Genomic DNA, 72,089 nt, shown 5'->3' on the forward strand with positions numbered 1-72,089 from the left:
ACGAAGCCCTTCTTGCCGGACTTCGGTTAGCGCAAAGTCTATTTATCAAATCTCTCAAAATCCATTGTGATTCACAAGTCATAGTGAATCACATGTTGGGTACAAGTGAAGCCCGAGATGAAAGGATGAAAAAATACTTGGACAAAGCGCAAAGCATTAGCCGAAGTTTCTCTTATTTTCGGATAATCCGCATTCCCAGAGCGGAAAATGGCCGAGCAGATACTTTAAGCAAGTTGGCCTCATATCCGAGCTCAAAAGTGGAGGAATTACCGCACAGAAGCATTGATGATGCTGAGGTACTTTCAGTAACCAGCTCGCCGAACTGGATGACGCCAATATCAAAGTATCTAGATCAAGGACAACTGCCCGAGGATAAGAGAGAAGCTCGGAAAATCACATGCCGAGCACTTCGGTATGAACTTCATGAAGGAGTCCTATATAGAAAATCCTACCTTCAACCGTTATTGCGATGTGTAGGACCAGAAGAGACGGACTACATCCTTAGAGAAGTTCATGAAGGATCGTGCGGCAGCCACATCGGAGCTAGAGCTTTAGCTAAAAAAGTTCTGAGATGGGGATATTATTGGCCAACTTTGGTACAAGAAGCAGCACAGCTCGTTAAGAAATGTACGAAGTGCCAAATCCATGCAAATATCCCAAGGATGCCGCAGACCGATCTATGTGCTATGCAAAGCCCTTGGCCTTTTATGCAATGGGGCATAGACATAGTAGGACCACTACCACAAGCTCCTCGGCAAATGAAATTCTTGATCGTTGCCGTGGACTACTTCACAAAGTGGGTGGAGGCTGAACCATTAGCTACGATAACGAGCTCGAAGGCATTGGATTTTGTTTGGAAGAACATAGTTTGCCGATTTGGCATACCCCATATCCTCATTTCGGATAATGGGACTCAGTTCACCGACAAGACATTCAAGAATTGGTGCCAAGAGTTGAATATTCAACAGCGGTTCACTTCGGTCTCTCACCCACAAGCAAACGGACAAACGGAAGTAACAAACCGTATTTTGGTGAAAGGATTAAAAGCTCGGTTAGAACAAGCCAAAGGACAATGGGTAGAAAATCTTCCTCAAGTCCTATGGTCTTACCGAACTACACCAAAAACCTCCAACGGTGAAACTCCGTACAGTCTAGTGTACGGCACTGAAGCCGTAATTCCGGTTGAGATCGGCATACCCAGCCCCCGAACACTCAATTTCTCAACAGAACTGAATGATGACGGACTGAGAGCCGAACTAGATCTTGCCGAAGAAAGAAGAGAACTGGCCTGCATAAAAGCAGCCAAGTACAAGGAGCAAGTAACCCGGTATTATAACCAAAGGGTGAAAAAGCTGCAGTTTCAAGTGGGAGATCTCGTATTGAGAAACAATGAAGTAAGCCGAGCAGAAAAGCTGGGCAAACTTGAACCCACATGGGAAGGTCCGTATCGGGTGTCAGAAGTCCTGGGAAAAGGGTCTTATAAATTGACTCACATGTCAGGAGAACAAGTACCTCGAACATGGCATATTTCCAACCTCAAGAAGTTCCATTTGTAAGAGACAAGGTCCGGTCAGTCTTGTATCTAGTTCGGTCCTAGGGATATGTGCTTTCATGTTTCTATTTGTCCTTTATGCTGGTCGTTTTATAAAAGTTTAAAATCTTTTTCGTCTTTTTTATTTGTCTTTATGTGCGTTTAGTCTCTATGTGCGTTTTGTCTCTTATAAATATTACTGAGGTATATTGATCTTCAAAGGCTGATCCCCTTTTTAGATCATGTATTAAAGACAATTGTGAGTCCAAGCTTCTAAGGAAGATACAAGACCACAATTCAGCTTAAGAAACAAGCAGTTCGTCTGAAACGGACTGCAATAAGCCGAAAACCACTTCGGTCAACCAGGGAAAGTCCAATCCAAGCGATAAAACTCGCCAAATTAGGACACAAAGGGAAAGTCCAATCCAAGCGATAAAACTCGCCAAATTAGGACACAAAGGGAAAGTCCAATCCAAGCGATAAAACTCGCCAAATTAGGACACAAAGGGAAAGTCCAATCCAAGCGATAAAACTCGCCAAATTAGGACACAAAAGGAAAGTCCAATCCAAGCGATAAAACTCGCCAAATTAGGACACAAAGGGAAAGTCCAATCCAAGCGATAAAACTCGCCAAATAAGGACACAAACTAAGTCCGGTCAAAGAAGAGTTTTCTTCATCAGACCGAGGACGAGTCCGGTCAAAGAAGAGTTTTCTTCATAAGACTGAGGACGAGTCCGGTCAAAGAAGAGTTTTCTTCATAAGACCGAGGACGAGTCCGGTCAAAGAAGAGTTTACTTCATAAGACCAAGGACGAGTCCGGTCAAAGAAGAGTTTACTTCATAAGACCAAGGACGAGTCCGGTCAAAGAAGAATTTACTTCATAAGACCGAAGACGAGTCCGGTCAAAGAAGAGTTTTCTTCATAAGACCGCGGACGAGTACAATAAATGAAATAAAAAATCGCTGAACTGTAAATACGCAGTGATAAAAGCGAAATGAAAAAATTTCATTTATTAAGTCTTGTTCGGCATACCATTTCGCTGCCCTACGAGAAGGCGTTACACCATTACAAAGGACTATCCTACTGTCCACAGTTGCTAAAGTTGAGCCACCTATCCAAAAAATCCTCATGATGCTGAGTTCGGGTGTTCCGAACAGTTGAAGAATAAGTAGGTCGACGAGATGCTCTGATCGACCTACCGCCCCTTCCCTGAGTCCGGGAAGTTCTAGCACCTCGGCGGCGAAGAGTCTCTTCACGAAGCATCCGCTGATCTTGCTCACTCATAATCACAACTCCTCTACGAACTTCAGGGCGTTCTCGTCTTGACATTTCCGGTTGCTCCGGAGTCCGTTGCTGACTTGGAGTACGTTCTCGTCTTGACGTTTCCAGTTCATCCTGAGTCCGTTGTTGGTTTGGAGTAGAATCTTGAGCAAGTGGATTAGAGGTTTGAGTTGGAGTGTGAGCATCTGTTGGCGGGAAACGCCCAAGGAATCTCTCGATTGAGGGACGCCGGGAAAGAATGATGTCGTACCGAGAAGCCAAGCGCCGCAATGACTTCACAACTTGTTGGCAAGCCGAGCTCTCCAGCGCATTGTTCTTCCGGAGTACATGAAGCTCCTCCCACAGTTCATCAACTTGATTCTGAACTTCAGATATGGTCATTCCCCCGCGCCTGCAGATGAAATCCTCATATGCAGTCCTCTCAGTGATGACAGTGTTCAGCTCGGCATCCAGATCTTTCTTTATGGACTTTAAGTCCTTATTGTTGGACTCCAGCTCCACTAACCGAGCCAAGAGTTCGTCATACTTCACCTGGTCATCTTTGGCTTTTTTCTCAGCTTCATTTAAAGCCGAAGAGTATAGCCGCTTCCAGTGAAGTACCTCCAGCTCCTTAGAGTTAAGAATACAAAGCAGCTATGTCAGTTCGGCATTTCAGTTTACCGAGCAGGCAGTAAACCACAACAGGAGTAAAAGAGATTACGAAAAGCTATAAAGAAGACACGAGTGTAGAAAGAAGAATTTTTTCATTCACAAGAAAATTTTTTTACACAAGGAGGGCTTCAAGGCCATTTTACAAGGAGAGAAAGAAACTAAACTAAGAGAAGGGAGACGAAATCATACTCCGCCAGTTTCGTCTCCGGCTCCTCTGTGGGTTTCAGCCTCCTTCTCCTTGTCTACTTCGGCTTCAGCCTCGGCCTCCCTACTCCCTCCAGCCTGCTCGGTGCCCCCATCGCCGATCTGCTGCACCTCCTGCTCGGCATGCCCGTCGCCGGCCTGCTGATCCGTCTGCTCGGTCTCCTTGCCGGCCTCGTTTTCCTGCCCACCCTCTTCGTTAAAGATTGAAGCGGGTGAAACAGGTCCCAAGGAGGCAAAGATGGCCTCCATGTTCTCGTCCCGGTCAGCGCGGCAGTTACGGACTCTTTCAGCAGAGAGCAGGACCGAGGAAGAAGCAAGCTCCTCAAGGAGCGGCAGACTCTGGAGACGAGCTGCAATCTCTCGGCCATACAGCGGCAGGACGACTTCGGGTCCCTGCTCAGCGTTATCGGTCATCAATTTCAGCAGATCACCGATAAAGGCCGAAAATTGATTGCTCAAAAAGAGTTTCTCCGCGAAAACACGGAGAGCCTCCCCCTGAGCAACCACGGCGGCAGCCTCCCTCTGTTTAGATTGCTCTCTCTGGATGATGAGCTGGTTTTTGGCACGCTGAGCTTCATCCTGAGCCGAGATCCTAGCGGCCCTTGCCTTCTCAAAGTCTGCCCGAGCCTGTTCGGCCTGGTGACGAGCAGCATTCAACTTCCTCTGCATCTCAGTATAATCGTTGGACGCTTTGGAGAGTTCAACGGCGACGAGCTTGGAGAGCATATTGTTCCTCTGAAAATGGAAAAAGGAAAAAGTCAACAGAGGGGCCACAAAAAATATAGGAAAAAAGCAAGGCCAGAAAATCAAGAAGAGAATTCACCTCTACAAAGTCCGTTGGCCATGCAAAAGGCTCACAGACATGTTCCGAAGGGGCCGCCAAGACAATGTCTTTCTCCGGCGCTCTTGGGGGTTTCTGAATCTTCCCCTTCCCCTTTGCCGAAGTCGACTCCGGCTTTTTTGGATCCGAAGAAGAGGTCTTCTGCCTTTTCGGATTCTTCTCGGCATCAGACGCCGAGCCGGTGGCTTTCTGTCTCTCCGGCTCATTAGATTCGGAGGATTTGCGACCGAGCTTGTTTAGCATGTTCACTGCCAAAAAGCAAGAAAACAAGGTTAGTCTTCGTCGTTAAAGCAGTAAAGCATAAAAAAGAAATCCTCACCCTCAGTCTCTTCGTCCGAAGACGAGATATCGAACACGAGGTCACCCTTGACGAGCTCAGATTCCGAGTACTGTTTCCTAATCATAGGAATCTTATTGAGCTCGCCCTCGAGCTCGTCCAACGGTTCTACCCGAGGATGAGGAATTACGGACTTCGGCCCTCTCCAGGAAAAGTCCGGAGCCGCTGTCCTATTGTAAAAAAAGAAACGATTTTGCCACTTCGGCCATTTGGTTTTACAAAAGGCTCTAAAGGGCTGTAAAGGGATCAAGTAAAACCAGGATCCCTTCCTCTTAAACTGAAAGAAATTAAGGATTGCCCTCAGAGACAGATCCTTTCCTAATCTACGCAGTTCGGCAGCAAAGGCCGATAAGTGCCTCCAAGAATTCGGAGTCACTTGACCTAAAGGGAGTTGAAAAAAATCAAGAAGCTCTACAAAGGCAGGGGGAAGAGGGAAACGAAGCCCGCATTCCAAGCAGGCTTCGTAAACGGTGGCGTAACCCTCCGGCGGCGAATCAGCCCTATGAAGGTCGTCGGGAATTACCACTAAACCCCCAGGTAGAAAATATTTTTCGTGTAAGGATATCACAGTATCCTTACTCAAAATGCTCGGAAAATATTCTACCGTCTTCTCCCCGGACTTCTTCCGGCCAGAAGACCCCTTACCCCCCTTCCTACCGCTACCTGATTCAGAAACAGATTCAGAAGAAGAAGACATGATTCTTACTCTCTGATGGTCGAAAGTCTGAAGAAAGTCTTGAAGAAGCGGAAGAAAATTTTTCGAAAAAGGGAGAGAATACAGAAGAAATAATCGCAAAAGTGTTTCCAATGATGAAGAAAGGAAATATTTATCGGATTCGCAAAGGCATTTCAAATCCGTCGCGCCGTTCCAAATCCCACTTTTTCTGGATTCAACGGCCGGATTTACTGTCACATTTAATGCAGACACGCGCATGGCACGTCCCCTGACGTCAGCCTCCCCCTTACATTTATCCAAAATGCCGAAGTGATTCACTTCGCTTTTCGGGGGGGGTGGTGATGGGGTACGAACTAAACAACTAAACCCTAGTTGCGAGCCCAATAACAGTGACGGCCCATCAGCCCAAAACCTAAGAAAGAGTATCAGTTCGGCATGACCATAGAGTTCGGTTCGGCACAACCAAAGAGTTCGGTCGCAGCCTACAGCTCGGTAAAAGCCAACCAATCAAGCTCTACTCTCAAAACCCGAGAAAGAGTATCAGTTCGGCATGACCAAAGAGTTCGGTTCGGCACAACCAAAGAGTTCGGTCGCAGCCTACAGCTCGGTAAAAGCCAACCAATCAAGCTCTACTCTCAGATCGGCAAAAGCTAATCGGCAAAGTTCAGCAGTTCGGTCTCAGTGTTCGACCGAACAAGGAGATAGTGGACCCATGCAGGATCTCCACGACCTCCATTACACCCACGATCTATTTAGTGGTGTTAAGCAGTTATCAACCATCCACGATCTAGTGAGTGGTGCTGCAAACCACGATCTTAGTTCAATGTATAAATAGAACCTAGATCAGATAGACAGGGGTTAAGCTCTCTAGATTCTGAATCTTATAGCAAATCAGTATTGTAATCTGTAAGCGAGACCAAGCAATACAAATTTGCCCTCTTTTCTTCCCGTGGACGTAGATTTACCTCAGTAAATCGAACCACGTAATTTTCAGTGTTGTGATCATTTATTACTTGCATTTACTCCCATCAAAAATTCGCCACATCATCAAAATTTATATCAGTGTTATATACGTAAAGGCAATCATATAGTATGGAGTACATTTATTTTACCAACCCCCAAGACCCCAACTACTTAAATAAAAACAAAATGCTAGTGCTAAATCAAAATTTGCTAACGGAATATTGGTAAGCGCTTGACCAATTGTTTGCATTTCTAATTAATTAAAATAACATAAATATTAACATTAATTGTTTGTATTTCTAATTAAAATAACATAATTATTTACATTAATTGTTTGAATTTCTAATTAAAATAACATAATTAATTCCATTAAATGTTTAATTAATTGAGTAATGAGAGCCCCCATAATATTTTGAGTCTCGATACATCTAAAATTAAATGTGTCTGCAGAATGTGGCGGCAAAACTGTTGGAAGGTGTTAGTTACTTAGTTATTGCAATATTAACTTATATTAACGTGAATCCTTGACTCTCTGCTTCAATATAGTATACAGTAGTATTATTTTTTCAAAATTCATACTCCCTCCGTCCCAAGTTACTTGAGTCGTATTTCATTTTGGGTTGTCTCAACTTATTTAAGTCATTTCTCTTTTTGGCTAAAAACAAAACCTCTAATCACACTTACTTTATTATTTCTTTTACTTTATCCTCTCTCCTCTTTCGTAATTTATTCTCTTTTCTACTTTATTTAACTCATTAAATATAACTTTCTTAAATCTCGTGACGAAAAGAAACGCCGAACGTGGAACGAAGGGAGTAGTATATTAACACGTTGCTTTGTGTCTGTACATTGTTACATAAGTCAACTCAGGTCACTTGCACACAAATTTTTTATGCATACAATAAATTCAATCAATTCATATTATGCACGCCAAATAATTGCATAAATGAGTGCATTCATGTTTCTAGATGAGAGTTTTCAAGCTACACAAAGAAACATCAAATTTATTTGGAAGAGTCAACCAAAAAAATAAATCATTGCTGTGTTTTCAGATATACAGTAACAAGAAGAAATAAATACAGGATTGAAATAACAAAACTAATCCAATCTGCTACAACCAGTAATGGAAAATTATCTCCATATAAACGCAAGCATTCTTATCTCCATAAACGCAAGCATTCTTATCGCCACAAAATTACAACGACGAATGTGTTATGATCTTCCTCCACGATCGACCTATCTTAGCTCAACTCCACCGAAGCTCCGCGATAAAACGCAACTCAACACGTGAATGATCAATAGAATGGATTGCATTAACAATGATAATGTTCTACAATCGAAATAGAAGCAAAGAGGAGCTCACGATCCACGATCGGAGCTTAACAACATACAACTCACAATATCAACGACAATTCAAAAGAAGAACAACTACGGCTATTTATACTCTCTGCATCTTAGCTCATCTTAGCCCGCCTTCTTCCACATGAGTTATTCTCCACTTGTTACCTTCTCATTGGCTAGCAACACGTCACTACTCTCTTCTTATTGGCTGATGCATCTCCTAACTAACGCCACGTCATCAACTAACACAATATTGCATGCGCGTGTCCCTTGCTTACGTTGCATGTATGTTTATATTAATGGAGTTGTATGTTTACATTCATGCATGCAACAATACCCCCCTCTTAGGGTTCCTTGTCCTCAAGGAACCATGGAAAGCGAGCCTGAATCACATCGGCAAATTCCCAAGAAGCATCGACCGGGGACTTCCCTTCCCAATGGATGAGCCATTTCGTCACCGCGCGATTCTGCCTTTTCACCATTTCCCTATCCAAAATAGCTTGAGGAACGGCATCATTTATGTGAGATACATCAGGTAATTCATTGATAGGGCCGGATGGTGGGGAAGCTGGCTTTAATAGAGAAACATGGAACACATTATGGATTGTGGCCGAGGATGGTAGATTGAGCTTGTAAGCCACTGCACCCATTTTGTCCAATGTCTGGTAAGGTCCAAAGTATTTAGGCTCGAATTTGTGATGCTTCCCTCGGATAGACTTCTGTCTGTACTCTCTCAGTTTCAGCCAAACCCATTCTCTTATCTCAAATTCTCTATCCGTTCGATGTGGATCAGCTTGTCTCTTCATTCTATCAGCTGCTTTCTGTACGTTTCGCTTGAGTATAGCAAGCATTTCCTCTCTGTCTCGTAGAGCAAGATTCACTGCCTCAACATTTGAGTCACCAGGCAGATAGGGTACATGTAGAGGGGGTTCAAATCCATACAAAGCTTCAAAAGGAGTCATTTGGACACTGGAGTGATAGGTAGTGTTGTACCAATATTCGGCTAAGCCCAGCCATTGCACCCAAGTATGTGGCCTCTCCCCCATAGCACACCGTAGGTAACATTGCAAACTTCTATTTACTATTTCGGTTTGACCATCAGTCTCTGGATGGTAGGCCGTGGAATATAGCAACTCAACACCCAATAAACTCATAAATTCCTTCCAAAAATTTCCCACAAAAATAGCCCCCCTATCACTCACAATCTTCATTGGCATTCCATGGAGCTTGAAAACTGAATCCAAGAAGACCTCAGCCACTTTCTTTGCTGTGAAGGGATGAGATAAAGCCATGAAATGTGCATATTTACTCAGCCTATCAACCACCACAAATATAGTATCATAAGCTTGAGAGCTTGGTAAGGCTTCAATAAAATCCATTGAGATATCTGTAAAGATTGCAGCAGGTATAGGAAGTGGCTGTAGTAATCCAGCTGGAGAGGTGTTGCTTGGCTTGTATCTCTGACAAGTGACACACAGTCTAACAAACTCTCTGACATCTTTTCTTAACTTTGGCCAATACACTAGAGCAGCTATCCTCTTAAAAGTTCCCAACACCCCAGAATGCCCAGCCAAAGCAGATCCATGAAAAATAGATAAAATCCGAGCTTTCAAATTCAAGTCATTTCCCACCACTAGCTTTCCCTTCCTCCTTAGCTCTCCATTGATCCAGATGAATTTTGGATGCAGATCTACATTATGTTGTTTTTCTGCTATCAGCTTCTGTATCAGAGGATCCTTTTTCCAAGAATCCTTAATTTTTGCAATTAACTCTAGAGGAATTACAAAGGAAGTCAGATCATAGGTCATCACCTCTGGTACTCTGGATAAAGCATCGGCTACTGAATTTTCAGTACCCTTCCTATATCTGATCTCATAATCAAATTGCATGAGCTTAGTCATCCAAGCTTGTTGAGTAGGAGTAGTCAATTTTTGCTCTATCAAGTACTTAAGACTCTGATGATCAGTCAATATGATGAACTTCTTACTCTGTAAATAGTGATACCACTTCTTGATGGCCATCAAAATAGCTAACAATTCCTTTTCATATACTGATAAAGTCTGATATTTAGGGGATAGAGACTTACTAATGAAGGCTATGGGATGCTTATCTTGCATCAACACAGCTCCAATTCCAATTCCAGATGCATCAGTCTCCACCACAAACTCTTTAGAAAAATCAGGCAAGGCTAACACAGGAGCTGTAATCATGGCTGTTTTAAGTTTCTCAAAAGCTGTTTGAGCTTCCTCTGTCCATCTGAATACATTTCCTTTAATTACCTCAATCAATGGCCTAGATATCACCCCATAATTGTGCACAAATCTTCTGTAATAGCCAGTTAAACCCAAGAAGCTTCGCACATGTTTAACATTCTTAGGTTGAGGCCAATTTTTTACAGCTTCTATCTTTCCCTCATCAGTTTGAACTCCTTTATCAGATATAACATGGCCTAGGTACTCCACTTTTTTACATCCAAAAGTGCACTTACTTCTTTTGGCCAATAATCTGTTTTTCATCATCAACTCCATAACCACTCTCAAGTGATGCTCATGAGCTTCTTGACTGTCACTGTAAATAAGAATATCATCAAAGAAAACCAATATGAACTTTCTCAGATAGCTTCTGAAAATGGTATTCATCAAATTCTGGAAGGTAGCTGGAGCATTTGTCAAGCCAAATGGCATGACTAAAAACTCATAATGCCCCGAGTGAGTCTTAAAGGCAGTTTTGTGAATATCCTCAGGTCTCATCCTCACTTGCCAGTAGCCTGATCTCAGATCAATTTTAGAAAACCAGACTGCCTTTCCCAGCTCATCCAATAACTCTTCAATCACAGGAATATGATACTTGTCCTTGACAGTGATGGCATTTAAGGCTCTATAATCTACACACATTCTCCAAGTAGCATCTTTCTTTTTAACTAACACAATAGAGCTTGCAAAAGAACTCTCACTCTGCCTTATAACTCCAGCTTTAAGCATTTCCTCAATCATCTCTTCAATTACATCTTTCTGGTGAGCATCATACTTATAAGGTCTCATGTTGACTGCCTCTGCTCCTTCTTTCAAGACTATTTTATGATCTTGTTCTCTTTGAGGAGGTAATGGCTCCTCAAACACCGCAACAAATTCTTTAAGAATACCATTAAGATTTGGCCAAACCTCTTCCACACTAATTTCATAGCAACAGCCTGCTTCCATTTCAGCTGTAGGTATCCACTGCTTCCATTTTCTTTCCCTCACATCTACCTCTTCTGGGTTCAATATATGTAGAAAGTTTAATTGTTCAGCCTTTGGTGTCCACCTCTCCCCTTGTAACTTCACTTCCCTACCATTGAGACAAAACACCATGCTGAGATTATTAAAATTCCATTTGATTTCACCCAAAGTAGACAGCCACTCACCTCCTAATATGAGATCATAAGTCTCTAGAGTAATAAGATAGACTACTCCTTGAAACTTGAACCCTTGCATTTCCCACTCCAGCCTACTGCATTTCTGATTGCACTGCAGAATCTGACCATTAGCTACCTCCACAGCTTTTGAATTAACAAGAGATAGCTCACAATTAATTTTCTTGGCCACTTTAGCACTTAAGAAATTATGAGTGCTACCCGTATCTATCAATATTCTTAAGACCTTCTTTTGACATTTTCCTCGAATTCTCATAACTTGAGGTCCATCTTTTCCCCACACAGCATGTAAGGAGAGTTGCAGCTCAGACTTCTCCTCTGTCTCTTCTTCATCACTTTCCTCTTCTGCCTTCTCCTCTGCCTCTCCTACTTCAAGCAGCTGCACCACATACGATTTCCTTTTGCTGCACTGATGATTTGGAGTAAACTTCTCAGTGCACCAAAAGCATTCTTTTCTTTCTCTCTTCTCATCCATTTCCTTAGGAGTTAAGTTTGCACTAGCTCTAACTCCTCCATACTTATTACCATCCTTATTACATCCACTCCAATTACTCAAGGTTCCAACCTTATTAGTAGCAGTCACAGACATAGGTTTACTATTGGAGTAGTAGCTACTGCTCGACTGAACATGGCTCTGATTCATCTTAGTCTTAACACCTAAAGCTCTTACAGTCAGCTCTTGTAGTTTAGCTAGAGAGTAAGCTTCAGATAATGCCTTAGGTCTAAACATACGCACAGGCATTTGTAGCTCATCAATTAATCCAGATAAAAAGAAGCTTAAGGCTTGATCCTCTCTAATTCCAGCTCTAGGATATAATTCATCAAAAGTATCCATGTAATCTTGTAGCGTACCTTTTTGTTTGAGGTTCCTGAGATCAGCCAATGGATCTTCATATGCATGAGCACCAAAGCGAGCAGCCAAGGAGGAGCTATAGCACGACCAATCCGCATACGCCATATCTCCATGTAAGCTCTCAAAACCTCGATGCCACTGTAATGCCTTTCCTTCTAGGTGGATTGCAGCCACCCTCACCTTCTCTTCCTCTGGTACTTTAGCTACTTGGAAGAAATACTCAGCTCGCATCATCCATCCTTCATAGCCGTCACCGTCAAACTTTAGAAATTCATAGCGCGTAGATCTTCCCCAATCGGTTCCATTTTCATACCGATTAGCTCTATTACTACCTTCACCAGTCTCCATTTCCTTATTCCTTTGATTCTGCAAATTAAGTGCAGCAATAGATTGAGAGAGCTGCATCATTTCAATCTTATGTTCTTCTCGCATCTCCTGCATTTTCTGCTCCATTGCCTCCATCATTTTCTTCTCCATTTTTGCGCCTCGAGTCACCGTTCCAACGTCCGGAGATCGATTGCTCTGAATACCAATTGTTATGATCTTCCTCCGCGATCGACCTATCTTAGCTCAACTCCACCGAAGCTCCGCGATAAAATGCAACTCAACACGTGAATGATCAATAGAATGGATTGCATTAACAATGATAATGTTCTACAATCGAAATAGAAGCAAAGAGGAGCTCACGATCCACGATCGGAGCTTAACAACATACAACTCACAATATCAACGATAATTCAAAAGAAGAACAACTACGGCTATTTATACTCTCTGCATCTTAGCTCATCTTAGCTCGCCTTCTTCCACATGAGTTATTCTCCACTTGTTACCTTCTCATTGGCTAGCAACACGTCACTGCTCTCTTCTTATTGGCTGATGCATCTCCTAACTAACGCCACGTCATCAACTAACACAATATTGCATGCGCGTGTCCCTTGCTTACGTTGCATGTATGTTTATATTAATGGAGTTGTATGTTTACATTCATGCATGCAACACGAATGTCTCTAAAATCTTTTCATGATGTGAATCTACTTCAATTGATCCATAAATTAGATTGTCCAAGACTTATTCTCCTATGCTGCGAAGCCCTACAATCAATCAATAGAAAAAAACTAGCTAGATTAAAGAGAATAGATGGGAAGATAATTTTCAGTCTTTCACCAAGCAACCTACTCCATCCAATAACTGCACTAAAACTAATAACCATATCTTTGCCTAAGCAATTGTAAAGATTACTTAGAACACTATCAAAAAGAATCTCATAGGAGTAGATTTCTTCTTTGAATGAGAGAAAATATACACAAGGGTTTGACAGATAATCTAAATTTTCTTATAAAATAAATGATCCATGATATATACTCGTAGCATTAGATTCAATAAATGATCCATGATATATACTCGTAGCATTAGATTCGATATGGTGTACGGTGTGACCCTTTTAATATTGTATGTCATACTAGTATCTTCTAGACCTGCCCAAGGTTTATCGAACCGGCGGTTAAAACCGAAACCGTAACCGTAGGTTACGGTTCCAAACCGAAACCGTGAGAATTTACCCGAACCGAAACCGTCGATTTTTGAACCCTGGTTCGGTTAAGGTTCAAAAATTTTCGAACGGAAACCATGACGGAACCGCCGGTTCCGGGCGGTTACAAACCGGAACCGCGAAAAACCGTGAAACCAAGCCGGAACCGCAAAAAACCGACAGTTCGGAACCGTGAAAAACCATAAAAAATCGTCAGAAAACCGTCGGTTCGGAACCGAAACTGAAACCGGCGATTTTGGAACCGGAACCGTAAACGCGAAATACCCTCGCGGTTCGGTTCCGGTTCGGCAATTTCCAAAACTGGAACCGTAACCACCGGTTCCGAAACCATGGGCACCTCTAGTATCTTCCTCATTTTAATAGATGCATAGTAATTAGTAATACTTCATTTGTCCCACTATGAGTGAAACGCTTCTTTTAAGCACTTGTCTTTGGAAAATGATACTCTTTCTTTCCTCCAAAGATAAGCGAGACGTTTCTTTTTCGCTCTCGTTTTAGAAAACTTATACTTCATTCATTTACTAAAAATAAAAATTCTTTTCTTTTTGATTCGTTTTCTAAAAATAGAAACTTTCCATTTAATGAAATGAACTCCACGATCTAGTGACACACTAACTCTTATCTCAAATATTGCAAGTTGATTCTTTTTGCAAATACAATTTTCATAAACTAAAAAACATAGTACTATAAATATAGTACAAAGATATTTGAAGAGGTAAGAATAAGATATTTCCCAATCGTGTGCAATAGTTTAGTCAAACTTGGAATTGAAGAGATTGATATGAAAAGTACAGATTTGATAAATATCGATTGAACGGCGACGCCTATTCAATTGACCAAGAATTGCGAGATGAAGAATGAAGAAATTTCAATGTGCACTGTACCCCATCAAACAAGCTTTGAATATTCTACTCCGAATTTCATTAATTAAAAAAAATACTGAATAATGTCCCACCAATTTTTCCGGGATCCTTCCGCATTCGGCCGGCTTATCTAAGCCCCCATTTGATTCTTCTTTGACATTAGCACTACCATCATCACTCGATAGTATATTCAAATTGGACATAGAGTGATGCATGTTTGTTGGGAGAATATATATCTTTCATCGTATCTCTGCTATCAGCCGCCTTTATTCAGGTCTGATCCTTTGACTTCAATAAATGCTTGTCACGCTATTTACTATTGACAAAGTTTTAAGTGAGATATGGATTTATTTTATGATAAAGTTGCAGTCTTTCTTGGGTCCTTAAATCGAGAGAGCATAGTTTCTGTTTAATTGTGTTTCTGTGATTTCAAAGGTTTATGCTCTGGTGTTGTTTGTGGGTTTGACTAATCTTGATTTTTGATGAAGCCTTCATTTACTTCTTTTTAAAGAGGATCAATACCAACTCTTCACCGTCTTTTGATAGAGCCTTGCTTGGTGGTTTGGTAAAATTAATCTATTTAATGGTTTATTTTGGCCATTAAAAACTGTGAACCTGTGCTTATTTATCTGGTTTATTGGTTTCTGCAGCACTTTCCGATGATTTTTCACTTTGGTGTATGTTTGAGAAAAGGAATTTCTGAACCTAAAATGGAAATTCAGTTTTGTTATGGCTTCATCTAGCTAGGTTGTAGCCAGCCAAGCTTGTGAAGATTCATCTGCTCTGCCCTTCCAAACGAAATGGGACTAGTTTTGCTAACATTGTGGTTGCTTGTGGAATCTGCTGCCTCTGGCTTGTTGGAGCATGAAACGGATTGTGGCAAGTACCATGTTAGTAACTCAAATGATCCTAGTCGCCAACTCTTCTATATTGACGGCAATTTGGTAGAGCGGTATTTATTCTGCAAGGCTATGCGCGATTACCAGGAGAGACAATGCTTTGTTCAGGACAATGTCAGAAACAAGTATTGCCAGTCATTAGGTACTATATCAACTTATAAATACTCATATTTGTGGCTTTCCATGAAAAAACTGAAATTTCAGTATTATTCACCTAGATTTTGTTCTTATACTTGATACTTTTCCAATCATTTATCTTGCAGAGAAACTGCCTTTGCTGTCTGGCAGAAAATCACTCCACGCTGTTGCTAGAGATGGATATAGTGAGATTGATTCTGATACAACAACTTTGGGTGGAAAGGATAAACATGACAATCCTATATTAAAACCGAAAATGCTAGCCATGGCAGCGCCGGCTTTCTTTCTTTTGTGTTGTACTATAGTCTGTCCGTGCTTTCAGGCAAGGAAAAAGGATTCTGGTCATACTCTCTCCAGGGAACCAAATTCAAGTGAGTTACATACATCACCAACTCTGTTAAGATGCTTTCCCTCATTTTTTATTGTTTTGTTTCTTTTGGATGTGGGGCTGTTGCTACATGTTTTCTTCTGATAAGCATATGTTGGAACTAAGTTTGATTAAACTGGACAATCAGCTATTCTTTCTTGTGTAGTTGAGTTTGGTGGATTGGCTTAATCCTCACTTTTATAAGTGATTACTAAGGAAAATGAGTGTATGTTTTGACATTTCGGCTTCGGTGAACTTTTTTTTGAGTCTAGCTTCTGTCTTTGCTACCCTTGCTTAGGGTTGAATCTAGAAAAATTTATCGCATACCTTTCTCTTGATTGTTAACTGTGGTTCTTTTCTTTTCTTTGAAGTTTAATTTGTACATTAAGCTCTGAAATTTGATGGTCCAATAATTTGTGTTTCTAGACTAGTTCGTCTGTATTTGGATGATTACTTTCATCATCTATTTTATACAGCACGTATGCACAAGCTGCGATATGACAGTGGCAGAACACTTTTTGCGTTTATTCATATTTAAGTTGCAAGCAAGGATCCTGCGTTTCTTTATTTGTTTTTGCTGACATTGCACTGTTCTTGCAGCTGATGCATTTACATCTTTAGAAATGAATCCTATACTTGAAAAGATTGTTGGCAGCCCACAAAGAGTGCCGCCGAGTCCCTTGAGAGTGCCCCCAAGTCCTTCAAGATTTTCAATGTCTCCGAAACTCAATAGGCTCGGCTCTGTTCGTTTAAATATGCACCAAGTTCTGAGGGCGACCCAAAACTTTTCTTCTTTATTAGTAATAGGTGAAGGAGGGTATGGAACTGTTTACAAGGGCGAACTACCAGATGGCCAGGTTGTAGCTATCAAGCGAGCAAGAAAGGTATTGGATTCATTTATTTTCATTAAAGACGCAGTTCCAGATACACTACACGTAACTCTAAATGTTAGTGTGGATTTCTAAAATTGATCGTTGCGTTCACATTGAAGTAACGATAAATTTCCTTATTTTGACCCTATGTCATGCTTCTTCTGGTAAATAGTATATTTAATTTTATTGTGGGATTGAGTGCAGGAGCATTTTGAAGCCCTGCGGACTGAGTTCCGAAGTGAAGTCGAACTTCTAGCTAAAATCGAGCATCGCAATCTAGTGAAGCTTCTAGGTTATCTTGAAAAAGGAAACGAACGCCTGATCATCACGGAATATGTTCCCAATGGTACCCTTAGGGAGTATTTAGACGGTAAAACCTCTAAACTTGGGAAAATGCCAATTCTTTACTTGTTATGTGATGTTAAATACACAATGTTTGGCTGGGGTTTCTGGTAGGTAACAAGGGAAACATATTGGATTTCAATCAGCGACTCGAGATTGCCATTGATGTTGCTCATGGCTTAACGTATCTTCATCTATATGCCGGTAACAGCTCAAATTCTACATACTAGATTTAACAGCTTTGAATCTGTAAATTCATTTGGATTTACTTTCTGGTGCTGCAATGTCGTATGTGTTAGTTTTGTATGCTTGGGTATCTGGTTGATTTGATTTTATGGAGGTTTCGATGGCTGATGATGTTAATGATTTTGCAGAGAAGCAGATAATCCACAGGGATGTTAAGTCCTCGAACATTCTGCTGACGGAGAGCTTGAGAGCCAAAGTCGCGGATTTTGGATTTGCTAGGCTGGGAGAAGACACGGAGAAAACTCATGTATCGACCAAAGTAAAAGGGACAGTGGGTTACCTCGATCCCGAGTATATGAAGACGTATCAACTTACGACAAAGAGCGATGTGTACTCGTTCGGGATACTGCTTATAGAGATATTAACTGGGCGTCGGCCCGTGGACCCCAAAGGAGCGCCAGATGAGAGGGTGACAGTGAAATGGGTAAGTTTGTGTCCGGAGTCAGCTTATTTTGGATTGGTGAACCGTAATTGGGACCATACGTCCGGTTGGTGAGCATGATGTCGTTGGTTATGCAGGTTTTTCGCAAGTACAACGAAGGGAGATTCTGGGAGATGGTGGATCCTCTGGTACATGAGAAGATAGACAAGGAGATATTGGGGAAGATGTTTGGTTTGGCTATCCAGTGCGCTGCACCAACACGAGCGGATCGGCCGGATATGAAAGCCGTGGGAGAGCAGTTGTGGGGGATTAGGATGGACTACAAGAGTGAGAGGAGATGGTGAACGTAAGTTGTGCTGTGTTGATGCTTTGTTTGCTGCTCAATCACTATTCTTATAGAGTTTCTTCATGCATCGATGACATTCATATTTACCCTTATAAAGTTCTCTCTCTCCCTCCATATTGGTTAGTGTGTTTTTTTAGATGAATGGCGTATGTTTATGGTTAAGTTTAGTTAGTGTAGTTGCACAAATACAGTGCTAAATAGTAAGCCTAGTCGATTCCAGTTTGATTTATCGAGTCAAGCCTCGAGCTTTTTTTAAAAATTCATAACTTTATCAACCCTAAGTGAGATTTTTAAATTTATTATTTAAAATATTAATTATTGTGCTCATCCAACATGCATCACCATTACGTAACAATTGCCTATTTTTATGTTCTTAAAGACTATATCATTATTCTTATATAAGTACTACTACTACTTTGTTTCTACCTAGTGGAATACTTGGTAATACACTTATCCATAAAAATATATACGTATACCAATTATTTTCTAAAAATATATGTTAATCGAAATTATATACTTGGACGGATGGATTATTAGTACTTAATTTGGCTAAGTAGCAATAAATTACCATCATGTATATCATACGTAAAGGAAGAAAAGATGATGAACAACAATGGGTAGTATCACTGAACCGTTCCATCACGGCGGAACGGGATGGGGGAACGTGTTGCATGCGTCCCCTCTCGGCTCGAGTTGCGCTGATGGGTTAGGGGAGGCGGGTTGTCACGCCACCCCACTCCCCCCCATGTGGCAAACCTTCTATTGGACTCCAAGTAAGTTTCAATTTTAACGTTTTAAATATTTTTTAATCAAAATTTATTCAAATTAAATTCGTTACCCAACTTATTATCATTTTTTTCATTTTTAATCCTCTAAGACTTCAAAAACTCATGTATTCCACAAATTTTTTACTAAAAAACTCTTTCATTCACTCTTCCGAAGCACTTTTTTTCTCAACTCAAGCATGACCTCAGATGGTAACAATTCATCCGATGATGAATTGGATTATTTGATTACCTACGTCAAGAGTCGGGAGTTGTCTCACAATTCATCGCCCATGATCAACTCAAGGAAGATCTAATCCAACACATTTGGGTGAAATTTGACGATCATTATTAATGTTTCGATTTTAGATTATACTAGTATATGTTATTGCTTAAAATAAATTGTAATTTTAGAATGTGGATTGTGCTATTATTTGAGCAATGAACGAGATAAAAGTGATGTGATACCATGAATAATGTAGTAGAAGAATGGATTTAAGGGATTATGTTATTAATGAATTTAGTAGTTAGCTAAAGAAAGTTCCAGTTAGTTAATTAGTTGCAAATAACAATTATTGGTATTTCCTTCTTTACAATTAAAAAAATAGTAAACCAAGAAAGTTTACTAATTTAAGAGAATTGCAAAGTTCGGTCGATTGATTGCTAAACACTATTTTCCACAATCATAAATAATTTAATTTAAAAATGTTCGGCCGATTGATTGCTCAATAGTTGTGGATTTAATATATAAATGAGAAAATAAGACCAGAAATTTGAAACTTCAGGTTGAAACTTCGCATGTGGAAATAAATGATTTGCCCCTTGTTTTAACTTCTTGCCTTAGCATGATTGCAACGGCAGAATTAGAAGCGGAAAGCCTACTGAAAATCCGCCATTAAATCACAAAACGTTGAAGACAGTCAGAATCAAGTCCCCATCCACACCACTCACTCTCTCACTACCACCTTCGAATTCATAAATCAGAAGCTGCTGAGCTAGCTCATTTTCTTCCACATGTCCTTCGTAGCTGGTTTGGTGATCGGATTGGTTGTCGGCTTAGCCCTTATTGTTGCTTTTGTCCGCTCTGAAAATGCCCGATCCAAGCACCGTTCCGATCTCGTAACCTCTTTTTTCCTATTCCACCTTTCAAATTAGAGTTGAATTTCTGTTTTCTGCGTAGTTGAATCTTACACTTTCATTGATTCATTTATGATTTTTTTAACTTTTGAAAGGCTGCTACGGTTACGTCATTTGCGAGAATGACGGTGGAGGACTCGAGGAAGTTGTTGTCGCCGGATTACTATCCTTCCTGGGTCGTGTTTTCGCAGCGCCAGAAGGTTTGCTTCCTGTTCAATTCAATTCGTATCTATGCGGGTTCGTTGAGACTGATGGATTCTTTTTCCGAATGAAAATGGAAATTCAGTTGACTTGGCTTAATGTTCAGCTCGAAAAGATCTGGCCATATGTGAATGAGGTGCAATTTTAAGTATTTTTACTTTTATCTAGTTCTTGTTTTCTAATTCGATGCGGAATTGTGTTAATGTTGGATTTTATGGCGGTTTGAAGGCGGCGTCGGAGCTGATAAAGGCTAATGTGGAGCCAGTCCTCGAGCAATATAGGCCAGTTATATTAGCTTCTTTGACCTTTTCCAAGTTCACGCTTGGAACTGTAGCCCCGCAATTCACAGGTTTGATTCTGCATTTCCCTTTACTTGGTTTTATATCAACTTTATCTGGTCTAGTTCTTGTTCTTTTTTTATTTGTACAAAATCCCCGCTCCTACTCTCTTGAATTTAATGTGCATATACAACAAAAATTGAGGGGGCAGTTGAGGAATTATTGCTGAAGGTTGGATAAAGAAAATGTAATGTCACAAAATAGGATATTCATTCATGAGCTTATCACTCCTTTCTCTGCTCAAGCTGAAAGATATGAAATGCTGCCATCTTACTTGCAAATTGCACTATGACACTTTAGTTATGATGCTTCAGGAGTTTCAATACTAGAAGATGGAAGTGATGGAATCACTATGGAATTAGAAATGCAGTGGGATGGTAACCCCAATATAGTACTTGATATCAAGACTTACCTTGGCGTTGCTCTTCCCGTGCAGGTATCTTGTTGACATTTCTCTGTCTTTAGAATTTTATTTGTCCATTTTTGTTGGAATAAGCCCAGCAGTGTGATTGATGATTTAAAGGCCAAACCCTTAGGATTTTCTGAATCTGAAGTGCATGTGGTTACTGGTAACAGTGACTATGGTTTCAACCAACCACTGCTTTTTTTTTTGTGTGTGCAAACTGTGCATGTGCTCTCTGTCTCTTAACAGAGATTTTCCGTATTTGATAATGCCAATAAACATTTCTCTTGCCGTGTATGCTCTTTCTGTAGATGGTAGAATATATAAAAGGCTTCAACTGGAAGCCTGATATATTTGCACTATATGTCATGTTGATACTAATAACAAATTCTTCAATCTAGATGTACAAAAGGAATCAAGATGCTTTATTTTTTTTTCTATTTCTCGCCGTATCTGCCAATGTCTTCATGATAAATTCATCTGCTAATAACAAATACTACTACTACTATTATGTAATATCTTCATGGTAAATTCATCGGAGTATATAGCTATCAGAGTCTGCCTGCACATAGTGCGAGTGTGTTTTTGCATGTAAAAGAATGTTTGCTTATAGAATCATTCATGAACATAGGAGGATCTAGTTCATCCACTCATAACCTTATTCGGCATGAGTATAAAATACCCAATACCATTGCATTTGGTAGTCACTCAGCTGCGCCATTTACATTTTGATATACTGCTATTTCACCAAATTTTATGTTCGCTTAGTAATTTTTTTTATTAAAACTGTAGTCCTTAATTTTGTAATGGTTGCTCTTTGTTTAGGTGAAAAATATTGGGTTCACTGGTGTCTTCAGGTTGATTTTCAGACCGTTAGTGGATGAGATTCCTTGCTTTGGAGCTGTTTGCTTTTCATTACGACACAAAGTACAGTACCTATCCATCCAGTTTCTGGTTCTTTATAATTTTGGAATTGTTATTATCATGAAAATAGCACAGGTGTAGCATTACTTTCTTTGGGACATGTCAATGCTCCATAATGACACCTTAGTGGTCATGTTAATAAAAATTGAAGTTTTTGTACCATGCACTAATTGCACATTCAACAAGATATTATGTTGCCCATTTATATTAAAATCTTTTTTTACTTGAAAACATCTCAATTAAATTCATTTTTGACTTTCAGAAAAAGCTAGATTTCACACTCAAAGTTGTGGGAGGAGACATATCAACGATACCTGGCCTTTCTGATGCCATTGAGGTCTGTATATCTTGTTTTTATTTCACATGATTTGTTTGATCATTTATGGTTTGACATCAAATGGCTGTGAATGCTTTTAATAGTATAACTATATAAGGCACTAATTTGGCAGAATTTTTAAGCCCATTTTCATTCATATTGCTTGGCTTGGTTCAGACTATAAGAACTGCATGCAAGGCAAACTGAGATTAACAGGGATGTAAAAGTATGATTATGATAGGGCCCTCGATCTTGTGAATCTTGTCAAGCATATCTCGCGCAAGATCTCCAACGTATCTTCTTGATTTTATTTATTTAGCATATCTTCTATTTTAGTTAGTTATTTTTATGCAATCTTTATCTTTATTGAGTCTATTCTATAAATTAGAGGTCTATGTACTCTTTTATTCATTGAGAAATAAAGTTAAAACTTATTCTCATTCCGGTTCTCCCCTAGCACTTCAACTAGGGTTTATCTTGTTATTCGTCTCACTACAAATCATTGATGCTCTAGTCCGATAGATCAAGGGTCTATCAAATTGACGCTTTCATTGATTACTCTTCCTCCATCTATCCAAATTGATCTCTCAAAATCTCCCAAACTCACGTCAAATCTCTCCCAAAATCTCTCAAAAACTCAAGCCACGTTCTCTTCAATCTTCCATTTTTCTACACATCACAAAATCACGCTCATATTCTCGACAAACTATGGAATCACAACAACGCGCTCTCGAGATTCTCATGGACTTACGCCGTCTAGTCGCTGTTCATGGCGAATTTCTAGCCAAGTTCGGACAGCATACTAAGGAGGCTCCGGAAAGCCTTGCCGAGTGCTCACCTACACATCAGCCGTGGAATACTCGGCCGCCGGAGGACCTCAGCGGGGCTGGTCTCTTCCGCCATTGGTCACAACCACACCGCTGGGTATCAAGCCCGAAGCCCTACCACGCCTCCACCTCAAACCACCACGTTTTGACGGAGAGTATGCCCTGGATTGGATCGGTAAGATCCAAAGGTAATATAACCACCACTACACACCGCTAGATGATCGTCTTTATCTTACACAATATTTATTCGATCATCCGACATCAGATTGGAGGGAATATTGGGTGGAACTAACAAAGGTAAGAGTTGGGATGATTTCTTATTGGCCGTAAAGCATCGGTTTGATCCCGAATTCTATAAGCCCTATGCAGCGACCGTCTCATTTGGGCCGTTTAGGAGGATTGGAGGGACCAGCCGAGACCAGCGACAACCCATACGCACAACAGCGAACCCTATAGCGAACCAGGATCCCGATAGCCAGCCACTTCATCGAATTGAGGAAGTTAAGCAGACAATTATGTTCGTTAAGGAGCACAACGCAGATGGCGATCTCATTGACCAAACTTGTAGTGAGCCATTGCATATGGCTAGTGAAATCATCGTTGGCGACGATATCCAAGGTGTTGGGTATGACGCGGAGCAAGTTGCGCAAGTTCAGGCTCTTACTGAGCCCATTCTGCCAAGAGAAGTCTCGACGGATCGAGTGGATTTCGATGATCTTATTTCCACTGACGTTTGAGTAACATATTTTGTGGGAACTATGAAAATTTGGTCGCAAATACACCATTTGTTGAGAAGAAGAAAGTGTTGGAATTTAATGAACTAGATGCGTGCTTTGATGGTGCCGAGGGACTTAAGGTTGAAAATGGATTAAAGGATCTGGTGGTGTGTGATAATGAAGGGCTTAAATATTGCTGCAGTGGAGATTGTTTGGAGCGGCCTAAATTTCTTGATGGCGAATGGAGTTGTGCTACTCTTCAATTTGGTGGAGACATAGGGGTTCACGTATTTGATCCAGGAATATTTGAGTCGGATGATATTGATGCTGTTATGAACCCGAGAAGACTTCATCACGATAATATACTTATCTCATTTAGTGCAGATGCTGATTGGAGCTTATGGAGAATTCGGCAGCGGCTTGGTGATTTCCGTGGACATACTATTGCAATTCGGATTTCCCACCTTGAGGACAAGGTGGATTTCAACCGGGGTAGAGTTGATAGGGCCCTCGATCTTGTGAATCTCGTCAAGCATATCTCGTGCAAGATCTCCAACATATCTTCTTGATTTTATTTATTTAGCATATCTTCTATTTTAGTTAGTTATTTTTATGCAATCTTTATCTTTATTGAGTCTAGTTAGTATTCTATAAATTAGAGGTTTGTCTACTCTTTTATTCATTGAGAAATAAAGTTAAAACTTATTCTCATTCCGGTTCTGGCGGAAATCGCCCCTTAACACTTCAACTAGGGTTTATCTTGTTTTTCGTCTCACTACAAATCGTTGGTGCTCTAGTCCGATAGATCAAGGGTCTATCAGATCACTTATGGGGAAATTTAGGAAATGCCCAAGTAGAGAACTTTTATATGAATTGTTAAATCTTATTCAGTAATCAGTAGTTGGATCGAAAGTTGACAACTAAATTTATACTATAAAATTCTGTTTCCTACTTGGATACCATAGCTCTTTAGTCTTCACTACTACGACTCTTCCACTGTTGTTACTCTTTAATAATCTGCTTCAGCATGTGTAGAATTTTCAATGGCACCAACGATCATTAAATTTTTTATTTTTTGATGCCTACATAATTTTCTGGCACATGTATTTATTTTGTGCACATGCAGAATACATACAGAAAGTGGTGTTTAGATTATTTTTTTCATAGATTGAAATGCCATAGCTGAATATGTTATAAGACTCTGTGTTATTAATAATGAAATAAAGTCATTTTAAGGAAATGCAGTTTTCATTATATTATCATTGCTTTTAATAGCTACTATAATCTATGGTCTGAAGTCTGGTCTTTTCACTGCCTGATTCTGCTTGATGATTTCCAGATCTAGTACCTTCCAAAATATTCATATAATAAGCTACCCATTGCAACCTTACCATTTCTCTCACAAATCCTACTTTTGATTTATTTATTGAAAATATTCTTTTCACATTTATTATTGAGGAGTGTTTGCTTATACAGAGTACTATAAGAGATGCTGTTGAAGATTCTATTACATGGCCAGTTCGAAAAGTAATCCCTATATTGCCTGGAGATTATAGGTAAGTCTCATGTTCATTAACTTATTTGATTGCTTTTATTTTCACAATAGTCATATAATTATGGTAACAACTATTGCCCAACATAAGAATCAAGGAGCTTGAAAGAGTAAAGTGGAAAAAAACAAGAAGAGTTCATTCTGCGCCAGTGCCATTAGTGAGGAGAGCCTGCCTCATATCATTTTTAGTAATCCATACATGGATATTTTTCCAATCAAGCAAATTTCTTTACACATTAAAGGTATAATAAGGCTAATATATATGAAACCTGAAAAGTAGATACAAGGCAATTTTTGTAGCCCATATTTGAGATATTTACCGTTCAATCTCATTAGGATAAGAGGTTTACCGAGGCATTTTACCATCAACCAAGGGGAGGAGATTCTAATGTTGTCAAGATGCATTATTTAGCTAGCAGTAACACCTGTTAGTACGAAAACTTGTTCTTCCAGGATTATTCACAATCCTCAAACAAGCTTCAGAGGCCATTATGTCCTTTCGGGGACAGCCAAGTGGTGGACCTTCCCTGTGTAAAAGCTAGAGGTTTCGGGATTATTGCTATTTTTAGGGTTGCTGCTTTTTCCTATATATATCTGCTCTCTCATTGTATATCCGAAAATTTTATCGTGAAATCCACATCGCCCCAAGATGTAGATACACATTTGTGTTTTATATTCATGATTACTTTTATTATTATTCCCTAACATGTCACTTAAAGTAGTACTCCATGAAATATGAACTATTAAGTGTATTCATGCCTCCCATGGGACTCGAACCAACGACTAGAGGTTTAGATAATAACTGCTGAAAGATGATAAATTTGTTGTGGAAATGATGAATTCATAACAAGTTGGAGATCTAAAACAATCTGCCCTTTAGATAATAGCCATCTAAGGGCTGAACGTCGTTCATATTTTAAAGGTTAAAAATGATTTTTATTTGAACCAAACCCTGTATAAATATATATGTATATGTTGGGGACTTGGGGTGGTTAGTAGTTCTGTTTCAAACTGCTACCTCGGTTGATTATTTATTTATGTTTCTGTGGCATTGTTAGTTAGAATTATTATTTTTATCTGAAATAGCTTTTAATGAAATTCAAGTTCTTGTTCCTCAGTGACCTTGAACTGAAGCCTGTTGGGAAATTGGAGGTGAAGCTCGTGCAGGCAAAGGAGTTAACAAATAAGGACATTATAGGGAAATCTGATCCTTACGCTGTTATGTATGTGCGGCCTTTGCGTGATAAAATGAAGAAAAGCAGGACTATCGTAAGACTCTTAATCTGCTTAAAATATATAGTTCTCCATGATTCCTTCATTACTTCAGAGCAGAGAGATGTATCCGTTCAATTGTTCACTTTTTCTGCAGAACAACCAGTTGAGTCCAGTCTGGAATGAACATTTTGAGTTTGTAATTGAAGATCTTGCAACTCAGCATTTGACTGTAAAAATCTATGATGATGAAGGGCTTCAGGCAGCTGAACTAATTGGTGCTGCTGAAGTTCAGCTATCCGAGCTTCAGTCTGGCAAGGTGAAGGATGTGTGGCTCAAATTGGTGAAAGATTTGGAGATTCAGAGAGACACTAAAAATAGGGGGGAGGTAATAGATTTAACTATATTTTTCACCTACATCTTTTCCATGAGTTTTTTTTCTTTTTTAATTCATAAAATTGGCAGATATCTGTGTAGCGTTAGTGATTGTAGTGTGTAGACAAGATGGGGAAGAGGAGAACAACAACATGAAACTATAAATCACATGCTTACTTTGTTAATCAAAGAAAGGCTTTTAATGGCAAACCTTGATTGCTGGTTTAATACCTACCTTTTAAAATGAAATCCGACTGATAATTATAAAGCTCCCCTCGTACCAGATGAAGAGAGTGGATCCGGAGAAGATTATGAAATAGGGACTGAAATTGACTAGGGGAGTCTAGATATGGGCCACACATATTCATTCTTATATAGAATAAACTGCATCATTGCCAAGTTCTCAATGTGCCCCTGCACGCGTGGGCCGGAATAATAACCATTGGACTTCTACACTTGAATTAAATAAACCCATTATCAACTTCAGCCTGCTCTGATACCCCTTAAAAGGCCTTATAAGAGGGGAGGATTATTAAAAGTTGCTATAGAACAGACAAGATCATTATCAAGTAGATTTGGAACACGAAACAAGTTTCAACATGATTAATTGAGGAAGTTGATCAATATGAGGATGAGGAAGTTGATGAGAAAACATCTAATTGATGCACTTTTTTAATGGTACTATTCAGTATATAAGTACCTCGCACACTTGTTTCTCATAGCTCTTATATTAAATAAGCTAGTGAGTTATATTTATCAGTTTTATTGTATGAAGCTTTGTTTGTCTTAATTTTACACGGTGCATGCCTGCATCTTACCCCTGGGTGTTATGTTCTTTGTTCTAGGTGCACTTGGAGCTTTTGTATTGCCCTAACGGCATGCAGAATGGGTTAATCAATCCCTTTGCCCAGAAATACTCCATGACTTCACTGGAGAAGGTATTTAAAAATGGATCTGATGGTGGGAATAATATAAATGGAAATGGAGGTGAAGGCAACAATGGAAGGGAGGTGATTGTAAGAGGTGTACTCTCTGTTACGGTCATTTCTGCCGAAGACTTGGAGCCAGCTGGACCTGATGGGGAAGGCTGACCCATATGTGGTTCTCACTATGAAGAAAACAGGATCGAAAAATAAAACCAGGGTATGTTGCTCTTTGGTCAAGTACTTCACCCGAAAACATCATCAAGTGTTTTCTTCTCTCTTTGCACTATGCTGTCTTTTATAGAATATCTTTGATTAGATCATCCATTGTTGTTCTGAATGTCAATTATTACTATCCGTGCTTTGTGTTTCTAGGTTGTGGATGAATGTCTGAATCCCGTCTGGAATCAGACTTTCGATTTTGTTGTTGAGGATGGGCTACACGATATGCTTACTCTCGAATTATGGGACCATGATACATTTGGGAAGGTACATTCTTTCCTACGTAATTAATTGGTGCATTATATTTATAGGAGTAAAGTATGAAGATATTGGCAGTTCTTCATATAAAATGCTCAAAACAGAAAGCTTATTAATGTTTAGCAACAAAACATAGTAAATCCTAAAGATGTTATTGAAGCACTATCACACATTAATGAAGAATGGAGATAGATAGAAATAAACTCCAATCGTGTGAAGGAAGTTATGTGGTTTAAGAGGCTGAATCAAGTATCCTTACCTAATACCTACCTAAGTTGCATGATACTGATTAAGAGACTGAGTAGCCCATTTTTGCAAGACGGGAAACATGGATTCATCTCAACGAGAATCTGTTTCATTCTGGTTTGACGGATATAGTTCAACTGTGAGTGATTAGTTTCGATCGTGCTTTCCAAAACAAGCATCTGTCATTAGTTTTACAGTTGAATTAACTACTGACACCTGACTTTTCAAGGATCATAAAGCTTGTTTTGTTGCAACATTTGGTTTTAATGCAGAATTACATGGGAAGATGCATCTTAACATTGACGAGAGTTCTAATGGAAGGCGAATACAAAGATTGCATCCCTCTCGATGGAGCTAAGTCGGGAAAACTCAACTTGCATCTCAAGTGGACTCCACAACCGATATACCGGATGTAGTAGATACCACATCCAATCAAGCTATTGAGCATGTCCAGCTATATATATTAATCTATGTACAGAGGGAAAGCCATTAGGCACATATCCAATTCTTCCAGAGACGTCAACAAAAATAATCTCCAGTGATGTGGTTTTAGAAGTAAAATTTGTATGTATCGTATGTATATAGATTGGAGGAATGGTCCAAATTTGGAAACAAGCTCATCTCTGTTCAGTGAGAGGTTCATACAATTTAGACAAATACATCGTCTTATACTATATAATGTAATATTTCAAATATATAATGTAATATTTCAAATATATATTTCAATTTGCCTCCTCTTATTTGATATAATGACTTGAAAATGTTTCACCAACGTGTTATTATTGGGTTGAAAATGTATGCTTAAAATTAGTACACCATAACTTTTCAATGTAAAGGATAATTGGATTATAATTCTTATAACAGTGTATTCTTTATAAATTCATATTTTGCATAATCTTGATTTATATGTTTTGTTTTTCTCTGATTCTCAAAATTTATAATGATAAAAGAACTTGAAAATGTGTCATCTCTCAAAATCTACGGTCCACGTTCTCTGTCTAATCACTATCTTCCTTCCTAGGCATTTCTTCCATTGCTTCACATAAATCCAAAAAATCACAACATGGTGTTTACTTGGAAAGCCTTGACTATATCTTAAAAAAAAAGTATAAAAATAAGAAATGGTTGTTAGACGTACTATTTAATTCCTTTATGCCACTCATTTTTATTTATTATTACCACATTAACACTAAACTATTCATATTCTTATATTAAAACCATTATTCCATTCGTTTTGACATTTGTGAAGATGCTACTCCCTACTTATGTTAAAGTGTATAATTTAATTGGGAGATCCATGAATTTTGAACTTCTTTGGTAATAAACCTTTTCAGTGATGCTAAATGACCACATTATGGTTAACCACACAAGGTTAAATTGGTAAATTACAGTGTTAATTAATAGATTAGATATAAGTCATAGTTTGTGGAGGAATTAAAATTACACATGTGTCCTCTACCTTATTTTTGTTTTTAACTTCCCTCCATTTCATTTTTCTCGGAAGAAAGGAAATCAACATGTTCAAATTTTGAATTAAAGGTGCATGGCGTATTTAATACTCTAAATTGGAAATTGAATCAAATTCAAAGCGCAGTCACACGATTAATTGAGTTTCTTTTGAAATATCTAATTAATTAATGTTACTATTTAGCTAGATTAGTCATTTAGAAGGCATATTAGAGCATCTTCAATAAGGAAGGGTAAATAAAAGAGGTATATCATCTATATACCTCTTCAAAAAGTGAAATATACCATTTCAGAAAGAAACATATTCCAAAGGAAAAATGTATATAGAAATGTAAATGATTTTTTAAACATAAAATAATAGTACAAAATTCATTAAAGAAAGATAAAGTGTGATACATTCTCAAATACGTTCTCCCTTGGAGAATGGTTTTTCATGAAAAGAAGGCAAATATGGTAGTTATAAAATTTTACCACTCCATTGATGGAGAGGTAAAAATATCTTTTCAAAATGAGAAAAAGGTATAATACTTCTCAAGTACCTCTCCCCTTGGAGAATGATTTTTCATGAAAAAAGGTAAATATGGTAGTTATATAACTTTACCTCTCCATTTACCTCTCCCATTGGACATGCTCTTAGTAGATAAATTATTTGTGATATGCCATCTCTCATATATACTGTGAAATTATTTTCTGCATAAGCTCACGACTTTTCGACAAGACTTTCCTCTTTTAATAATTATTTTAATATACAAAAAAATGTGAAATTAAATTATAAAATTACAAAATGTTTCTATAAATAAAAAATAGTATGTAATTATACTGTTCAATTTGGAAAAGAAATTTTCAATCAAATACTATATAGACTATAGTGTAGAAATCATGGTATTAAATATGCCCGGTCAATGGATTTTGACCAAATAATAAATGTGACGAGACATTTAATTTTGTGAAATTAAATGAAATAGCGTCGATCTACATTTTACGTAGATAAATGTAGTATATTCACTTTCTCAAATCCGATTTCCGGTGAGTGAGAAATAGTGGATTAAAGTTGGGCATAATTAGCTTTTAATTAAAGCTTGGAGTTGGAGCTTAGGGAATAATTAACTAGTGTTAATTATCCCACATTGGAGGATTAACACATCTTTTAATGTGTATAAATTAAGTGACTTTATGTTACTTAATAATTATAGTGGACCAAGATGGGTGAAAGAGCCCACACGCGCGCACACGCGCGCGCCGCCGCCGCCCGCCCGCCCGCCCGAGCCCGTGCTCGTGCACGTGCTCGTGCTCTCGGTCGCGGGCCCGGGCCCGGGCCCGATCCCGATCTCGATCTTGGACTTGGACTTGGACTTGGATCTTGGATCTTGGCAATTGGTCTTTGGGCTTGGTGCTTGGCCCAAACTATTCTTTTTAGACCACCGCCGAGTCAGCAATCCAAGTGGCTTGACACGTCGTCAAGCGAGGCACAGTCACGGCTGCCACGTGAGAAATCCACACGCTCCACACACGGGTGGCACACTCCAGCCACACGCCTGTAACCGACGTCGGTTACGAATTGCCATGATGAGCCTTCAATGGCTGGTTGACCCTGCATGGTGGCTTGGCCTATAAATAGGCTAGCCATACCACTGCATTAGGAGACACACATAAAAGCATTCTTCATCATAAGCTCTCTCCCTCTCTCTGCATTGTCTTTCTGTCGAAGCTCTGCTCTCTCCTCCATCCCGTTCGTCGGAGCTCTACTGATTGCGGTGCTGCATCAATAGAGACGTAGCCGTTTTACCTTTGGGGACGACACGCCAAACCGAAGAGCACTACCGGGGCGTATCTCGTCTTGCGGGAAGAGGCCTCCTCGACTCGGCTAAACTTAGTTCACGGTTACTGTTTCGAATTCTGTAATTTTCTTTGTAGTTCAGTTTCATCTTCTGTAGTTCTTCTTTTGGGTTGTATTACGCCCGGTTTTGTTATCTCTTGTAATCCCCAGAAACCAAACAATCGCAAGACGAGATAACTTGCCTTTGAAGGGATTTGGACCTTTTAAACTGAACTTAATAATTTCGAAACTTAAAACACCTTTGCTGGAGATGTCGACGGAATCTAACACCACTGCTGCCGCCACCACCGCCGCCATTCCGTCCACCATGGCGACCACTGGACCGGTCAATACGTCGTCAATTCCGACGATGATGCCCACTCCCGGGCGCTATCCCTCTTCATCAACAACCCCTTGGGAGTTCGTTAACCCCCTTGGGCTCACTGGTGGATCCACCTCGAGTGGATCGGTTGGTTCCACTTTTAGTGGTTCCTTCGGATCCTTTAATGGATCGAGTATTGGGGCCTTCGGGCCTCACACGAATGCTGGGGCCTTCGGGTCTCATGCGAGTGCTAGTCCCTTCGGAGATAGTACGTTCATGGCGGGCTCTATGCCTAACATGAATGGTGGGGGCCCTATGCCCAACCATGTTGTTGGCTCCTTCGGGGGCAACGGAATTAGTTCCTTCCAAGGACCAACTGCGGCACCTTTGGCACCAAGAATGATGCCACCTGCCGAGAAACCACCCAAGTTTGGAGGATCAGACTTCAAGAGGTGGTATCAAAAGATGTTGTTCTACTTGACAACATTGGGCGTCGCCAACTTTCTCACTGAAAACGAGCCGCCCGCACCAAGCGACCAAGAGACTAGGCTCGAAGTCATGGCAGATTATGAAGCTTGGAGGAAAGGAGATTACCTTTGTAAAAATTTCATTCTAAGTGCTTTAGATGATAGTTTTTACAATGTATACTCCAATGTAACCACATCTAAACAAATGTGGGAAAGCCTAGAAAAGAAATATAGCATAGATAATGCTGCAGGGACTGAACAGGTCGTAGCGTCCAAGTTTATGGACTACAAAATGGTCGACTCTCGACCCATCATGGAGCAAGTCCAAGAGCTCCAAATGATCATCCACTCATTAGTGGCTGAAGGGATGACCTTGCCCGATAAGTTCCTAAGGTGCACGATCATTGACAAACTCCCTCCAAGTTGGAAGGACTTCAAGAGTTATCTCAAGCACAAGCGAAAGCAGATGACCTTTGAAGACTTGATCGTGAAGTTGCGCATTGAGGCAGATGTGCGCAAAAGCGACCAAAAGGCTAAGGGATTCACCCCAAATGAAGCCAAAGCCAACCTATTGGAGCGGGGCGGTCCCTCCAACAAACGCCCTCGCCCAAACCGTCCAAACGACAAAGGGAAGGGAAAGCAGCCTTCAAAGAAGTTTGAAGGCGACTGCTACAAGTGTGGCAAACCAGGCCACTTTGCTAAAGACTGCCGCAGCAAGAAGAAGAAGCCGGTTGCCCACGTCGTTGAGAAGGAGTTCAAGGACTGGGATGAGAACGACCTCATTGCTGTGGTCACTGAAGAGGTCAACCTTGTTAACAACAATAAAGGTGGCTGGTATATTGATACCGGCGCTACTGCACACGTCTGCGCAGATAGAAGTATGTTCTCCACCTACAACAACGTTGAAGGGAGAAAGATAAACATGGGGAATCAAGCCTCGTCTGAAATCCTCGGAGTTGGTGATGTAATCCTTAAGATGACGTCTGGCGTCTCAATACTAGTGAATAAGGGTTTTAAACTTGTATTTGAATCCGATAGGTTTGCATTGTATAAGTTTGGGAAGTCCCTCGGAAAAGGTTATGTAACCGACGGACTTTTCAAGCTTAGTGTAGCAACACTGCGTGTTCCAAAGCCATTGGCTAATAAGAATAAAGCATCTACTTCCTCTTATTTGACCGAGTGTTCAAATTTGTGGCATTGTAGATTGGGACATGTAAATTCAAAAGCCATTAAAAGATTAGTAAATTTAGATTTACTAAAGGCTAATGAAGTGGATAATCAAGATAAATGTGAAATTTATCTTGAAGCAAAAATGACTAAGTTGCCGTTTCATTCGGTTGAACGAAGCACAAAACCCCTTGAATTAATTCACACGGATGTATGTGATTTAAAGATGGTGCAAATAAGAGGTGGTAAAAAGTACTTTATCACTTTCATAGATGATTGCACAAGATATTGCTACATTTATCTTTTAAGAAGTAAAGATGAAGCAATAGAGGCGTTCAAAAATTATAAGAACGAAGTTGAGAATCAACTTGGTTGTAAAATCAAAATGATTCGAAGCGATAGAGGAGGAGAATATGTAGCCCCGTTTGATGAGTTATGCAACGCAAGTGGTATAATTAATCAAACAACTGCTCCATATTCACCACAATCTAATGGTGTTGCAGAACGCAAAAATCGAACTCTAAAAGAGATGATGAATGCACTGCTTCTAACTTCAGGATTACAACATAACATGTGGGGGGAAGCTGTTTTGACAGCCAACTATATCTTGAATAAGATCCCTCTCAAAGGAAAAGATGTCACTCCTTATGAGTTGTGGAAGGGAAGGAAGCCATCCTACAAATACCTCAAAGTGTGGGGGTGTTTGGCAAATGTGATGGTTCCTCCGCCCAAAGAAGTTACAATCGGACCTAAGACGGTTGATTGCATCTTCATTGGATATGCACTTAACAGTAGTGCATATTGATTTGTTGTTCACAAGTATGAAATATCGACTATCACAGTAGGAACAACAATTGAGTCGAGGAAAGCTGTATTTCTCGAAAATACATTTCCTTGCAAAGACAAGGAAAAAGTCTCAACCAATTCTGAGACAAGAATTGAAGAAGCCACTAGTTCTAAACCAGTGGAAGAAGAAGCCACTAGTTCTAAATCAGCGGATGCTGAACCTGAATCGCGCAAGCGTGCAAGGCCCGATCCAAAAGATACAGTACTAAGACGTGGTAATAGAGTCAGAACACCAAAAACTTTTGGTCCTGACTACATTGCTTTCATGTTGGATGAAGAACCAACATCGATAAAAGTAGCCTTTGCTGGCCCAGACAGGCTGCATTGGAGAGAAGCTGTTCAAAGCGAAATTGATTCAATTTTGCTAAACCACACTTGGGTGTTGGTAGATCTACCTGAAGGTGCGAAACCTCTAGGTTGCAAATAGGTACTTAAAAGGAAATTTAAGGCCGATGGAACAGTGGATAAGTATAAAGCCCGATAAGTAGTAAAGGGTTTTAAACAAAAGGAAGGACATGACTTCTTCGATACCTATTCACCTGTAACAAGGATTACATCTATCCGAGTGCTTCTCGCTATTGCTGCATTGCACAATCTTGAGATTCATCAAATGGATGTAAAGACCGCGTTTCTAAATGGTGAACTAGAAGATGAAATCTATATGGAACAACCCGAAGGGTTTGTAGTACCTGGACAAGAGAAAAAGGTATGCAAGCTAGTAAAATCTCTATATGGATTGAAATAAGCGCCATTGCAGTGGCACTTGAAGTTTGATAATGTGATGTTATCAAATGGGTTTAAAATCAACGAGTGCAACAAATATGTCTACATCAAGAGCACTAATAACGGTCATGTTATAGTGTGTCTCTACGTTGATGATATGTTAATCTTGGGTAACAACACTCAAGTAATTAACGATACAAAGGCCATGTTAAAGAGAAACTTTGACATGAAAGACATGGGTCTAGCCGATGTAATTCTTGGAATGAAGATTCTAAGAACGAATGATGGAATCATCTTAACACAATCACATTATGTTGAGAAGATATTGAATAAATTCAAAGCCTATGATGGCGCGCCGGTTAAGACTCCAATTGAACTCGACGTTCACTTGAGCAAGAACAAAGGCGAGCCCGTTGCACAAGAAGAGTATGCACGGGTCATCGGGTGCATTATGTACTTGACTAATTGCACTCGACCTGACATTGCTTGTGCCGTGAACAAGTTGAGTCGTTACACGAGCAATCCAAGCAAAGAGCATTGGAGAGCTCTTGTGAGGGTTTTGAGATATTTAAAACATACTCAAAATCTTGGGCTACACTTCTCGAGATACCCCCCGGTACTTGAAGGGTACTGTGATGCCAATTGGATATCCGATAATAGAGACTCACTTTCAACAAGTGGATACATCTTTACTATTGGGGGTGGTGCTGTATCGTGGAAATCCACAAAACAGACATGTATAGCCCGATCAACAATGGAATCGGAGTTCATTGCCTTAGATAAGGCGGGTGAGGAAGCCGAGTGGCTTAAGAACTTCCTTGAAGATATTCCATGTTGGTCTAAGCCAGTGCCACCAGTGCTAATCCACTGCGATAGCCAAGTGGCTATTGGAAGGGCAAACAATGGTTTCTATAACGGTAAGTCTCGACATATACGTCGACGACATAACACCGTGAGACATTTGATCACAACTGGCGTGATTACAATTGACTATGTGAAGTCAATAGATAATCTAGCGGATCCGCTAACCAAAGGGTTAAACCGTGGTCAAATGAATAAGTTGCTAGAGGGAATGAGTTTGAAATCCACAAACTAAAGAATTATCATAGTGGTAACCCAACCATGATGACTGGAGATCCCAAGAACTTGGTTCAAAGGGACAACTAAGCTATGAGAGTTCATGAGAAACACTCAACTATATCTATTCCCTAGAGAGCAATAGAGTGTTGGAGAACTTGCCTAGTGGTAAAGGCCAAGTCTATGACTTCTAATGGTTCTTAAGAATCTCAAAGAGATGGAGTTCTCAAAGAGACCAAGTATGGCAAGGTACTTGAGTAAGAGTCACCTATATAAGTGCGAAGTGTGGTCGCTTCATAAAATGCACTTATGAATCCAAAGTGGTGTCCAAGACCGCAATGGACACAAAACGTGAGAACGGATGAGGTTGAGGTGTTTAAGCGTTAACACCATTGTCTCGGTGCACGCCGTGGGGGATTAGTTCAAAGCATCGCGCTACTAAGCCGCCTGTGTATCCGATGGTATCGACTATGGAAGGTTCAAAGCCAACAACTACCTATCCTTATGCTTATATACCTCTCGAGGGTTGAGCTTGTGTCTGCATGCATATGCATTCGGCTATTTCCACTCATGTGGGGGATTGTAGAAATCATGGTATTAAATATGCCCGGTCAATGGATTTTGACCAAATAATAAATGTGACGAGTCATTTAATTTTGTGAAATTAAATGACATAGCGTCGATCTACATTTTACGTAGATAAATGTAGTATATTCACTTTCTCAAATCCGATTTCCGGTGAGTGAGAAATAGTGGATTAAAGTTGGGCATAATTAGCTTTTAATTAAAGCTTGGAGTTGGAGCTTAGGGAATAATTAACTAGTGTTAATTATCCCACATTGGAGGATTAACACATCTTTTAATGTGTATAAATTAAGTGACTTTATGTTACTTAATAATTATAGTGGACCAAGATGGGTGAAAGAACCCGTGCTCGTGCTCGTGCTCGCACTCGCGCTCGCGGTCGCGGGCCCGGGCACGATCCCGATCCCGATCTCGATCTTGGACTTGGATCTTGGCAATTGGTCTTTGGGTGGTCTTTGGGCTTGGTGCTTGGCCCAAACTATTCTTTTTAGACCACCGCCGAGTCAGCAATCCAAGTGGCTTGACACGTCGTCAAGCGAGGCACAGTCACAGCTGCCACGTGAGAAATCCACACGCTCCACACATGGGTGGCACACTCCAGCCACACGCCTGTAACTGACGTCGGTTACGAATTGCCATGATGAGCCTTCAATGGCTGGTTGACCCTGCATGGTGGCTTGGCCTATAAATAGGCTAGCCATACCACTGCATTAGGAGACACACATACAAGCATTCTGCATCATAAGCTCTCTCCCTCTCTCTGCATTGTCTTTCTGTCGAAGCTCTGCTCTCTCCTCCATCCCGTTCGTCGGAGCTCTACTGATTGCGGTGCTGCATCAATAGAGACGTAGTCGTTTTACCTTTGGGGACGACACGCCAAACCGAAGAGCACTACCGGGGCGTATCTCGTCTTGCGGGAAGAGGCCTCCTCGACTCGGCTAAACTTAGTTCACGGTTACTGTTTCAAATTCTGTAATTTTCTTTGTAGTTCAGTTTCATCTTCTATATTTCTTCTTTTGGGTTGTATTACGCCCGGTTTTGTTATCTCTTGTAATCCCCAGAAACCAAACATATAGTCAACCCCAACTAAAGAAAATTGATCAATTATAAGCTATGCAAAATCTAATACTTATATTACTTAAATACTTCCTTATTTAAAGTTATTTATTTTGAAAAGATAATTAGTTGAATTTATTTTGATATGACCAATTTAATGTTATTTAATTATTAGGTGAGTATATTAATATAAAATAAAACAAACAACACTAAACGTGCGTCGAACGAAAGTGGTGCTCGCATAATGTATGCAGCATATAATTTCCCTAGGGAAACATATACAAACTATTCGATTTTATAATTTACAAATTTAAAATTTATTTAATAGAGTAATTCAATAGTTGGAGTGAATAATTATATATCCACAATTTAGTTTTTACTACCATATGTCTAACTTAATTATGTATCGTGATTTTTTAGTCAACTTGTCGAATATACAAAGAAATCACTCAACGAAAATCAAATACTAGTTGGTAAATTTACTAATAACTTAAATATAGATATTAATCTGGTCAATTTTATAATTTATAATTTTAAGAGCTATTAATTCTAAAATGATTGGATGTGAATGACTATTCACAATTTATATACTTAACTAGTACTCGCCATGTCACAAGAAAGTTGAGTCACTTCTTTTTTATACTCGTTTTAAAAAAATTGTAACAAATAATTAAAATGGATAAATAGTAAAGTAAAAGCGAGAATAATGTAGATAAGATTCGTATCTAAATTATTCTTGTTTTAATTTACTATTTATCCACTTTAACTATTTATTAGTATAATTTTTTTCAAAACGAGTGCAAAAAAGAAGTTACTCAATTTTCTTGCGACATATGGAGTACTGTATCTAAACTAAGAGGAATGATAAGCAACATACCTTATGTGAGTACCACTCTCATTTAGCGCACGTTTAGCGTTGTTCGTTTCGATTTATATATTTGGTTTGATTATAATACATTAAAAGATGTTATTGAAATTTCTAATTTCACAATATTCAAAAAAATTAAAACTTGATTTATTATTTTATTAATTTATTTGAAATCATAGAGTAAATGAGCAAATCAAGTTTTGATTTTTATGAATTTTATGAAATTAAAAATTTCAATAACATTTTTTAATGTATTAGGCCATCCGCATCGCGTCTCGATATTTTGATGTGGATGCATACTCTCGTCCCTCCGCCCCGAGGTATGGGCAATCGCAGGGATTATCCCAAATTAGGGAGAATTTTCCGGATGAACCCACTCCGGAAGGAGCACGAGGCGGTGGAAGCTCCGGGGGTCGCGCATTCGGGGCCGAGGAGGAGGAGGACGAGGAGGATGTAGGTCGTCGTCCATACAGCCGCAAGGATACGATGACGCTGTTCAACGCTTGGGTCAGCGTCTCGTACGATCCCATCGTCAGGAATCAACAAACCCGCATGTGTTTTTGGAAAAAGGTCACCGATGCCTACAACGAGAATAAGCCAAAGGGGGGCCGCCGCCCACCTTAAAATGCTCCGCAATCATTTTGACCGAGTTGACAGAGATGTCAAAAAAATTTGCGGGATCTACAAGAATGAAGCTGCGAATTACCAAAGCGGAGCCAGTGGAGCAGACATTCTGAGAGCGGCTTTGCGAGAATAAGCCAAAGGGGGCCCGCCAGGCGGGCTCGGGCTCGAACACCCTAATGTCCATGTGCTTGGTCGCCACGATGGCTAACACTTCCCGCATGACGCCTCCTTAATATCAAGCCCATCTTGCCGGAATTAAGTATATGGCAAGACAAATTGGTATTCCGCCTCCAAGTAGCTTGAGTGCACCGCCACCGCCTTCGGGAGATGATTCGCCGGCGGAGTAGTTTTTATAATTTATATAAAATTATATTTTATATTATGTATTTTAATTTTTTTTAGGATTTTAATTATGTGTTTTTTTATTTTTTTTCAGATTTTAAATTGTAATTTTATTTTATTTAATGAAGTGTGTTTTTATTAATTGAATTTGTTGGAAATAAAAATAAAAAATGAAATTGAATGAATAGTTAAGGGATAGGATGGTTAAGAGATGGATGAATGCATGTGTTGTCTCTTAAAGCATTAGCAATGGGGCGCTCTTAGGCGCGCCCTATGCACCGCCACGTCATCATTTTTATCCTCCTGCCCTCCCACCTACAATGGGGCGCCCTAAGGCGGGCCCTATGCATTTTCTTTTATTTGAATATTTAAATAATTACAAAAATTGGGAAAAAACTTCATTTCATTTATAAAAATTAATACATTACAATACGAATTTAAAAAATACGCAAACTCAGCGACGGCGGTTACGGGCCCACACTTCTTCAATCATGTCGTTCATGAGCTGATCATGGTCTTGTTGGTTGCGCATTGAGACCTGTCTAGATAGAACCTCATTGAAGCCCGTGGATAATCCTCTAGCGGCGGGCGCGGTCGTCGTGCCGTACGAGCTAGATGCGCCTTCATCATCGTTCCAGTCGGTGATTCTCCCACCTTCATGCTCGACTATCATGTTGTGCATGATTATGCACGCATACATGACATCGGCGATAACTTCCTTGAACCAGAGACGAGCCGACCCTTTCACTATTGCCCACCGTGCTTGGAGCACACCAAATGCCCGCTCGACATCCTTCTGCGCCGCCTCCTGCTTGTGCGCAAATAAAACCCTCTTCTCACCAATTGGGCAGCTGATCGTCTTCACAAAAACAGGCCACCGTGGGTATATGTCATCGGCCAAGTAGTACCCCATGTGGTATTGGCGCCTGTTGGCAGTGAACTCGATGGTCGGGCCATTGCCATTGCATTGCTCGGTGAAGAGGGTGGATGAGTTGAGGACGTTGATGTCGTTGTTCGACCCGGCTACACCGAAGTAAGCATGCCAGATCCAGAGTCGATAGTCAGCGACGGCTTCGAGGATCATCGTCGGGTGGCTACCCTTGTATCCACTAGTGAATTGGCCTCTCCACGCCTTCGGACAATTCTTCCACTCCCAGTGCATACAGTCGATGCTCCCTAGCATCACAGGAAAGTCGTGCACCATATCGTGCATCTTCATCAGGCCCTGGCAATTAACAGCAGTTGGCCGGCGCAAATATGTGTCCCCGTAGGCCTCCACAATTCCCCTACAAAATCTCTTCAGGCACTCCCGGCTTGTTGTCTCCCCGACATGGAGGTACTTGTCGAAAATGTCCGTCGTGGTGCCATAGGCCAACTGACGGAGTGTAGCCGTGCACTTTTGCAACGGTGTAAGGCCGGGTCTACCGATGCCATCTTCCCGATAAGTCATGTATTCATCACGTGACTCCAACGTCCGGACAATGCTGCGAAAAAGGTAACGCGACATTCTAAACCGGCGGCGGAAAACAGTCGGTAAAATAGTCTGCAACCAGACGTTGGTGAGCTGCCGCGTGGTCGCGTCGGACAACCGTCCGACGTCGAATAGGCCTGTGGATCCGCTTCGCCGCCGTCGCCGCCTCCTCGCGCTGTAGTTCGGCTAAGCATTCCGCCATGGCCTCTTCAACGATTGCATCTAAGGCATCCCCGGTCGGACTACCTTCTTCCGAGGAACTAGTGGTGTCGTCGTGGTTCATTTTGGTATGTAAGAGAGGTAGAAATGTGAGAGATGAGAGAATGAGAGAGGCGAGATGTTCGTATGAACAAGTGAATGAGAAACGAGGTTTAAATAGACAAGATTCGGAAAAAAAAAATAAAAAACGCGTGCCATCGTCCGTGCCTATCGTCCGCGGAGCCCACAATGGTGCCCGATGGCGCGGACGATGGCCTATCGTCCGCGCTTCTTCCGCGCCCGAAGCTTAGGGCGTGGGCGTAGGGAGTGCCATCGTCCGGGCACCCACAATGGAGCCATCGGGCGCGCCCGAGGACGATGGCACGCATCGGGCGTGCCATCGGGCGCCCCATTGTGGGTGCTGTTAGTTAAGAGATAGGGTGAAAAGTACAGTGGGGCCCATGAATAGTGAAGATATGAGACGGTTAAGAGATAGGGATGCGGATGACATTAGATACAAACTAAATATATAAATCGAAACAAACAACACTAAACGTGAAAGGAATGATATGCTACATATTTTAAGTGAGCTTGTTATGTGAGCATCACTCTCGTTTGATGAATAATAGTAGCATCACTATCGTTTCATGCTACTATTATCCACTAATCGACAATAATCATGTATATTTTCTTCTGTACTCATCTTGACTTAAAAATTATGAAAGACAAATAAAATTAGGAAGTATAAGATAAAGTTGAAAACATACGGTAAATAGTGATTTACATTCAATTATTTTATTATTAAACAATCTTATAATTATAAATTATAAAGCCAACCAAATATAGGGTATATAATTAATTTATTAATATTACTATTCAACTAATTTATTAACATTGTCGAATAACATCTTGTGCACTCGACATATTGAGTCAAAATTACGGAATATAATTACTTTATACTATATATTTATTAGTTAATAATAATATATTAAAAATAGTCATTCACATCCAACTATATTATTAGTATTAGTTCATAAAATTATAAATTATAAAATCAACCACATTTATATATACCTAACTTATTAGTTATATCTTCCAACTATTTGATTTTTATTAACTGATTTCCTGATATGTTTACTTGAAAATAATAAATTAGATACATGATAGTATAAAAAATAAATTGTGAATAATCATTTGTATCTAATTATTTAATTATAAAGTAATTTTAAAAATAACAAATATAAAATTGACCACTTGTAACTATACTCAAGGAAGTGATAATGATTGATATTTCTTTACTATAAAAATACTCATTTCTAAAATTAAAATATAAAAATACTCACATAATATATTTTTGGATAATTAACGAAAAAAAACAAACCAAAGAAAAATAATAAAAAAAATAAAAAGATAACACAAAAGGAAAATACTTAATCATTATAACTATATGGGGTGTGTTATATTGATAACTTACCCTTAAATTGCTAACTACAACTAAATGATAGGCATGGTCATTAAATCAAGGCACAAGATCATTAAGCCATGAATATCAATATAATGTAAAAAAATATCAATTAAGGGTATTAATGTCAATTAACAAAAAGTTAGTTATAACTAACTTTTTAAAAATATCTTAAAACTTGAAATGCATATAATTATCTCGATTTAAATTATTTTTAACACAACATATATAAAATTAAATATAATTTAATAAGGATTCCAAAGAGATCATACATGCATATGTTTCGATGTCAAAATTTAATAATATTTTCGTGAATTTTCATCTAATTCGTGCAACAGATTATGTCAATACAACTTGCAAAATATGTCAATATAATACATGGATAATGTCAACATGAAACTGTATTTACGTTTTCATGTATTCGTGTTGACATATTTAATACACTATATTGACAGAATGTTCCTTAACCCTAAATTTGGTAGTTATTTTTATATTTTCAATATTAAAAAATAAAAAATGGAATTACAAATGACAATTTATAGACCATTAGATCTCCAAACTTCTATGACCTTAGATTAGTTGTAGTTAGCAATTAAGGGGTGAGTTAGCAATTGCTCATACCCCTTATATTATCTTATTATCTAATTCACATTTCAATAAAGAAAATACTTAATTATTTATTTTTCATTAGGCTAAGATAAAGGATTTTATTTTTAATGCATTAATGATTTATACTCCACCTCACCAAAATTGAGTTTAAAGTATATACTTCTAAATAAAGTTATAAATTATTTCAAAATTAAATACTATCATAATTATTTTATAATTTAAAGTAATGATATTTAGTGTTAAATACTAGTATAAACAAATTATAGACTAAGGATACGCTAGTCATAAAATTATATTCTAATAATTGAACTAAATTAAAGAGTATTATGCAAAGAAAATATTATGGATTATATTCTAATAATTGAACTAAATTAAAGAGTATTATGCAAAGAAAATATTATGTAAAATTATTTTTTCACTAGGAATAAATATGAGCCGTAACTATTTGTGTGGACTGTGGAGAAAGGACATGGGAAAGAGGGATAAAATGAAAAAAAATAATGAAATGGGAGAGAGAGAGAGTAAATATCGATAGTTGAGATGGGAATCTATCGTCTATCATAATATAAAGTTCCAGTTTGGTAAAAAGACAATGATACCCTTTTTGGAGGGAAAATGGAGAGATGAAGTGGCTTTTATTTCTTTATTTTATTTTGAGTATTGTTCAATAAAATTCTAGCTTCTTGAGAAAGTTTTGAAACACTTTTAAATAGAGTATGTCATTAGTTGAATCTACATTTATGTATCATGGACTAATTTTCTAATTTTCTGATTGCAAAATAGGGGGTGGTTCTGCTTGGAATCCGGTGATGGCTCCGGCGAGAACTCCGGCAATGGCTTTGGCAAAGGAACAAACATATCAAATTAGCAAAAATCTATGTAGAATCTTTCAATTTATACATTTATGAAACTTTGAATAACTTAATATTGGTTTTAAATTTTATATTCTGAAACATGAAAAAGATACTTCATCGGGGATGAGGCCAGCGCCGGAGCCCGGAGATGCATGGCCGGAAAGTAAAGGCAGCGGCGGCAGAAGGGACGGAGGCAGCGGGGACGGCGGGAGGGACGGAGGCAACGGCGGCGGTGCAGGAACTGCAACTCTGCAAGAGCCATCCGGCGACACCATGGCCGACCAAACAGACAGTTAAGCAGGATGGAAGGAAACCCGGCGAGCACGACGGTGGGCGTGGCGGCGTCGATTGGCAGAGAGAGGGAGGTGGCGAGGCAAGGCAACGAGAGGGAGGTGGCGAGGCCGATTGAGAGAGAGTGTGGAGGCGCAGGAGAGGGAGAGAGAGGCGTGATTGGGAGAGAGATGGAGAATAAGGAGGCGCAACTTTTATCGTAGGGTTGGTATGGTTTATTTAGGCTTTTATTGAGTTGGATTTTTGGAAAATTTTATACTCCATTTGATTGATTTTCTTTTTAATTGAATATAATCCTAAATTAAGTATTATTGTGTCTTAAAAGTTAGATTTAATTTGGACTATTAATTTATTGGATTTAGTATATACTTCATATATATTTTTCATTTTTTTTACAATTTAGTTATAAAAGTAGTAGTATATGTTAATTAGCCTTATATTTGGATTAAAATTGGAATTGTGCTATAGAGTTTAGTTTGCCTTCCATTTATTTAGGTTAAAATTGTAATTTAATCCTTTATTGAAATATTTTTTTTTCTGAATTAATTCACAAACTAAACGACAACACAAATATGTAATGTTTACAATTTTCATCCTATAATTACTCAATTAAAGTTTTTAGCTCATATATTTTAATTAGTCTCTAACTAATTAAATAATACTACTAAAGAGTTGTATAAATTACGGAATAAGATGAAATTATACATATATGTAAAATTAAATCTAACTTGTAAAGTTTGTATAACTTCTAAATATAAGAGTGGTGTAAATTTCATATTATTCAAAACAAATAAGATGCATAAAATATTATCGTTATTTTAAGTGACAATTTACTTTTTATACGTGTATGTGGTGGGAAGTAAGAAATTTATTCTTTCCAATATTAACAACTCATTTAGTCTTTGGCCATATATATCAAGTTATGCTACGGTCTGAAATTAAACGGAAGAAATAAATAGTCAACTAAAATGTGATTATCGGATAATATAAAATTTAGTATACATAATTCTACAGTTAATTCTACAGTTAAATTTAGTATACATAATTCTAATTGAGTTGATTTTATTTTATCTATTATAAATAATTACTATGTATTTAGTCTTTGGCCATATATCATAAGTTATGCTAAGTCATTAAAACCTATAGTGTTAAAGATCCATTTGGTACTTACTATTATAATATTTGTTGCGATTTAAGTATTTTTTTATTGAGACATTTGGTTTTTTATAAGTTATTATTAAGATAGTATAACTATATAAAATTTTATTATAATTTTATTTTGGATGAAAGAAAAATAAATTCTCTAAACTTGCATAGTACATATATTCAAGAAATGTTAAAATATTAATTAAGTAAAATGATAGTGTTTGGGTGATGATATTCATAGGATGAGATTGTGACAAAATAATTTGCGTCATGAGATAAGATTGTGGACACTAAAGGTAGTATGAAAATGTACAATTTATTTGATTTTGATTTCTTTTATGAGATAAGATTTTGTTCTTTATAACTTTGATTCCTATTTCTCTTTTATAAGATTTTGTTCTTTATAACTTTGATTCCTATTTCTCTTTTATGCTTCTTAAAATATTATATTTATGTACATTACTCTCTTCGTTCAATAAAAATATAGGCATATAATATGCTATCGAAATTAATATAAAACTTGTAAAGTATGAGAGGGGGGAAGAGTAGTTGAAGTAATGTTTTAACGTTGGTATAAGTTATAAATAACTTAGTGTATATGGGTAATAAATTGGGATAACTTTCCACAAATGAAAATGGTCATATTTTTGTGCATAATAATGTAATAGTTGGGTGAAAGATATAGCCATACATGGTTTATGGTTTTATATATTCATTTATTTTGTATTTATAATTTGAAACTTTTATGTTCCGTGCATAGCACGGGTGTAAATACTAGTATAGAAATAATTACGGGAAGTTGCAATTTTGGGGAGAAGGATATGGGAGAAAACTAAATAAACAAGGAAGTGGGAGAGAGGGAAAGAAGGGGCGGCATTTTCACTACTAAGGATAAAAAAGTCACTTAAGTTGTTATTAAACCAAAAGTAATAAATAAACTGGTTTTTTACTATTAAACCAGATTATGGTTGTCCATAACGTGGTCCCGTAGCTTTTCCCTTTTAGAATTGCTCTATGTTGCAATTAGTTTCAATCCAAATTTTTAGCTATACAACCTTTTCAACAATTGAGCTATACATGTTTTAAGTGACTATTATGAATATGTGATGTAATTAAATACGCTAACCAAGTTCAGTTTTGGTATTTTATTTCTTAATTTCGAATACAACCTTGCATTTTTTATTTTATATGTTATATTTTTAGTTTCAATTGCCAACACCCTCCCTCAAATCCTTACAAGGTGAACCTTGGAGGAGTTGGACTTTTTTCTAATCGATTGGACAATCGGTCCAATTTTTTTCAATCGGTTGGGACCACTTGGCCCAAATTTTCAGCTCAGTTATACTGCTGGGTCAGTCATTTTTTTCGGTTTCAGCCCAGATATACTGCTGGGTCAGTTAAATATGACCCACAGTCGGCGACCCGCTCTGATACCATGATAGAAATCCATGGGTTCCATCCTAAAACCAATTGGTGATAGGAGGAGGGGTCCATGAGACTTATATACTAGTTTCAGTTTTCTCTTGACACCGATGTGAGACAGTTATATGTTATATTTTTAGTTTCAATTGCCAACAGTTTCATTATTTTTTGGTAATATCACTTTAAAGTATGAACTATGTCTATTGAAAGGACGGGGTTTCGCACGCGTGTCGTAAGCGCGTGTCCCTTCCTATTCAACAAGATTTATAAGTTCCCACTTTCCAACATACTATTAATTAGCATATGGTAAGTTAGGGTGTCGAACCCACGAGGAACGGTAGCATCCGTTATGTATTTCCACACTTAGAAAGGTTTTGGCGATGCCGCCACGCTCTAAATTGGGGTGGGAACTAAACTACGAAATGCAAATAAAACTTAAGCTAAGATTGGGAACTAAAAGTGAAAATAACATGCAAGTAAAAGAAAGCATTTAAACTGGAACGCAGACTGGGCAAGTTGATAAACTGGGCAGTTTGGCAGAGAAAATAAAAGCAGTGGCGAGAAAATTACAACACTTAGCGAAAATAAGAACATTCGGAAATAAAAACAGAGCAACAACTTGCATGAACATTCCTAAGATTAGAAAGCAAAAGAAACTAAGTTAAAAGGCTAAGGAAATAAAGTAAGTGTTATCACCTAATGGAAGCTAGAAACTAGGATTGTGACCTTAAAAAGTGGCTAAACTAATTAACTCCTAAAAGCTAAACTAAATCACATGTAAGTGGAAGGTGGAGTGCAGAAATTAACTAAGCTAAATGGCTGCCAAAAGTGAAAAGAAAACATGTACTAGTTGTCTCCTAAACCCTATTACCCAAGGTGTAAAACCAATGGATAAAAGCCTACAACTAAAGGTTCTTTCACTTGACTTTTTAAAAGCTAATTTTAACTACTAATCCTACACTAAAAGCACATAAAGGAAGTGAGAGAAGAGACTACTTGGCTGCTACATAATTAAAAATACAAGGAGAAACACAAAATCATCAATTAAACTACCTAAACATGCATTGAAAACACCAAATTAAAAGCTGAAAGTTAAAGACTCATTGAAGAAGATAAAGAAAGCTTCATAACACATAAACATGGTGAAAAGAAAATGCTTAAGAAACTGATTTTAAAAGCTTGAAAGAAGTTTTAACTAAACAAGAACATAACCAACACTAAAACTAAACAACAAGCTAAAACCGGAAATCAAACAAGAGCTAAACTTAAAGCACATTAAATACACAAACACTTAGAGAAATTACTACTTGAAATGAGCTTTTGAAACAAGAACAACAACAATAACTAAGAGTAAGAAAGATGCAAAAGAACTCCAAAAGTTAAGAACAAGCAACTAGAGAAAATAAACACTACTACTAAATTACTACTACTTCAACCCATGGTGAACAAAGATTTTGGCAGCCTTGAAGTTGAAATCTCTCTTCTTAAGGAAGAGAGAAATATTCCTAGAGAGAGAAATAAAACTAAACTAAAGTAAAGCTAAGTGGTAAAGTGACTAGTGGTTCTTGTCCTTGGAAAGTTAAGTATTTTTAATACATATATCCAATAAAAGATATTTCCTTTCTTTTTACTTTCCAAGGGAAGAAATGGGCGTGTGTAGCAAGTGGGATACATCCTTCATAAGTGTGTGGAAGTGGCTTTAGTCATTTTCCCGTCAGGTTCAAACTGGCCAGTCCAACAGCTTGGGCAGTTTGAGTCTTCTTTGCCTTCTTCCTACACTTTCTTCCATTTTTTCACATTTTACCCTCTTTCTTGCATGTTTTCCTTTTCACGCCTTCATTAAGCAGCTTCCGAACTTAATGATCCATACCCTGCTAAAAAACATCTTTTTTCATGCAAATATTCAACTAATAAGTGCGAAAAGTGATCGTTTCCGAGTGACGAAAACTAGCCTATCATCTATTTTATAAAAATTATTCAGAATTATAAGAAATACGTATTTAGTTAAATTCTAAAATATTCTCTTTGCCTTTTCGGTCTCCGCAATGTAATTTATATTTTGAATTTTTTAAATCATGACAAAAAAAAACGTCGCGTTTTGTGATAAAATACTCCCTAGAAATTAGAATGATAGGTTGAGCCAATATTCCAGAGCCCAAAAATGAAAGTATAATGTTTCTGATACAAAGCCGATAATTTATCGTTACATTAAATACTGTATTTCTTATAATTCAGATTTTTTTAATAATAAAATATCATACTACTACTATTAAAATGAACTTACACGTATTGTCTCTCTCCCGCATGTCACGAACACACCATTAATCCATTGTTTGTTCTTTTAAACACAAAAAAGATTATAATAAGCACATGTGGCATGCATGACTTCCATTTTAAAAAGAAAATAATATTGCTCCCATAATCGACTTTGAAATGTATATTTTCACTTAGAATTGAATTTTATATATTTGGTTCGGTAAAACTCATTTTCTTGACCCTTATTTTGTTATCCAATAATGCAACTACTTGAAACTTTTTTAATAAAGCATCCTCAAACAGTCAAACTTATTTATCTGTGTTTTTCATTATAGGAATTACTTATTATTTAATTTTCTCATTAATTTGGAGTATATTATATGAATGTGTAATATAAACAATCAATCTACTAAAAAAAACCGATGTTAGCTGTTAGGAGATAATCATATAAAATTAAATTGCTAATTTGTGCTTTGATTAACATCTATTTAAAGTTAGACGGTTCAAATTTTAGTTTAAACCTTCAAATTTAGGCTGGAATTGAAATAAATAATTAAAACTAGCATCCAATTTGCATTTTAGAGCATCCCCACCCATGTTTTTGGGCAAAAGTATGGAAGTGGGCCCGGATTCATTTTTATTCATTTTTTACTCACTGTTCTTCCCCAATAACATAATACCTACGTCCATGCTCTTCCGCAAGGACATGCTCAAGGGTCTCACAATTCTATTATTTAATTTAAATACTTCAATTACTAAAAACACTCCTACAATATAAAAATACATTAAAAACACTCAAACTACTATTACAAATTAAAAAAATATAAAAATTACATACTTAAATCCTAAAAAATAAAAATTACGTAATTAAAATCCTAAAAAATAAAATTTACATACTCAAAATCCTAAAAAATAAAAATTACATAATTAAAATTATACAAATTAAAAATTACATAATTAAAAATACCCCCGTAGAATACTAGTCATCTGGCCCTATCCCCAATGTTTTTCGGAGACCCCGTATCATTGCCAAATGTGAATCAAGTTGCTCGGGAGTCATCCGAGACCTATCGACCAAATTGAGTTGAGCCAAAAGGGTCCACAACGAGTTGGTAGGGGTTGAGGTGGCACAAAGGGAGCGGGAGCGGGAGCGGGGGCGGGGGCGGGGGCGGATGGAGACGCGGCGCGACGGCGGTGGGCCGTCGCCTCCTTCCTTCCTTGCGGCCGGCGTTGGATCTACTTGGGCCGGAGTCGGGGCTACCCAAGTTAGCTCCGGCAAGCTGGCTAGCCACCTCATCCTCTCCGGCGTCGGATAGGGATACCGATCTTGACCGTTTGCTGGATGAGGATGATACGCCTCCATTATACTTCGGATGCACACGCACCTCCTGCCAAGCGCTGAGGTACTTGAATGGTTTGTAATGTTGGGATTGGTAGGTCGCCAAGGCGGCACTGATGATGTCGAGCTCGCTCCTACCACATCACGCCGACCGCTCTTCCTAGAGGTAATATCCCTGGAACTTTTGGATTTCTTCGTTGGCTCTGAAGATGACATTGCGCACCATACTCTCATTGCGCTCGATGGTTCCATCCGGCGGTTCGCATTGTACCGGCGAGAGAAGCGCCACCAAAACCTATCCCCGCTTTGGTTCGTGCCAACCTCCGGATATTCGGAGATAATCAAATAGGCTTTGAATAACTGATCCATCTTCGCCGGAGTGTATGGGGTGTGGACGTGATGACTGTCGCCACGACCCTGAACACGAACACCACGAGGAGTAGGAGTAGGAGTAGGAGTAGGAGGAGTTTTGAGTGTCGCCGCTCCCTCCCGATCCGGGTTCGGGTGCCCACCCATATCGACCATCGGGGGCATCTTGGTCGTCCATTGGGTAAGGCCGGTAGCCACCCGGAATTTGAGAACCTTGGGTTTGAGGAGAGGCCGAGAATTGCGTTTCCGGACTAGGGAATGGTTGTGAGCTGAACCATTCGTGGTTCCAACCGCGGGAGTCGGAGGGGTGATTGCCGGAGCCGGACATTTTTTTGTGAGAGTGAAAGATTGAGAATTGATGAGAGAATTTAGATGAGAATTGTGTAGTGTGGTGGGAAATTTTTGTGTGGAAATGAGGGTATTTATAGATGAAAATGTGAATTTTGGGGAAAAAAATTGAAAAATAAATTAAAAGTGGGGAGAAAACGGATATAATTTATTGGGAAGTGGGAAAATATTTTTTTTATTTAAAAATGATTTTTTAAATTAAATTCGAATTTAAAAAAAAATTGAAAATGCCAACGGCTATGCCGTTGGCCAATCCCGTCGCGCCACGTCAGCCTGCTACACTGTCGTCCCGGAGATCACCGAGGCGGATGCTCTTATTAACTTTGATAATCAATACGAATCATAGCCAAGAATGAAAAGTGGGGACAAACGTTATCATTTTGTAGTACCAGAATTTTTTTGCCACGATTAAACCATCCAACAGCTTTTACTTGTCCAAATTGGCGACGAAATGCCATCACCTAATTCCTCAAAACATCCTTTCACTGAAATTTCTATACAGAAACGTCCAAATATTAAATACTCTATGTGTGTTTTTCTTTTTATTTTAATTGTAAATATATAAATTATTTGAAGAAAGCCTTCTACTTCAAGTTCAACCATGGGATGTTGAATGCGTATATTCCTTGATCCCTTATTAGCACACGTTTCCATTCCCTCTCTCTATAACGGAAGAGGAGAGCAAAAAGAGAGAGTAGTAATGGCAAAAATGGATACGCATCAACAACTACTCAAAATTCTAGAATCACTTGACCGCGTCTGCCTCAGTCTCGACTCGCCGGATTGCGACGCCTCCGCCGTTAAATTGCTTATCGAGCTCCGAACAGCTTCGAGCTCGATCCTGGCGGCGAATCCGAACCACTTCTCCCTCTCACAGCGCCTCTCGCAGCTGGCCGACGCCGCGCAGGAGCTCCACGACTCCAAACCGTCGGGCCGCGGCGTCGTCTCCTTCGTCACCCGCCGACTCCGGTCGCACGAGGTCTCTCGCCTCGCCGCGGAGGCGGAATCGGAGCTCCACGCCTTGATCGACTGCAAAATCGTCTCTAATTTGACCAAAACCCTATCGTCGCTCCCCCGATCGGGCGCGAAATCGAGCGATGAGGATGAGGTGTTCGACGGAATTTCAGCGCTGCAGGAGCGGCTCTCGCGCGGCTTCGACATGAATCTGCAGGATCTCGTGCTGAAATCTGCCGTTTTCTCGCAGCTGCAGGGGATTCTCTGCAATCCTGGCTTCGCGATTAAGGTGCGGGAGAAGGCGGCGGTGACGATGAAGGAGCTGGTGCTGTTCAACAAGGACGTATTTGTGACAGCGGTTTTAATCGGAGGGAGCGTGAAGGCGATAGTGTCGATGGGCTCGGTGTGCTCTCTGGAAGTTGTTTCGGCGCTGATTAGGGCGATTAAGAGCCCTCTGGTGGATGAGATGAGGATCTGCGGCGGAATCGCGGAGATCGTGGCGCATCTGTCGGCGGAAGAGGCGGAGGTGAGGGCGGCGGCGATGGAGTGCGTGATGGAGATAGGCTACTTCGGGAGGAAGGAGGCGGTGGAGGCGATGATCGAGGGCGGAGTGATTGGGAAGCTGGTGGAGCTGCAGAGCTCGGAATCGCGGTGTGTGGCGAGGCTGGCGGTGCAGATGGAGGTGGGGGAAGGGCTGCGGCAGAGAGAGAAGAGGGCGATGAAGCAGCGCATATTGGAGAGAGTGCGCCAAGCGTGTGTTGCGCAAGCGGAATGCGCCACCATTGTTGCCGAAGTTCTTTGGGGTTCTTCGCCTTGATTCATTTTTTAATTATATATATATTTTTTAATACATGTGTAAAAGATTGTTTGTTTGTTTGTTTGTTTGTGTACAGGAATGGAGTCATAGTTGTTGAAATCATTCTAGTGGCTCTCAAGCTTAGAGCTACAGCATTAATATTATATTCCATTTGTCTATCACATTCATTTAGCATGAATTTATAATACTATAAAAATTATAAGGAATGTAAATAAATAATAGAATACGAGTAGTATGATTTAAGTTTTCATTTTACAGTAGTAATAACATAATATAAATAATAAGAAATGTAAATATGATTTAAGTTTTCATATTATAATAATAATAATAAAATAAAAGTAGAATGAGATGGTAACGATAATATATCAGATATTTAAATTGGTTAAAATGATGAGGAGTAGTAGCATTTTATTTTTCTTGCAACTTCTCCAATTTGTTTCACTGACTTTTTTCCTAACGTAAGAAGGATGATTTATTTGCTGTCAAGTGATTTAGATATTTTCATATCCAACGCGACTTCAATGTTTTCTTGAATATTACAGAAAAACTATGTTTGAAGCTAAATGATTTTAGCATTAGTTTGCATTTGGTGAGAGTCGCAAATCACAGAAATATGGAGAATTTATGATGTTTATACCGTATATGTTTTGAAAAAATTGAAAGTTTATTTATAAAATGAGAATCGCTCCAAAGGTCACGTATTTTAGTGCATTTATCTTGTTACTTGTCATGAATGAATTTTAAAAAGCAAATATTGAGATTGAGATTGAGATTGAGATTGAGATTGAGATTAGGGCTTGTAATTCAAATCTCGGGTTTCATGTATTACCTGGACCATCCCGACCGAAAATATAGGATCTCGGTTATTTAATTGTGTAAATACGAGTTTCAGGTACGGGACTAGATACTAAAATTGATAGGGTTTGGGGTATCAACTATCAAGTATACTCATATTACTCGATTAGCTTACCCAAATTAATAGTACTACTATTTTATTTTTTATATTCCACTTTCCATTACATTTTCCATCTGTTTGTTGTCACTTTGAACAATGAATCCTATATCAATCTTTCGTGTAAGAAAGTAGTAGAACTTAGTATAATTTACACTTTGTTGTCACGCTGAGTGCTAAGTACATTCCAATTTTGCTTTATTTTGCATTTGATATATTGCATGATAATCTTTAGGCAAATGCATAGAGCCAGATGGAGATACCCGCATTGAGTGATACATTCCAATTCTACTATGATTTACAATGGGTTTTACGAGTACTGATTGATCATGTAAGTCTGCTCATTTGCAGATATTAGACATTAGGGTTTTATTATCAAAATTGTGTGATTATGAGATGTATGATTTTACCTTGAAAATTCACGCCATGAGGTGTATAAAAGCTCACTAATTAGTACTAGTTGTTTAAGCCTTTAAGAAATAGAATTTATTTCATTCATTTTTACATAATAAATCTGAAGTCAATTCGTACTAAGACCATCCCCAATCATTTACACCAAACTCAAACTCATTTTTTAGTATACGTTACACCAAAAAGTAGTTTTACTCCAACCATTACACGAAATTCAAAATTTACACTATTTTTGAGTTTTTGTCTCACAAAATTTTTGCAGTAACATCATATTTAGTATTGTTTCACAAAAAACACCAAAAATGAGTTTGAGTTTGGTGTATGATTGGAGAAGATTTCTACACCAAAATTCATTTTTGGAGTATGGTGGAAGATGGTCTTAATTCTTAAGTGTATTAACAACTAATTAAATAATAGTATAACTATATTTTCCATGTTTTAACACCTCAATAAAATAACTACATTTTCCATTTTGATCTTATTTAAATGAGGTCATCGTTATGTTTTATTACTCCATAATCTAGATTCTAGAGCGAAGATTTCTAATGATTATGTCATGTCTTACCATTAAAAACTTTGCTTTCATTATCTTTCTATAGTCTTATGGAAGAACAAGTGAGATTCATTAATTAAACTCTATATTTTGATATTTTATTTTATTTTATACTTTAATTATTGGCGTGTATTAAAATTTTAACTAATATTTATTCAATATGTACTGATATATGCGATGGCAAAATCCAACAGTTGAGAAAGAAAGTGTCTGAGCTAGAGTATCTCACATTTGACAGATCATGAATAAATGGATATATGGTTATCCAGAAAGAAAAAATTGAACACTTAAAACCCTTGAGATATACTGCAATTGTATTTTAGTTATGTACTGAGTATTTTTATTAAAACTTTTATGAAAATTTAATTTTTTAATTATATTGACGGTGGCCCATTAAACATTTCCACCCACTATAGCTACCACGCTATCACGGATCACATGTTCAGTTTGAGTTTTCAATTCTAATTCTAACAATAAATACGTACGTACATTTTGTTTATTAGAATATCTCACAACATTTTTATTTATAATTTTTATACTTACATGATGTGTCACGTCATTAATAATTTGGCGTATTTTAGCTCTAGGGTCATGTCTAACAGTGGCGTATCCAGAGTTTTTGATTTGGGGTATGAATTATATGAAGAATAATTATTATAAATAAAATAATATTTATTATAAAAATAATTTAAATAGTAAGAATTTTTTTATATGAAGTGCGAGTTGTACTAAAAATAATACTCCATCCATCCCATTTTAGGAGTCTCGGTTCACCATTTTAGTATGTCCCACATTAGGAGTTTCGATTAAAATATTCCATAAATGGCAATAGGCCCCACATTCTACTAATTTTATTTCACTCATACTTTATTATAATATTAATATATAAAAATGAGACTCACATTCCACTATTATTTTTCACCAACTTTTATTTACATTAAAAAATAAGAATTTCATATTAAAAAATAAAAGCAATAAAAAAACTTAGAATTTTTTTATTTGAAGTACGAGTTAAGTTACTTAAAATGATAAAAAAAAAAGAGTATCAATATAATAAATAAAGCAATTAAAATAAATGAAATAACAAACATAATAGGGAAAATCAAAATAATTAAAGTAAAGTAAACAATCCTAATATCTATAAAATAAAATAGGAATACAAATTTTTACCTAACTAAAAATTAATTATTGGAGTACTACATTACAATAACGAAAATGTTAGTAGGAGTGCAAATAATTAACTAACTAAAAAAACTAATTACTACGTACTTTAACAAAAATGAAAATGTTAGTACAGAAATAAAAATGTATTCAAATATAAACATAATTAAAACAATGAAAAGGAGAATGCATAACAAAAATGAAAATGTTGAGTATAGAAATAAAAAGGTAGTAGTTTTCATAAATCAAAAAGAAAAGGAAAAGAGAAGGAGAATAAAAGTTGAAAGTTTTGCTCCAGCCGAGAATTGAACTCGGAGCAGTGGAGAGGCATTATGAGCGACAGACCACTAGAGCACCAAGCTTTGATGTAAATTTCCAATAAATGTAGTATTAATATCATGCATTTGGGGTACAGTTGGACCCCTTGTTCCCACTTCCATACGCCACTGATGTCTAAACTTTATTTCTAACAACTTTTGTGGATTTGGGATTTGGGATTTATGGTTCATGATATTATATTTACCTCTTGATCTTACTTGAATAAAAAAAATTATTTCTTACTCTTATATGACTACCCCAACTTTTGCAAGCATTATTTATTACTTGGCACGTTTTAAACCTTTTCTTTTTGGTGTAAAAAAAGCTGGGCACAACTAAAAAAATTAAAGAATCTATTGCAAGTAAGAAACAATTAATCAATAACGGATGCAGAAATATTTACTAATAGGGACTGGAATTTCTAAATTTTACTCTAAAGTATACTTTTGAATAAATTAGATCATTTATAGGGGCTTTTACATAATAATTTACACAAAATCTTAATAATTTTTTTAAAAAATTAATAGAAAAAGGTTTAAAAAATAATATCAATGAGGGCTTAAGCCCCTCCCCCTCCTCACTTGATTCCGCTCATGTCTATTATGTAGCAGCCAAATATTCATACCCAGCAGAGGAGCATCCAAAACATGAACTCTTCTATGAAAGCTATACATATAATAAAAGAGAAAATTTGCAGTATGCGATGACTTCTGTAAGGAAAATCCTAACAAATAGCACCGAGATTTGTCGTTTTAGTAGTAAGAAAAAGAGATGATTAGAGCACCCGCATCACGTCTCGATGCGGGCTCTATCTCGTCTCGAAGAGACGAGACCCCATCGAGACAGTGATGCGCCAGCTCGCCACGCCTGTTGGCCACGTGGCGAGTTCTAGTTCGTCCGTGATGCCCACTCGCCAGCCCGCGAGTGGACGTCGTTTATATCCGTTTTAAATATTTTTGATAAGGCTCATTGCATGCATCAGTTTAAGAGTAAAATGTACTCTACTTGATCAGTTTATCGCGCAAAGCAAGTGTTAAATGTGCAGGAATGCCGCTTGACCAAGGCAACAAGGCCAAACTGATCAAGTGAGTACAATAGGCGAAAAAGGCCAGATTTCGGGAGAAGTTGATCAAGGGGAGTAATCAAGCAGTTAAGGAGAGGACCACTGGATGTCAGAAGAAGGACACGCGAGGCTATGAGCTAGATGGTGCGCAGCATTCTGTTATCAAGGACAACGTTCTAGAAGGGGACACGTGCTGAAATATGAGACGCAAGGACGGAGTTAAGTCACGATTCTGTTGCTGAAAAGCGTCGTCATTCTAGAAGAAGAGCACGTAGCAATCAATGAGTCGCTCACTCTCACCATGAGCGAATATTCTCTGCCAAGATCGTTATCTAGCTGGGGGTCGTGCCGGACCTATAAATAGAGGATGTGCCACCACATGAAAGTAGATCCGATCCTTTACTTTCCGTCTTAGTTTAACTTAGTTCAGTTCTCTAGCTTAGTCCAGTTTTCTAGATAGCTTAGCTTAGCTTAGATAAAGTGTTGCTTAGTTAGAGAGGGCGATTGAAGAAGCGCTGCAGAATACTTGTTATCTGTCGGCGTATTCTTAAGTTTCCCGCCGAGGATCTTCTCGGTTTATTTGCTTTCTTATTTTCCGAAGTGCTAGCTTAGTTTAAGTTTCACGTTGTACTGTTCTAGTTTAATCAAAGTTGTTTTCATTTTCATCCTCGCATTTACTGCTTTAGTTTCAGTTTCGTTACGATGCACTTGACCCAGTAGTTAAAGTTACCTTGATCAAGTTAGCAAGTTCAATTCTGCCTAGAGTAAAATCAGTAGTTAAAAACTCCCAAGTTAAAGCGTGGCAGCAGCCAACCCCTGTTCACTATTCACACACTTAATACACCAACTTCTCCGTGGGATCGACCCCGAACTTGCCGCTTTACTGTTAAAGTAGTGCAAAATTGGGAGTTTACAAATTACGTTGGTAGGAAACGAGTGAGAGGGAGTTTGCATCAATCAAGTGGCAACGACATTTGCTAACTGGTCCAATCGGTTCGGTTATCTTCAATATAACTTGGTTTGAATTCGCGCCCCTCTCGAGGCCTTCCAAAATGGCGCCGTTGCCGAGGAAGCATGGTGTTATTTTATGTTTGTGCGTAGTGCGTAGGAGTATATAATTTTATTTCTCTCTTTTCTCATTTGTTTTTCCTGCTGTTGATGAGAAGGTACCACCGCGGCGGCCACTGGAATCACCCTCTTATATACAGAGGCGCTAACGCTCATTGGAGAGTCTAGGAAGCCGGCGTTGTCACCACTCGTTACAGAGCAGCATTAGAACCAACAGCAGCCGCTGAACAGAACACACAACCACCACCACCAGAACGAACAGAAGCAGAGATGGCCCTCGCCGATAACGACTCGGGAATCGGTTCTCTACACGCTCATGGCGACAGGGAGCCCACACATGCCATTGCCGCTACTCCTGGGATGCGGACCATCGCGATTAAGTCAGGAGTGCTGGCCGTTTTGTTCCACTTCTACGGTCTTTCGAAGGAGTGTCCGTACGCTTTTCTGGAGGAGTTCTGTCGATACTGTGATATTCAGCCCGTGCCGGCTGGATCCACATCCGAAGATTACAGGATCAAAGCTATTCCCTTCGTTTTGAAGGGCGAAGCGGGTGTCTGGCTGTCAAGGCTGCCAGAAGGATCCATCAGGACATGGGCCGAGTTCCGCATGATATTTCTCGATCGTTTCTTTCCAGCATCGAAGACGAGTGCCCTGAAAAGGGAGATTACAGAAGCCAGACAGGAGTACGATGAGCCCCTCGGCTAGTACTGGGACAGATTCCAAGGGCTGCTTCAAGCATGCCCTAACCACAAGCTGGGGAGCGAGAGATCAACTCGATATTTTATGGCGGACTCACAGTAGACAACAAGAACGACCTCAACCTCGCAGCTCAAGGGGATTTCTCGAAATCCGTATTTAGCCAAGCCAAGAATATACTGGAGAGGATGATCGAGGCCAAGCGATCGTATGAGACATCTCGAGGGCAGTATAGGAGGGGAGCTGTGCACGCAGCAGAGACGAGCAACGATGAAAAATTGGAGGCTCGAATCCAGGATAGGCCAAACACTGGAGGGAACAGAATGCAGGGAGGACATGCAGGGTGGTCAAGTGGACCTCAAGGGAACTGGTTAAGTGGATGACAGTCTAACTGGTCAAGCCGACAACAGGAAGGAAATTGGGGATACAGACAGCAAGGCTCTCAGTTAAACTTCCAGATGGTTGGTTATGTCCTGCCACATCAATGAGGAAACCAATATCCGGGAAATCAACTCTACAACCAGCCGCCATACCAACAGGAACACCACGGGCAATCTGACTACCCGCAACCCAACCACGGAGGGGGGCCGCCGTATCAAAGATATAACCGCCACCCCAGCGGTAACCAATGCAATATGATAGTACCATATCATCCTAATGATGCGATGCGGGAAATCCACGAGGCTCAGAAAGAGCAGCAGACAGCGTTGGAGAGATAAACAAAACAGCTTTCTCAAGTTGCGATGTCGCTGGGTGAGCTAAGGGGGAATGAAGAAAAAATCCTAGCTACTGTACAGACGCCTGGTCATGAACACATCAGCGAAGTGTCCCTGAGGTCAGGAAAAGTTTACCAAGGCCCCAATTATCCTGCAATGTCTCCAGCAATTGATTCTGGACCCAACCGTGAAGAAGAGGGAGGATCCAGCAAAGTGGATCAGGCGAAAGAAAAAGGCAAGGAAAAGATGGGAGGTGAAGCTTCGGAAGAAAGTCAGAAAAAGGAAACTGAAAAGGTCAAGCCATATCCGTATCGCGGAATGGTAACAAGGAAGAAAAACGCCACAATCGATGTGGCAAGCATGTTCAAGGACAGGGAGATGAAGGTGCCGCTCTTGAAGGCGTTAAAAATGCCCCCAATTAGTAAATTCATCAAAGACTACTTGGCGGGGAATGTCAACGTGGAAGGGAGACTAATTACAGATGAGAACGTCTCTGCCGTGATCCAGAGAAGCGACCTCCCCTCCAAGAAAGCTGACCCTGGAATGTTCACGCTCCCTATTTCTATCGGAGATATCCAAGTGGAGCACGCCATGTGCCATTTGGGGGCATCTATCAACGTCCTGCCATACTCCATCTATCGGAAACTAGGAGCAGCCAAACTCGTCAACACTGATATAATGATATAGTTGGCCGACAGATCGTGTATTCACCTAGAAGGAATTCTGGAGGACGTTATTGTAAAGGTTAATAACTTTCTGTACCCAGCTGATTTTTTTGTAATCAAGATGACGAAGCCCGCAGCAAAGGAATCGAGTGGAGTCCTACTGGGACGACCATTCCTGTCCACAGCCAGCACTATAATAGACGTCCGAAATGGGACTATAAGCCTGGATTTCGAGGGAGAGCAGTACACGTTCAATATTGATGAAGCCATGAAGAAGCCAGCCTACGGTGAGAACGTGTACTCTGTGGATGCAACTGAACCATTGGTGCAGGAATTTCTGGAGGAGGAATTCTTAAAGAGGGAATTCACTGATTCCGATGCAGATAAAGAGGTCGAAAAAGAAGTAGAAGAATGGTTTGAGACCATGAAGGTCGGAGAGATGGACGACCAAGCCATCACAAAGGCAATAACGGATTTTTGCGAGCGTCCGAGGCCAGCTGGGTCAAGTGGGACAGCTCAAGTATCTAGCCTAGCGAAGCAGCTTGATCAAGGCAAGTCACTGGAAAAAGAAGCGGCAGAAAACCCTCTGCCCACTGAAGAGCCAATGCCCGCGAAGGAGTTGAAGCCCTTTCCAGCACATCTTAAGTAAGCCTACCTGGGGGAGGAAGAAACAATGCCCGTTATTATCAATAGCCAGTTGACCCAGGGGCAGGAAGATAGATTGCTGGAAGTATTGAAAAGAAATCAGATGGCGATTGGATGGAAATTGACGGATTTGGTGGGCATCAGCCCAGACTTGTGTATGCACCACATCCGATTGGAAGAAGGAGCCAAGCCACATCGCGACCAACAACGAAAACTCAACCCTAACATGAGGGAAGAGGTGCTGAAGGAAATTGTTAAGTTAGTCTCGATTGGAATTATCTACTCCATCCTGGACAGTAACTGGGTCAGTCCAGTGCACATGGTGCCGAAGAAAGGAGGAATCCATGTCATGAAAAATGAAAAGAACGAATTGATCCCGACAAGGCCAGTTACTAGGTAGAGAATGTGCATAGATTACAGAAAGCTGAACCATGCCACGAAGAAGGATCACTTCCCTCTGCCGTTCATTGATCAAATGTTGGAGAAGTTGGCAGGGAAGCAGTACTTCAGCTTCCTGGATGGTTATAGTGGCTATTTCCAGATCGCTGTGAATCCAGACGACCAGGAGAAAACAACATTCACTTGCCCCTTTCGGCACATATGCTTACAAAAGGATTCCATTTGCCCCCTGTAACGCCCCAGGCACTTTCCAGAGATGCATGATGAGCATTTTCTCGGACCTGTTGGAAGATTGCATTGAGATCTTCATGGACGACTTCACTGTCTATGGGGACAATTTTGATCAAGGGCTGCATAGCCTGAACAGGGTGCTGGAAAGATGCCGCCAGAAGAACTTGGTTCTAAATTTAAAAAAATGCCATTTTATGGTAACTGAAGGAATAGTCCTTGGCCATGTAGTGTCAAGCAGGGGAATCGAGGTCGACCCAGCAAAGGTAGCAGTCATTGCAAAACTCCCATATCCTACCAACCAGAAGGAGATCAGAGCCTTTTTGGGGCACACTGGGTTCTATAGAAGATTCATCAAAGATTTCGCAAAGATAGCCCAGCCTCTGACGAAACTTCTCCAGAACGATGTGGAGTTTGAATTCTCAGATGCCTGCAAGGCCGCATTCCAATTTCTGAAGAACCGATTGATAAGCTCTCCGATAATACGTGCCCCTAACTGGAATCACCCCTTTGAGGTGATGTGTGATGCCAGTGACTATGCTGTGGGGGTAGTGTTAGGTCAGAAGATCGAAGGAAAGAGTTACGTCATCTTCTACTCCTCCAAAACTCTGAATCAGGCACATAAGAATTACTACGTTACCGAAAAGGAGATGCTATCGGTGGTTTCAAATACCTCTTGGCGAAGAAGGAATCAAATCCACAATTGATCAGATGGGTACTCCTCCTACAGGAGTTCGATTGGGAAGCAGTAGATAAAAAAGGATGTGAGAACAGAGTGGCGGATCACCTAAGCCGAATTTTACAAGACGATAACGGTGAAGCCGTTCCAGACGCCTTCCCTAAGGAACACCTATATCTGGTCAAGTCAACATCTAAACATCAGTGGGTCAACCAAGAGGAAGAGGTTGATCAAGCCGAGCAAGGAAGTAGGGGACAACACACGCGGAAAGAGCCATGGTTTGGTGACATTGCCAACTACTTGGTAACAGGCGAGCTGCCTGGGAGCGATGAGATTACAAGAGCACAAAAGCTGAAACTGAAAAGCGACTCCCGATACTTCTATTGGGATGATCCTTATCTATGGAAGATGGGGGCGGATCAAGTGATCCGGCGCTGTATACCAGACTGGGAACAGGAAGATGTGATAGTCCACTGACACGCACTAGCTTGTGGTGGTCACTTTGGACCAAAGAAAACAGCTAGGAAAGTACTGGACAGCGGATTCTATTGGCCTTCCATCCATAGAGATGCTTATGGATTCTGCAAGAGGTGCCCGAGATGCCAACTTACTAGAGGGATATCTACGAGAGATGAGATGCCTCAGATCCCTATTATTGTTTGTGAAATATTTGATGTATGGGGAATGGATTTCATGGGACCCTTTCCCGCATCTGAAGGCAATCTCTACATATTGGTAGCAGTGGGCTACGTGTCCAAATGGATAGAAGCAAAGGCAACGAGAACAAGCGAGTCCAGAGAAGTGACGAAGTTCTTAAAATCGAACATCTTTACCCGATATGGGGTGCCACGGGCTATTATCTCAGACCAAGGAACTCACTTCGTCAACAGAACCATCGAAGCCTTGATGCGAAAGTACGGAGTTCACTACCGCTTGTCTACACCCTACCACCCACAGTCAAATGGGCAAGCCGAAGTGCCAAACAGAGAAATCAAGGCAATTCTAGAGAAAACGGTCAATCCCACAAGGAAAGATTGGAGCCGTCGTCAGGAGGACGCGCTTTGGGACTACAGGATCTCCTTTAAAACGCCTATCGGAATGTCCCCATACCGGCTGGTATTTGGAAAGATGTGCCATCTGGCGGTGGGAGTGAAACATCAAGCTTATTGGGCAGTCAAGAAAATGAATATGAATACTGAGGCTGGAGCTGCAGATAGGAGAATGCAGCTACAAGAACTTGAAAAGCTCCGCTTGGATGCCTATGACTCTGCCATGTGGTACAAGGAAAAGACTAAAATGTGGCATGATAAGAACCTTCACAAGAAGGAACTCAAGGTGGGCCAGAGGGTACTGCTGTTCCAGTCCAGACTGAAATTGATGCTAGGGAAGCTCAGGTCAAGGTGGATAGGCCCTTATACCATTATCGCCATCCGAACGAATGGAGCAATCGAACTCCAGGGATGTGATCCAGATTCGCCTTCCTTCATGGTGAATGGTCACAGGGTGAAGCCGTACAGAGAAGGAATGGAGGCATTTGTGGTGGACGACATTCCACTACTCATGCCTAACTCTCTCCAATGAGTAGGTAAAGGAGTGATCAGGTACTCATAGGTAATCTGCTTGATCAAAGCAACAAATTCTTAATCAATTAAACTGATCAAGTGACATCCTTAAAGAACCCGATTAAGTCCTTAGTAGTTAGTGTAAATAGTTTTTCGTGTGATAGTTTTATTTTCTTAGTTAATTAAAAGTTAGACGGAAGGAAGGAAACTGATCAAGTGGAACTATTTGGGTTTTCATCCAAAATTACTTGTCTACTTGATCAGTGCAATTTGAATTTAATGGGTAGTACAGTGATTGAGTTGATCAGGGCAGGTGATGAAAGGACGTGTGCAGTCATTGGAAGGGTGTCAGACGGCGCCAACTGCCACATGAAAGGACACCCTGGAGAGAGGGACGAAGCGTATCGAGGAAGGTAAGCCAGCTGGCACTCTGAAAAGGCGCGCCTGTACGTGAAGAGGCACAGGGATCTCAACAGTCAAGAATCCCAGAAGTCGCGATATCATTATAAAAGGAAGATTTCAGATCCGTATGCCACTTTCACCCAAGCCACCTACAGTACATTCATTTTGCTCTCGTCAAGAATTCTCCCAAAGTTCAAAACTCTCTCTCCAAAACATCGTCTTCTCTACCAAGACCTACCCACATTATCAGTAAAAATGTTGATCGAACAAATCCCAACTTCATCCTCATCTTCCAGTGCCCGTGCCGACAGTGATAGCCAAGAAGCCTCCTCCCAAGCCCAAATAGAAAACCCTAGCCCACCTACACCTACCACCGCTCCACTCCAAACAAGCGACGCCGCTCCACTACCCGAGGTGGACAAAGAAGCCCAACGGAGCTTGACAAGAATCCTTTGGAGCATGCCCTCCGATACAGATATTTCCACCGTTTACGCCACCCTTAAGGCCCGACTTGTAATAACTCTGTCAAAGGACAAGGCCGCACCCTCCACATCCCAAAATCCTCCCCGAAACCCTCCATCTATCTCCCAAACACAAGCTCCCCTTCACACCACTGAACCTACACCCGTCATTCCCCTAGTACAGTACAGTGGGGACGATTCTGAGGAAGAAGGGGCGCAGCCGGCCGCCACTCCCTCCACCACAGCGGAATCCGTGCCACCACCACATGCAGAGGGAACGACTGCTCTCAACGCTTGTACACCACCAAGTGTTGGAGGGTCCAACTCCCCTACTCTCCGAGGGCCGGCACAACCGATCGAGGTTGTGAACATTGACGACGATTCTGGGGAGGACTTTCTGCCCCCCAGCGAAATATTACAACAAGGGGAGGCAGACTGGAACTTCTTTCCTCATGCAGAGGATGAATCGGTCCCGGATAGGGAGGAGGAGCAGCTGCGCCGCAGGTCGCATGGAATGGAAATCAATCGAATGGTGGAAGAGGTGAAGGCCAGGATGGCCAGCATGCAGAGGGCAGAGGAGGAACGGGTGGAAAGACTCCGCGTAGCACGGCGACTGTTGAATGAGTCGGATGAGCCAGAGACCCAAGGAGTCGTTGGGGCGATAAACCAAGGGGCCGGAGAGGCCGTGGAAGAGAGAGGGGTTGTTGAGGACAGCCGCCAGGAAGCCGAGAAGAAAAGAAAAGGGAAGGAGACTGTTCTTCCTTCTCTGAAGAGGATGCGTCTCGCAACCCGGGGCATTGTGATTTCTGATGCATACCAATCTGCCTTTCCACAAGAAGGAGATAAGGGCGGCGACGATACAGAGGGGAGGGAGCTCCGATGTGCCCGAACCTCCCGCAGGCAACAAGGAAGGCCTACACGCCGACTATTCCAAACAAATTGTGGTATTGACCACGGATCTCCTCAATTAGATGCTGATATTTGACAACCCCAAGTGGAATGAGGAGATCCACCAGAGGGAGACGCCCACAAAGCGGCTGAAGGCCGGCAAGAAACTCCACCAGCCAGCCCTGGCGACTATCCGGGTTGAGGAGAAGTTTACCCAGTACATTACTGGAATTGGTTTTGACTGGCTGCTGGAGATTGAGGAGACCTTCGTGCCAAAGAACCTGGCTAAGGAATTTTTCACGTCCTTCCGGTTTACCGGGAGTACAAACTTGGAGGCCATGAGCGTCTCCTTCCGGGTGTTCGGGCGTCAGCAGGAGATGAGCCCGAATGTGTTTTCTGTAAGGATGAGACTCTATACAGAGGCCAGGTCGCTAGTGGAGAATGGTTAGGGCGGGACATTAGCCTTCCTCAGAGGAGGCCGAATTTTGATCAGCAGGTGGTCTGGCAGGCCTTGTGCAACGGACGTGCCCCCGAGTTTAAAGCTTCTGAGTCCAGAGGGGCCAAATTGCTGATCCGGCCCTCCGCCTTGCCCAAGTCTACCTAGCCTGCAATCTCCTTGGCCAAGCCAATACATTGGCGATCATTACTCTGCCCGAGCTCTACTTTATGTAGAGCATGAAGGAGCAAAGAAGGGTGCACCTGGGCTACTGGATTGCTCACTCGATAAGTACAACCCCCCTGATCTCAGCTCTTTTTAATCTCAAAACTTTTTTTTAGTTTTAATTTGTTTATGGTATGTATAACTGATATTCTGCTCCACATCACACTTAGACCTGTGTTGGGTCTAAGTGTGAGAAGTATGCATGCCTGTTTTTGCGAATTTTGTTGTTTGCCTGTCCATATGTGTGTTTTGGTTATTGTTTTATCTTTTGGAATGTTTGATTGTTGACACTGTCTCACACTTGACCTAGTGTCTGGTCTAAGTGTGAGAAGTTTTCCTTGTTTATTGTTGTGCCGTTGCCTGTACCTAACCCTTTTTTCACTGCATCCAGTCCCTCGAGGACGGGTTCATATGCAGTGGGAAGGGGGGAGGGTTAGTTACATATAAGTCATGCATGTAAAAATTTTGTTTCAAAAATACAAAATTTTACCTAGTAAAAACAAAAAAAATAGGCAGTATGCATGAAATTGGATAAGTGGAAGACTTGATTACTTTGCGAAAGAGTAAGAAAAAGGATTCAGTGTGCTTATATGTAGAAATTTGATTGCAAAAACTTGATCAGTTTGAACGACGCAAGTACGATGGAAATGCTCAATTTTTAACCAACTGTGAATCCTCTCTATATGTGAGTTATAAGCCAAAAGTAGAACACTTTCTACTGTTTTTACAAAGAAATTTTTACGAGAGGCTACATTTAATATTTAGATGAAAATTGCACAAGTAGTAAGGACTAAAGGCATTAGAACTTAACCCTTTGAGCCTTTTCTTCTTTCGCTCCACAAATCCCCCTCGTCAAGAAGGGCACCCCCTTAGTTAGCCACTTTGAGCCCATATACACTTCTACCCGTTTCTTGAAGCCTTAAAACCAAAACTTACGTTTTATATCACGTGAGGAAAAAGGTCAAAGAAATGAAGTTTTTCAAGGGAAACAAAAGGGGATAGTAATAGAAGAGTCAAAATAAAAGGGTAGTCGGGTTAATCAAGTTGAGCAATCAGGTTGATCAAGTTCAAAAAAAAATGTTGAGAAAAGTTCAAGAAAAAGTGGGTAGGAAAAAGTTGTAACCTGACCCAAGAAATCGAAAGTTGGGAAATAAGCCAAAAATTTAAAAGGCTGAAGGTCGAATTTTGACCAAGTATCCAGTAGGAAAATAAATATCCCACTCTGATCCAGCGAGTTTAGTCAAATCTTTGGTCTTTGGACTCATGTGATTTTCTTTTTACGGTTTAAAATTTTAATTTTTAAACTTAGAACCCCTAGGACCCTACCTCAATACACTACTACCCTTTAGCCCCATTACACCCGAAACAAAGACCTTAAGGAACTATCTTGTGCAGTCCGATTCGAGGTATTAAATTTGTGGCAATACCGAGAGAACAGTCCTAACATCTCTGGTGAGAAATGAGTGACTGAGTGAATCCAACAGTGGTTTTTAAATTGAGCAATCTTGACGAACTGACACCTTGATCAAGCAAACGCAAAAGAGAAGAAACATAAGCTGCTGGCAAATGGATTGACCTCGACCTCGGGTATGATTGTTGGAAATTTATTCGGTCTAATGCATACTTGTGAATATGTGTTTTTGTTTCGAGTCTTGTTTTCTTTTCTCGTTTTCTTTTACTTTCTTGAAATGAGTAAACCATGCCTGAAATTTGCCTTATCTTTTTCTTTTCTTTTTCTTTATACTTGAGGACAAGTATGTTTTAAGTGTGAGCAGTAATACTCATTTAATGCATTGGTTTAAGGGTAAAATGTACTCTACTTGATCAGTTTATCGCGCAGAGCAAGTGTTAAATGTGCAGGAATGCCGCTTGACCAAGGCAACAAGGCCAAACTGATCAAGCTAGTACAATAGGCGAAAAGGCTAGATTTCAGGGGAAGTTGATCAAGGTGAGTAATCAAGCAGTTAAGGAGGGGACCACTGGATGTCAGAAGAAGGACACGCGAGGCTATGAGCTGGATGGTGCGCAGCATTCTGTTATCAAGGACAACGTTCTAGATGAGGACATGTGCTGAAATATGAGACGCAAGGACGGAGCTGAGTCACGATTCTGTTGCTGAAAAACGTCGTCATTCTAGAAGAAGAGCACGTAGCAATCAATGAGTCGCTCACTCTCACTATGAGCGAATATTCCCTGCCAAGATCATTATCCAGCTGGGGGTCGTGCCGAGCCTATAAATAGAGTATGTGCCACCACATGAAAGTAGATCCGATCCTTTAATTTCCGTCTTAGTTTAGCTTAGTTCAGTTCTCTAGCTTAGTCCAGTTTTCTAGATAGCTTAGCTTAGCTTAGATAAAGTGTTGATTAGTTAGAGAGGGCGATTGAAGAAGCGCTGCAGAATACTTGTTATCTGTCGGCGTATTCTTAAGTTTTCCGCCGAGTATCTTCTCGGCTTATTTGCTTTCTTATTTTCCGAAGTGCTAGCTTAGTTTAAATTTCACGCTGTACTGTTCTAGTTTAATCAAAGTTGTTTTCATTTTCATCCTCGCATTTACTGCTTTAGTTTCAGTTTCGTTACGATGCACTTGACCCAGTAGTTAAAGTTACCTTGATCAAGTTAGCAAGTTTAATTCTACCTAGAGTAAAATCAGTAGTTAAAAACTCCCAAGTTAAAGCGTGGCAGCAGCCAACCCCTGTTCACTATTCACACACTTGATACACTAACTTCTCTGTGGGATCGACCCCGAACTTGCCGCTTTACTGTTAAAGTAGTGCAAAATTGGGAGTTTACAAATTATGTTGGTAGGAAACGAGTGAGAGGGAGTTTGCATCGATCAAGTGGCAACGACATTTGCTAACTGATCCAATCGGTTCGGTTATCTTCAATATAACTTTGTCCGAATTCGCGCCCCTCTCGAGGCCTTCCAGTTTTTTTGCTTGTTTTTTTCAAAAAAATTCAGGAAAAATTCAAAAATAAAAAAAAATTGCAAAAAATATACTAGCTGTTTATACCCGTTTTTTTCAAATTTTTAATTTTTTAATATTTTTTAAGCCCCCAATCACTTCTATAAATATCTAATGGAGCACATTTGGGCAAATTTTGGCAACGGTTAGACGCACATGATCGTCATTAGACAACTCTTTCTTTTGCTTCTTTGAGTATTGAGATTTTGAATTTAGAGAAAGTGAGCGAATTTTTTTTAGGATTTTAATTATATGTTTTTTTTTATTTTTTAGAATTTTAAGTTGTAATTTTATTTTATTTAATGAAATGTGTTTTTATTAATTGAATTTGTTGGAAATAAAAATAAAAATAAAAAATGAAATTGAATGAATAGAAAAAAAATAAAAAAATGATTTATTGCGTCTGCATGACGACGGAGGAGCTGCATTGGCGTCTCACTGTCGTCTCTTCTCTCCGAGACGAGACCGAGACGGGAGCGAGATGCGTTGCGGATGCTCTAAGAAATGCCTTAACTATGTCTATGCCTAAGGGCATCCACAATGGGACGCCCGATGCGTGCCATCGTCCGCCCCATTGTGGGTGCCCGCCATCGTCCGCACCCTTTGCCCATGCCCGATGCATCGTCCGCGCCATTGGGCGCCCCATTGCGGGATCAGCGGACGATGCCACGCGTTTTTTATTTTTTTTTCTATTTAAACCTCGTTTCTCATTCACTTGTTCATGCGAACATCTCGCCTCTCTCATTTCGCTCAACGACATCAACGTCCTCAACTCCTCCACCCTCTTCGCCGAGCAATGCAACGGCAACGGCTCGGCCATCGAGTTCACTGTCAACAGGGGCCGATACAACATGGGGTACTACTTGGCCGATGGCATATACCCACGGTGGTCTGTTTTTCTGAAGACGATCAGCTGCCCAATGGGTGAGGAGGGTTTTATTTGCGCAAAAGCAGGAGTCGGCCCGGAAGGATGTCGAGCGGGCATTTGGTGTGCTCCGATCACGGTGGGCTGTTGTGAGAGAGCCGACTCGTCTTTGGTTCAAGGAAATCATCGCCGACGTCATGTATACGTTCATTATCATGCACAGCATGATAGTCGAGCATGAAGGTGGGAGCATCACCGATTGGAACGATGATGACTGTGCATCTAGCTCGTCCAGCACGGCGACCGAGCCCCCCGCTAGAGGATTGCCGTCGGGCTTCGACGAGGTTCTAGCTAGACAGGCCTCAATGCGCAACCAACAAGATCATGCGCAACTCATGAACGACATGATTGAAGAAGTGTGGTCCGTAACCGCCGTCGTTGAGTTTGCATATTTTTTTTAATTCGTATTGTAATTTATTAATTTTTATATATGAAATGAAGTTTTTTTTTAATTTTTATTATTTAAATATTTAAATAAAATAAAATGTATGGGCGCGCAATAGGCGGCCCTTGATGCCATAAGTCAAGTTGTCAACTATTAATTGAGCTACAGATGAGAAGATGGCAATGAACTCATTGTTGTACGCACTTTAATTCGCTCTTCCAGAAGAGCTGTCAAATCAACGTACGAGTAATAATTTTGTGTACTGTAGTGTACTGTAGTTTAAGTGTCGTAGTGGACGACCAATTATTGACCCAAATAAAAAAAAACTTTTTTTTCGATTTTTTTCTTTAATGGCCCACTTGTCGGCCCACTTTTTAGTAATAATTTAGAGCATCATTAACCCTGGCTCCGAATCAGGCTCAAAGTCCCCTTCAGGTCATTATTTCTCTAAATTTGAGTCTCAGGTCACAACTGCTCTAACCCTGCAGGCCCCAATCCGGGCACAACTAATAAATGACACTATTCACAACTTCAACATATTTTACTCGTTAATGCAATACGTTGAACAATTCAAGCCGGGAAAATACATTGTTCAGTCGAAAAAAGAAAATTACAAATCCTAGAAAAAAAATTACAAATCCTAGAATTTTTTTTTTATTAAGCCCTAGAAAATAAAAATTACAATTCCTAGAAAAAATATTGAAATAATTTAGAGGATAGAAATGGAGAAAATGGTGGAAGAATGTTGAAGAAATGGGTAAAAATAGGCAAAAAAATATATAAAAAAAAGAAAAATAATTTTTTTGGGGGTTTGCGGCCCGTCCCGAAGCAATTAACCCTAGGTCGGGCCGGACCCCGTGAGCGTCCTCAGGCCGCAACTGC

The 72,089-nt window shown here is 39.8% G+C and overlaps 2 protein-coding genes and 1 pseudogene across 9 annotated transcripts; all 3 read left to right on the plus strand.

The window, feature by feature from the left end:
- Positions 1–14,475: 14,475 nt before the first annotated feature.
- LOC121804823 (calmodulin-binding receptor-like cytoplasmic kinase 3) lies at positions 14,476–19,781 on the plus strand. Of its 8 annotated transcripts, XM_042204512.1 has the most exons (9): positions 14,476–14,777; positions 14,992–15,068; positions 15,154–15,544; positions 15,666–15,911; positions 16,508–16,791; positions 16,984–17,149; positions 17,236–17,325; positions 17,496–17,791; positions 17,887–18,422. In XM_042204512.1, exons 3-9 carry the CDS (start codon positions 15,304–15,306, stop codon positions 18,091–18,093), a joined length of 1,530 nt encoding a protein of 509 aa, XP_042060446.1. In that variant the 5' UTR covers positions 14,476–14,777; positions 14,992–15,068; positions 15,154–15,303; the 3' UTR covers positions 18,094–18,422. The 8 variants fall into 8 exon arrangements, with proteins under 8 accessions (XP_042060446.1, XP_042060445.1, XP_042060443.1 ...); XM_042204511.1 differs by adding an exon at positions 19,645–19,781 and having other exon boundaries at positions 14,476–15,544; positions 17,887–18,095; XM_042204509.1 differs by having other exon boundaries at positions 14,476–15,068.
- Positions 19,782–19,838: 57 nt separating this feature from the next.
- LOC121804822 lies at positions 19,839–29,254 on the plus strand (annotated as a pseudogene).
- A 35,924-nt stretch (positions 29,255–65,178) lies between these two features.
- LOC121803887 lies at positions 65,179–66,721 on the plus strand. The gene is made up of 2 exons (XM_042203465.1): positions 65,179–66,183; positions 66,356–66,721. The coding sequence occupies exons 1-2, from the start codon at positions 65,179–65,181 to the stop codon at positions 66,719–66,721; spliced, it is 1,371 nt and encodes a 456-aa protein (XP_042059399.1).
- The last annotated feature ends 5,368 nt before the right edge of the window (positions 66,722–72,089 follow it).

Source organism: Salvia splendens, chromosome 5, assembly GCF_004379255.2.
Source record: "Salvia splendens isolate huo1 chromosome 5, SspV2, whole genome shotgun sequence".
Taxonomy (NCBI): Eukaryota; Viridiplantae; Streptophyta; class Magnoliopsida; order Lamiales; family Lamiaceae; genus Salvia; species Salvia splendens.

Excerpts from the sequence above, each read along its gene's own strand:
- LOC121804823 (XM_042204511.1), top strand. The coding sequence starts at position 15,304 with ATGGGACTAGTTTTGCTAACATTGTGGTTGCTTGTGGAATCTGCTGCC. Across the intron at positions 15,912-16,507 it reads CTCCAGGGAACCAAATTCAA|CTGATGCATTTACATCTTTA; the intron begins GTGAGTTACATA and ends CTGTTCTTGCAG. Across the intron at positions 17,792-17,886 it reads AGAGGGTGACAGTGAAATGG|GTTTTTCGCAAGTACAACGA; the intron begins GTAAGTTTGTGT and ends TTGGTTATGCAG.
- LOC121803887 (XM_042203465.1), top strand. The coding sequence starts at position 65,179 with ATGTTGATCGAACAAATCCCAACTTCATCCTCATCTTCCAGTGCCCGT. Across the intron at positions 66,184-66,355 it reads GTCTCGCAACCCGGGGCATT|ATGCTGATATTTGACAACCC; the intron begins GTGATTTCTGAT and ends CTCCTCAATTAG.